Genomic DNA, 72,089 nt, shown 5'->3' with positions numbered 1-72,089 from the left:
TAGATTTTCTCCAAATATACCCAGAATTTCCATAACTTTCCGGGCAATTCCTCCAGCTAGTTAAACTACGCATTTTTAATATGGGAAAACATTTGCAAAAAAGCAAAGGTATGTAAAATATTACAAGACTTAACATAGTCAATTCAAAATTATGAATCCTATTATTATAGGACCCTAACAGTATGAATGCATGATGTACATAAATGTTTCTTTTGTTTTAATGATAATGTGCATATGGTTAATTATGTAAATTAATGTGGGAAAGAGTGCTAAAAGATAAATTTAACATGTCAAACAAATGTGGATAGTTTTGAAAGGCTAGAAGGCCTTGGGTTGATGGTGGTTGCCCACCTGGAGGGGTTGATGGTGCTTCCATGCCCAGATTTTCTCTCCCTAGAGATAGATGATCTCAGTAAGGGAAAAGAGTTGGCTAATATGATGAAGAGGGGAAACAATCTAAGGAAACTCTGTTGATTTTGCAGCCTATTGGAGGAGGCCAAAAATTCCTCATAGATGGGACGTTGTCAATGGAATAGGTAGGACGCTTCTAAGAGGAATCCTATATTAGACCCTATGTGGTCATTAGAATTCTTGAGCTAATTGTTCAATGGAGTTTGTTGGGTGTGGGATCCCCCCGAGGCAAGTTTTGGGGATTAAAGCCAAAGTTTTGACTAAGTTCGATGTAAAGACTCTGTGATTTGTGGGTGTGGAGCGTGAAGTTGTAATTAAGTCATAGGGTTGTCTACCCTTACTTTTGTAATCTAATATCAGCTTGAGAGTTCTACCCATGGTCCGCCGACCATGGGATTGTGTAAATAGAGTGAGGCTCTAAGTGTAAAGAAAATCGAAGATTGAAGAATCTAAGAGATGATGAACCATTGAATCTAAAGTGTAAAGTTGTGTCTTTGGGTCGTAAAGTAGGAGAAGGCTCTGCAACTGAGTGCGCAAAGGCCTAGTAGTCCGCAGCTGAGTGCATAGACCCCTACAGCTGAGTGCACAGGGAAGGTTGAGTCTGTAACTGATTGAAGCATTAATAAAGAGAAGTTTTACATTATTTCTGTGTATCTTTTCCTGTTTTATGCATTGAAGTATATTGGGTATGAATTGCAAGTTTACTGTTTATTTGCTGTGTGAACTTATATGAATGTGTTGAATAAGTGAATATAAGATAAAGTATATGTTTACGTGAAGATAACTAACTGTTATAAGAAGATAAGTAAGATCTGCAGTGTAACTTGGGGAAATAACACAGATCGCTACTTTAGCAGTGTGAAAGCTCCTCAACCCCTAGTTAGGTCTGCACGAAGGCGAGTATAACAGGGTGCAAAGGCCTCATAGGTCAGGAAAGTGTGCGAAGTGACCTACACAAAGGTATTCATAGTTGGACTAAATCGACCCCTCAGACATCTCAAGGGTGCGGAAACTTGGTTCCAGTATCCCCCCATACTGCTTCGCATGAGACTTAGTCCGTGCTTCGTGGGATGTTGCTGAAAGGGCCAGTAGTACAGGGATTTGTTTGGCTAAATAACTCTGAACCTGGGTCAGGCCCCCTCAAGCCAATAGAGTTCCATACTGGACCTGGTATGGCCTTTATCAGAGAACTATTTGGATGTGAAATTGGATCAATTTGGCTCTGGAAATTATTTCCCATTGGTTGGGAGGAGAATGGTTCTCATAGTAGAACGAGTTAACTAATCAATTATGTGTTGTGTTAAAAATGAATTTTCTATATAATTATGTACATATTTTATGTACATCTTGAAAGGAAAGGAGCCTAGTGCTCGGTAATGAATTATTGGTAGTGTAGTTCCTTTATTGTATTACAAATGTTATGAGTGTATCTAGCAAGGGCTAAGACATTTTTCACTTCATGCAATTATTGATCATTTTGATGATTGGAGAGCTAGGTGCTCTCTAATTACTTTTAGAAGTAATGTGTGGATGTCTTTAGCAAGAACTAAGTATGCACGTGGTGTAATTATTTATCATTTTGATGACTAGAGGGTTGGTGCTCTCTAAGTACTTGTGGAGGTACTATGGTTAAAATATCACTTGACATTGTATAAATGAGTGATAGTTATAAGTATTTCATTTGATTGAAAATGTTGTGACTAATGTGATTATGTTGGATTTGTTGATCATAGATTGCAATGTTCTTGTTGTTGGGTTTTTAAACCATTGGAGTGCTTGTGTAAAAGTGACCATGACTTCTAAGAGTAATTGGTAAGTAATGGTAAGTTAATCTAGAGATTATGTTTGGCTTCAGTGAATTTGAGTAATGGCTAAGTGATGGAAAGTAGAATTTGCACATTTTCATAGCTATAACTTCTTATGACTATTGATTTTTCTTATGTTATAGCATTATTATTATTGCTTATTGGTATTTCTTGGAATGAAATCTTTCATTTTGAAGGCGAATCATTCCCTTTTGGGTTGTTTAGATTGTTATATCATGAGTAAAAGTTAAAATTCCCGTGAGAGATAAACACCGAGGATGATGTTCTCTTTAAGGGGGTGAATATGTAATATTCCTTTGATGTCCATGAAACATTATTGATTACCATGTTAAATTACCAGGTTTAATGTTGATGAAATGGCTGATAGCAAGAAATATTTCTTGATAAATAAATTAATAAGTCTTCTTGTCTTGATTATCGGTTCTTGATAACAACCTTGTCATTTTTTATTTATTGGAGATCTATCCTATTGAGGGTTTAGTTACAGGGAGTAAGTTCGTTATGAGATAGCAAGTAGAATATTTCTTACCAAAAAATGAAGTGGGATTCACCTTCCCTCACTGCATTTTTTTTTCTTAATGCAACGCATTAAATAGTAAGGAAATAATTCCAAGAAGTGATGCTGCTAAAAAGATTAGGTGGAAGCATTTTTCCAAGCCCCATGGAGCCATGAGAAACTTGTTTCATTCCAAGCTCCATTCATGCAGAATCAAACTACCATACATGGTCACATGGTCTTCATCTTCGCTAGCTCTCATTGGTTTTATGGAAACATGGTTGAATAAAAACGTGCTTCAGGCTTGCAGAAGATATGGAGAGAGCAAGAGACCATTCACATTCTTCCTATGGAGTCATTTTTGGATGGGCTAATCGACTATAACAATGGTTAAGATAAGTAACTCATCCATTTTGTTGAAGGAAAATGTATGTCTTTAATTGGGTAACTTTGAAAATATTTCTTAGAAAAGATATATAATATATATACATAATCACATGCAGTGAGGATTGTGGAAAAATATATGAGTATTTGTGTTTATTTTGAAAAGATAAGTTACTACATTTTCCTAAAAATGAGAGTTTATATATATTATGCATATAGAGGATTTTAATGATGTTATGTTCTTGGGAAAAAAATGATGGAGAAATTTACACATAAAAGAATTTATGTGGAAAACTATGGATATGTTATTAGTATTTGCATTGTTTCCTTACACTATATTTGGGGAAAGAAAACATACTTATATATATACATGAATTATAAAAGATGATATAAAATTTTCCTGAGAAAAGAAAATAATATTCTATTTGAATTTTTTAGATTAATTCTTGGAAATACTTCCATGACTTCAACTATAAGTTAACCAAGGTAACTTTTGGTAAGTTTTCATGGGTTGTGAACCAAAGAAAATTAATTAGATTAATTTCTTGAAAATAACCCATAAATCTCTATGCATGGAAAACATAGGTTATCCGAGTTGTTGTTTTGAAAAGGTTGTAAGAAATTTATATTTTTATGCATAAAAAGGAAACTATTATGTTAGTATTCTTTGGATAAGAATTTGTATTGCATGCAAAGATAGATAATTATTGTTTTATCATTTGAAAAAGAATATGTTGTTTGGTATTCAGTTATGGTAAAATATTTCCATGGTGTGTTATGTTGATGATAAAGTTTAGATATTTAATAAATCCATGGAAAATATTTTGAAGGATTCTCATGCGTAAGAGATCATGGATTCTCATGCATAAGAGATAACCAGTTATGGTAATTTCTCTTGAAAAAGGAATATTTAGTTATGTGAAAAGATAATAACCTATGCATAGATCGAATGCCTAGAGATAAATAAGTCATAGGAACCTTCTTTGGAAATAATAAGTTTTTTCTTGTGTGTGAAAGATAAGTCAATTGTGTTAATTCATTTGCAAGAGTTTGCAAAAATTACATGTTTCAGTGGGTAAAAAGATAAGTTATTTTTGTGGTGTATATTGGATAGTTTGATTTAATTGCATGGCTTAGTGCATAAAAGGTTAACTTTATTATTATTTTAAAAAGGCTTTCCTAGTTCTTATGTGCAAAAGAAGGGTTAATTATGAGACTTTCTTGAAAAAAATGCATGAGAACTTTGTACATAAAATATAGAGAAACTATGTTGGGTTCTTGAAAACTAGTATGTGTTATTTGCACAAATAAACAATTATTTTATTTGAAAAGAAGACATATGTAGAAGAATCAAAACAATAGTTAATTGCATCAACTTTTTTGAAAAGGAAACGTATTCCCATATGTAACATAAATATCTAGACCCTCTTAAAGGAGGGATATGTGTTGCACACATTAAAATAGGGCTATTATGATAATCTCTTCCATACACAAAGAATAGTCATTCTATTATAGAGATATGTCCTTTGCATTGATTGAACAACTTTGAGCTATATTTCTTTAGAAAAATTATGTGATCATTTTTATGCTATCATAACTATTATGTTAATTTCTTTTGGACAAAGATCATGTATATGCATGCAAGATTTGTATTAGCTTTAGTTTAGAAAAAATATACATTTGTATGCAGGAAAAAATATCATGTTGTGTTAGCTTACATTGGAAAATATTTTTTGGGAAAGAAGATAAATTTACATGCACAAAAACCATAGTAATGTGTTGGTTTCCTTGGAATATATATATATATATATATATATATATATATATATATATATATATATGTATATGTATATGTATATGTATATGTATATGTATATGTATATGTATATGTATATGTATATGTATATGTATATGTATATGTATATGTATATGTATATATATATATGTATATATATATCTATATATATATATACATATATACATATACATATACATATACATATACATATACATATACATATACATATACATATACATATACATATACATATACATATACATATACATATACATATATATATGTTGGTATTGCTTTATTGAATTAGTTTTATGGATAAGAAAAGATGCTTTTGCATGCTCTACTGTGGTATATTTCCTCGAAAAGGAAACATGTGTGTTAAGTGTGAAACCAAATTCATGAATCACATGCAGGATTCTAGAATCTTCTACACTGCCAGTAGTTTCTAGAATCACATGCGGGATTCTAGATTCTTCAATATCGCCATTAGTTTCTAGATCATTCCAGATCTCCATCTGAATCACATACAAGATTCTAGATCCTTCTTCTGCCTCCATAAATTTGTAATTGATCTGGCCAAGGAAAGCAAGCCAAGGTCCACGCCTGTTACGTAATGCTAAGTGATTTCTGTTCTCCAGTGATTGTTTTATCTATTCTGCTATTTCTGACTGAGTAATCTTGTTGTTTCTCCATTTGTCTGTCTCTGTGAATTATTTTTTGCTATTGCCGTCTAAGTCTCTGAGTATAAATCTACTACGTGTTATGTATGTTCTTATCTAACAATTGGTATTAGAACTAGGGTTGAATATCCACTATGCAAGCTGCTTAGTGCCATTGCCTTACTCTGGCAGCATTTGTTAAAACGTTGGTTGTTACCCCTGGAGCTGTTGAAGGATCTGTCCAAGAAATAGCTGAGGAACGCTGGAACTAAAAGGCAGTTGCTGCAAGAAAAACAAGGTCGTGGATCTATGTTGAAATGTGTTGCTGGAGTTTGAAATGTGGAGATCCATGGAGTTTGGAGTTGAAACGTGGTGTTCGCAAGTTTTTTTTTTCATCAAGCTTGCACGTATACGTCAAGTTTTTTCTCAAACCAACATATGTATGTGTGAAATGTGAAAAGGTTAAAACATTATATATGTTTTTATATTTATTATGAAACATATATAATTATATGTTGGAATTTTGAAAAGTATATTTTAAAAAGGAGCAGGAATTTTGAAAAGGGTATTTTAAAAGGAGGAAGGTCATTATTACTAAATTTTAAAGAGTAAAATTAAAGCTTTATTTTTAAGTAGAGTTTTTTTGTGTTTTGGGGCGTGAATTTGATTGAAAATGGAGACAACAATTATAGATATGGAGACGTTGAGTGGGGTTAATTTTGCCCTATGGAAATCACAGATGGAGGATATACTGATTTTAAAGGATCAATATTTTTTGATTGAGGGCACAACAAAGAAACCCTCATCGTTGACAAATGAAGAGTGGAATAAGCTAGATAGAAATGTGATTGCAACAATCCACCAATATTTAGAAAAGAATGTTTATTTCAATGTGTCTGGAGAAAAGATGGCAAAAGGATTATGGAAGAAGCTCCATGATCTATATGAGAAGAACATGACATCAAACAAAGTGTTCTTGATGAAGAAGCTTTATAATCTCAAAATGAAGGAGGGTGCTTTAGTTGTTGAGCACTTGAATGCATTTAATATTATTACTAATCAACTTGCCTCTATTAAAATCATTTTAGATGATGAAATTAGAGCCATATTGTTGATGTGTTCTATGCCAGACAGTTGGAAAAATTTAATTGTAGCTATGAGCACTTCAGTAACTACAAGGACCTTGAATTTCTGTAAATGAACAATTGTTATGTGTAACATTCCCATTTTGTTAGACAAAAAACCCTAGCCGCCGCTGAACGGACCTGCCATAGCCGCTGCAGGTTCTTCCACTGACGGCCGCCTATGGTACCAGTTGCAGGAGGGGAGAGCTCCGCCTCCCCTCCAAAGGACACGCCCTTATCTGACAATATGCAAAAGACTGTGACTCTGCACCCCGCAGACACAGATCCGGAAACTGAAAAAGACCAGCAAAGGACGCAGAAGGAAAAGATGCACTCAGCTCGGAATGAAGAGGACAACGAAAGCAATGATAAGCACACCAATGCGGAATCATCTCAGACAAAAGTGACCTCAGCCACTTGTATACCAAAAGCAGCAGAATCGATCAAGGTTGAACTGCCAAGCCACCGCATCAATGGGGAAATCCAATACATGCAGGATTACGCTCTCATCGGAAAGTTTTTGGGATTCTGGCCCACAGAAAAAGCCTTACAAGGATGGATAGCCTCAAAATGGAAGCCCAAAGGACAAGTGACTTTGCAGCTTGGCCCAAAGGGCTTCTTCACAGCCATCTTCAACTGTCTCGAGGACAAAACAAGGATATTTGAAGGCGGCCCGTACTTCTTTAACTCCTCAGGTTTGTATCTAACGGAATGGAAGCCTCGATTCAACCCTGATAAAGAAGACTTCAGTTGGGCCCCTGTATGGATAAGAATGTATTCCCTTCCTGTGGAATACTGGAAAGAAGAAACGCTGGCAGACATCGGCAACAAGCTGGGGACCTTCATCAAAGTTGCAACCGAAACAAAGACATGCAAATACACCTCTTACGCTAGGATCTGCGTCAAGATGCACCTAACCAAGACCCTTGCAGACACGGTAAGTCTCTTTCACGATGACTTTGAATGGAAACAGCCCTTAGATTATGAGCATATCCCTTTTCGCTGTAGAAAATGTCATGAGCACGGCCACCTCTTCCGTGACTGTCCCTTAAATGTGAAGCCCCTGGCTCCTTCTAATGATGCAAACAAGGACCAAGATGGTTTCACCAAAGTCCCCACCTGCCGCCGGCATGCCAAGAAAAATCAAGCTATTCCAGATCAAGCCCTCAAGGCGAACCCCCAGAACTGCTTCTCTGTCCTTGCCTCGCAAGATATTCCAAACAGTCCCAACTCTGACTCCCCAGATCAGCCAATCCCACCCGCGCCCTCCTTCAACCGCTCCATCACCTTAATATCCTCTGACCCAGCCTCTTCCAACTCTGCAGATACACCCTCAATGGAGAAAACCAAATCTGTCTCAGATCTCGGACCCCTAATCCCTTCCAAGGGGAAAACCATGATGAATGAAAATCAACACGCATCAGATATGGATCTTGACGCAGCACTAGCCTTGAGTCTTCATGAAAATGTAGTGGAGGTGGACCACAATACTCCAAGTGTTATGGAGGAAGATCGGGAAGATGTAGATCTAGAAGAGTTTGACATCTCCAAGCTTGACATCTCCAAACTGGAGACAGCATGCAAGCAAAAAGAGTACAACTCAATCCCCCTCTGGCAAATAGATAAACTTGAAGGAGTCCTGACCAGGGTGCAGCACCATAAAAGCCTGGGCATCCAAGGAGGCAGTCACTGGGATGGAAAAAAGATCCTTAAAGATACAAAGAAAAGGGGCAGAAAAACAGACCTTCAGAGAACAATAATAGTAGGGGAACTACTTATGGATTCGGGGCAATTCCCCAAGTTGACCAAGTTCTACAAACCCAAATCTCAATCTACATGAAGCTCATTTCTTGGAATGTAAGAGGACTCAACAGTCCCTCTAAACACAGAATGATCAAAAACCTGATTATGCAAGAAAAACCAGCAATAGTCTTTCTTCAAGAAACAAAAAGCAGCAGCACAATGATAGACAAACTCAGCAACAAAATATGGGCAGGCAGTAGTTCAATATCAGTAGACGCCTCAGGGGCATCAGGTGGTCTTGCCATTTTATGGAACCCGCAGATTGTATTACTTGATAATTTTCATGCCACTCTCCATCTTATTCAAGCTACATTCCACCTCATCGGCACAAACATCCACGGGCACCTAACCAATGTATACTTCCCGTAGTCAATTCAGCAAAAATTGGATCTCTTGGATACGATTTCCCTCCTCAATGCAAATAGACACTTCGCCTTATGGATTGGAGGAGGCGATTTCAATATCATAAAATCCATGGAAGAAAAACAAGGGGGTAGAACCCGGCTCGACAGTGATAGCAGCGGCTTCAAGCAATTCTTACAAAACAATCAGCTCATGGACATTCCCACCTCCAATGGCATTTTTACCTGGTCCAACAAGCGCAGAGGTGCTCACCATATTGCCTCAAGGCTAGATCGATTTTTAATCTCAGACAATGCGATCCACCTTGGAGGAGATTTTAGCGCCTCAATCATTCCCCAAGGAGGCTCCGATCACTGGCCAATTTTGCTCCATTGGTCAAGACCAGGCAACTGCTGCAATCGACCCTTTCGATTCGAAGCCTTTTGGCTCACAAACAACAAGTTCAAGGATGTGGTCAATCAAGCCTGGACATCTTACATCCCGCCTGCGGGAGCTAAGATGTATCAGTTTCAACAAAAGCTAAAAAATCTGAAACAAGTTCTTAAAATATGGAACCGAACTCATTTTGGCAACATACAGGAGAGCAGACAAAAACTGGAACAGCAAATGAAAGTACTACAACAAAAATTCATTCTGGAAGGACGCACAGAAGAACAAATTCAACAGGAGCAGATCCTCTGGAATCAAATTGAAGAGCGTCAAAAACAAGAGGAAATTCTATGGCGGCAAAAATCTCGAATAAGCTGGCTTAAAGATGGAGAGAAAAACACAAAATTCTTCCACAAAACCACCATACAAAGGCGTATGCACAACAAAATTACCTTTGTCAACAATCAACAGGGTGAAAGAATAGAGGTTCATGAAGACATGGAAAAAGAATTTACAGGCTACTTCAAGGACATTCTAAAGGAACCTGACGGCAACCGGGATGAGGCAATCCGGGCTATCACGCAGCACATTCCTAAAATTATCAATGAGGACCACAACAATCAACTGCTCCAACCCATATCATTAAAGGAAGTTGAAGAAGCCATGGCTCAACTCAAAGATGGCAAAGCTCCAGGGCCTGACGGATTCACAGCCAATTTTTTTCATGAATTTTGGGAGCTCATTAAAGTTGAAGTATGGGATCTAGTGGAAGAATCCCGTAGCATGCACTAGGTCCTCCCGGCCCTCAACTCAACCTTCATAGCCTTGGTACCCAAAGAGGCGGCTTCAAACAAACCTGAGAAGTACAGACCAATAGCGCTATGCAATGTGATTTACAAACTCATTTCAAAGGTTATTGCAAACCGACTCAAACCGCTCCTCCCCCTGCTCATCTCTCCAGAACAGACGGGGTACGTTGAAGGTCGGCAGATCATGGATGGAATAATTCTTTCAAATGAAGTCATACACTCTTTAAAGCTTCTCAAAAAACCAGGTATGCTTCTCAAGCTAGACCTTTCCAAAGCCTTCGACAAACTTAGCTGGAATTACATTCATAAAATGCTCTTGGCTTTTGGCTTTAATTCCACCTGGACCAGATGGATCATGAACCTAATCACATCTCCAAGTTTCTCTGTCTTACTGAACGGATCTCCTTCTCCTCCCTTTCACCCCTCGCGTGGCATTAGGCAAGGGGATCCTCTATCACCTTTCCTCTTTGTTTTAATGGCCGAAGGGTTAAGCAGGCTCAAATCAGCAGTTTCCTCCCAAGCTCTCAAAGGCATCTCTCTCCATGGCCGATCTCCTCAGACTCATCAGCAATTCGTTGATGATACTATGCTCTTCGGGCATCCTTCAGTAAAAGAGGCCTCTGTATTCAAATCTCTCCTATCCCTCTTCTCTGAAGCTTCTGGCACGTCCATTAACGCTGTAAAATCTCAACTCTTCTTCTTCAATACTCCCCCCTCCACGCAAAGGAATATTGCTCGAATTTTGGGATTCACAATTTCCCACCTGCCTTCTAAATATCTAGGAGCTCCACTCTCTGATTCAGCAATCAAGCAGGTGTCCTGGAGGTCGCTTCCGGACAAACTTGAATCAAAGCTCTCATGCTGGACTTTCCGGGCTTTAAATTTGGCAGGCAGGCTCGTCTTCATTAAATCAGTATTACAAGCAATGCCGCTATATCTTTTCTCCATCTTGGCAGCTCCAAAAGGGGTTCTGAAGGCAATACGCAATCTACAACGCAACTTCCTCTGGGGATCCACTGGCTTGAATCGGAAATAGGCCCTTGTCAAATGGACAGAAGTTTGTAAAACCAAATCAGAAGGAGGGCTAGGACTTCGGGATCCGCTTCAAAGCAACAACACAATGGGAGCCAGAATATGGTGGAACTGGGTCTCCAAGCCAAACACCCCATGGGCTCAACTATGGCAAGCAAAATATGCCAGAGGCAGCAGTTGGAGTGACCTCATCAGAATCAATCCTACAGCGCAAGGTTCACTCATCTAGAACAATGCAAAAACTCAGAGTAGCTTCATACAAGAACATAGCTTTTGGGAAATTCATTCAGGCACAGCTGCCAGATTCTGGGAGGACTCATGGCAGCAACTCCCCAAACTTGCAAATTTGTTCCACAAACCTCTTTGGCAGGCTAAAATGAAGCAAGAAAGCATCACACTGGTACACCAGTTCTGGAAGCCATCTCCAAATCATGACTTTCAGACATGGAAACCGGCGCGACTCTGGCAAATAGATTGGCAGGGAGAAACGTACACAGATATTGATCAGGAACTCATAAATAGGAAAATCCGCCATTCCAATCAGCAGGATAAACTCAGATGGGGCTACACAACCAAAGGCACTTTCACCACCAAAGAAGCTCATCACTTGCGCTATTCCAATCTCCGGGCGGCCAAAGATCAAATCTGGGAACAAGTATGGCACACAGGGCTATGGCCCAAGATCTCCACCTTCTTATGGCTATTAAGCAAAAAACGCATTCTCACTTGGGACAACTTGATAAAAAGAGGATTTATAGGGCCATCCAGATGCCCAAACTACAACATTAATTGTGAAACTATTAGTCATCTAATGGAAGAATGCCCATTAGCAAAACAAATCTGGGAGAAAGTTGAAAAATGAAATATGAGAGCAAACCCAAGACAGGTGGATGTCATGGAAAACATAAGGAACTGGGCCAAACAGCCGTTCAAAAGCCGGATTCTCAACTCTCTGTGGAGCATCATTCCAGGCTTTCTGTACTGGACACTATGGAAAGAGCGCAACCATAGAATCTTCAACAACTCATACAGATCCATAGATGATCTTTGGCTCATCCTCAATCAAAACATACAGGAAAACCTGGCCATAAGAGTTTGGAATGACTCGGACATGCCTGAAATCCAGCAAGAACGCAGTATTCTGAAAGAATGGAATCTTGACCTTAAGTCCTTAGTCAAGGTTATCACCAAACCATCCATCAGATCCGCCTCTCCATCCTCCTGGTCCCCACCTGCATTCAACTCATACAAGCTGAACTTCGACGGCGCTGCCAAAGGCAACCCTGGCCCTGCAGGCTTTGGCGGAGTCATTAGACGACATACAGGAGAAGCGATACACTTATATTTTGGCACAATAGGCAAAAATACCAACAACGCGGCAGAGCTGGAAGGACTATGGAAAGGAATCTGTCTAGCTGAACAGCATCACTTCTCCCCACTTGAAGTTGAAGGTGACTCTCTTATACTCATAGAGGCGGCTAAAAGAATACAGGCTGGAGCCAAAGCAGTCAAGATTGCAAAAAGTTGGAGGCTGCTAAGCCGTCTGGAATCCCTGGAGGAAAAGCTCCACACTCCCCACAATATAACCTTCCATCATGTAAGGAGAACAGCGAACCAGGTAGCAGATCGGCTGGCAAATCAAGGCGTGTCACAGTCGACACCTCACTTCTCAGGCTCACTGGATATGGTTGAAGATGCTCAACTCAAAAAGGATTGCATCTCTTTGGTGCAAAAAGACCTCCCTCACCCGGATGCGGGTGTTTATGATGCGTGAGAGGCAGGTGGCTCGTCACATGGGCAGGTGTCAGCCCGGACGAGCCACGACATACCAGTACGCAGGTGTAATAACTCTGCCAGAAGGTGAAGCAATCGGGATATTAAGTCTGGTTCAGGCACCATTTTTCGCGGAGGGTGAAGTCATTGGAATGTCAAGTCTGGTCCAGGCGCCATTCAATGCGCAGCAGCAGACGAGGAGAATGGAACTCGTTAAGTTTGAACTCCAAGCCGCTTTCCCGCATTCTTTCAAGCGGACCGAGCAGGTGCTGGCAGAGACAGAACATTCTCTGGCCCAGTGCAAGATTTCTCAGGGGAATTCTACAACGGGAGGCAATTGTCGGATGCCAAGAGAGAGGCCCAGGATGAGCAGTCGTAGAGGAGGTTCTAGGGGCCATTCTGCCACTCAGAGGCCTGACATTTCGCCTTCCTCCTCAGTGGAAATTACCTCCGAGCAGAATAGATTTCCGAGCAGGCTTGCCGGACGCAGCAATGTAAGAGGCAGAGGTGAAATTCTGGAATGCGGTCATGTGGAGCACCCGGCTGTTCGATATCGGATCCCATGCACGCTGGAGAACAATTCCCTCATCGTCTCAGTCACTGTGGAGCACTGCAGCAATCTCAGGGGGCAACTGGAAGACCTGACGGTGCCAAGGGTCGACATGCAAGCTCCCAGAGTTGACATGAGGCGACCAACTCAAGCTGATGATGTTGGCCCTAGTGAGCCGGTTCAGAGGTTGCTGCGCTTGGACACGGAGGATTCAAAGAAGCTTAAAGGTCCAGTGACGGACGAGCCTCACACAACTGATGAAGATTAACTCAGAAGCTGCTTTGTATTCACGGCCAGGAACGCAACTCTCTGTCCAACTCTTTCTGCTCACTTTGTCTGTCTGTTACTGGGTTTATGTCCACCGTGACGATTTATATGTCCACAGTGTCAGTTTACGTGTCATCCATGTTAGCTTATGCGTCCACCGTGTCATTTTATGTGTCCACCGTGTCGGCTCATATGTCTACTGTGTCAATTTAGATGTTGGTTATGTCGAAAGGAAGAAAAACTGGTTTCTTTTTGCGCCAGTGTTGCTCTGAATGGTCAATCATGGGGAAAATCTCTCTAGAGATGCAGGGCCACGGCCCTGATGTAAATTTTTACTGTAATTTTGGTTTTTTTGTAATATAAATAGCTTAGTTTTATGGAGAAAAAAAAAAAACTACAAGGACCTTGAAGTTTGATGATATCAGCAATAGTTTAATGAATGAGGAGCTGTGACGCAAGTTAATTGCGGAAAACCAGGGAGGAGAGGCTCTAGCTCTAGCTGATCGTGGTAGGAGAATGGATCGAGGCTGGCAAGGGCGATCAAGATCAAGAGGCCGATCAAAATCAAGGAGAGGTAGAATCATCTGCTTTCATTGTGGAAAACCCGAGCACATGAATAAAGACTTTCAATTTTGGAAGAATGGATAAAAGGTTTAGAGACCATCTAATACAAATCACAAGTCATCTAGCACAAATGAAGGTGAGACCATTGTTGTAGCCATAGATGGTGATGTGTTGTTTACTGTTTCAGTAGAGGATGCCTGTGTATATATATCTAGTAGTAGCTTTGATTGGATCCTTGACTCTGGGGCATCTCACCATGTAACCCCATGCAAATATAGTTTTGTTTCATGTAATCCTGGTGATTATGGTAGAGTGCATTTGGGGAATAATCATTTTTGTAGTATTGCTGGAGTGGGAGATGTCCAGATCAATATGAAAGATGGACAAGATATATTGTTGAAACAAGTCAGGCATGTACTAGAAATGCGCATGAGTTTAATCTCTATGGGACGACTGGATGATGAAGGCTATTCAACAAGCTTTAGAAAAGGAGGTTGGAAAATTAGCAAAGGTGCATTGGTCGTGGTCAAAGGACCCAAGACAGGAACATTATACACATTGAAGACATTGATAGGAAAATCAGATTTGGTTGCTGTCACAAAAAAAGGAAATTCAACAGATCTGTGGCATAAGTGTTTGGGTCACATGAACGAGAAGGGCTTAAAAATCCTTGTTGATAAAAATTTATTGCCAGGTTTGAAATCCTACAATTTTGATCTTTGTGAGCATTGTATATATGGTAGACAAAGAAGGGTTTCATTCCTTAGAGGTGGCCATGACAGAAAGAAAAATGTGTTAGAATTAGTACACTCAGATGTGTTTGGGCTTGTTAACATCAAATCATTAGGAGGAGCATCATATTTTGTAACTTTTATAGATGATGCATCTAGGAAGGTTTGGGAATATCCTATGAAAAATAAAAGTCCTATGAAAAATAAAAGTGAAGTGTTTGGAATATTTCAAAAATTCCATGTCTCTGTTGAAAGAGAGACTAACAAATTGCTGAAGTGTTTAAGAACAGATAATGGTGGAGAATATTGCTCAAATGCATTTAAGGAATATTGTAACAGGTTTGCCATAAAGCATGAGAAGAATGTTCCTGGTACTCCTCAACAAAATGGTGTTTCCGAAAGGATGAATCACACCATTATAGAAAAGGTGTGAAGTATGTTGTCCAATTCCGGTTTGGAGAAGAATTTTTGGGCTGAAGCAGTCAGGACCACTTGCTACCTCATAAATAGATCTCCAACTACAGCCTTGGATGGCGGTATCCCTAAGAAGTTTGGACTGGTAAGAATTTGAATTATTCTCACTTCAAAATCTTTGGAGGTGAAGCATTTGTACATATTCCCAAAGAAAATAAAACTAAGCTAGATGATAAATCTATGAAATGCATATTTTTGGGATATGTGGATGAAGATTTTGGTTATCATCTATGGGATCTAGTCAAACATAAAATTATTAGAAGCAGGGATGTTATATTTAATGAATCAGAAATGTTCAAGAGGACTATAGGTGAGTTGGAGGTCAAGAAGGTTATTGACAGGTTTGAAGAGAAGTAGGAAAACATACCACCAATACAAGAAAATGAACAGAAAATTCAGGAGCATGAAGAACAACAAGTGGAAAATGATGAACAACAAGAAGAAGGAATCTTGCAGGAACCTTTACAGGAGATTCAACCTAATAATGCACCACCACAGTTGGTTCACAGATCTTCTAGGCCTCATAAGCCTTCACAAAGGTATCCTCCTTCAAACTATATTTTGTTGACTAATGAATATGAACCTAATTGTTTTCAAGAGGCTTGTAAAGTTGAGCACAGTAAATAATGGAAGAAGAAATGAAATCTTTGCAGGAAAATAAAACTTGGGAGTTGGTAAACCTCCCAAAAGGTAGAAAGGCTCTACAAAACAAATGGGTGTACATGATTAAGCATGAAGGTGATGAAAAGAAGAAGAGGTATAAAGCAAGTCTGGTGGTGAAAGGTTTTTCCCAAAAATAAGGTATTGACTTCACTGAAATTTTCTCACTTGTTGTTAAAATGTCATCTATTAGAGTCATTCTTGGTCTACTTTCTACTTTAAACCTAGAATATGAACAATTAGATGTAAAAACTGCATTCCTTCATGGTGAATTGGAGGAAGAAATTTATATGGAGCAGCCATAATGCTTCATAGAAAAAGGAAAAGAAGGCCTTGTTTGTAGGTTGAAGAAGAGTCTTTATGGGTTGAAATAGTAACCTCGACAATGGTACAAGAAATTTGATTCATTCATGTTGGAACATGGTTTTCAGATGTTGGAAGCTGACCATTGTGTCTATATCAAGAGGTATGATCAAGGAAAGTATATCATATTATTGTTATATGTGGATGACATGTTGATTGTTGGGCATGATAAGAATAAGATCAATAGGTTGAAGAAAGATTTGGGTAGCAAATTTGCAATGAAGGATTTGGGACCAACACAATAGATATTGGGCATGCGGATTATGCGTGACAGGAAAAACAAAAGGTTGTGGCTATCACAAGAAAAATATATCAAGAAGGTGCTTGACAGATTTATTATGAAGGATGCCAAGCTAGTTGGTACACCCCTTGCAGGCCACTTCAAGCTGAGTACTGAATTATGTCCTAGTAATGACAAGGAGAAAGAAGAGATGAGCAAGATTCCTTATGCTTCAGCAGTTGGCAGTTTGATGTATGCCATGGTATGCAGACATCCTGACATTGCAAATTTAGTGGGAATAGTGAGTAGGTTCCTTGCCAATCCAGGCAAACAATATTGGCAAGCAGTAAAATGGATTTTGAGGTATCTCAAGGGTACTAGTCATTATTTTTTATGTTTTGGTCATGATGAGACTGTGCTTGAAGGATTTACAGATGCGGATATGGCTGGAGACATGGATACTAGAAAGTCCACTACAGGTTATTTGTATACATTTGTAGGTGCAACAGTATCTTGGGTGTCAAGGCTACAAAGAATAGTAGCCCTCTCTACAACAGAAGTAGAGTACATAGTTGCAACAGAAGCTTGTAAATAGATGTTGTGGATGTAGCAATTCCTAGGAGAGATAGGAATAAAGCAGGACAAGTATGTGTTATATTGTAATAGTCAGAGTGCCATTCACTTGGCGAAAAACCCAACATTTCATTTAAAAACCAAGCACATTGACTTAAGGTACCATTGGATCCGGCATGTGTTGGAGGAAGAACAATTATCCTTGAAAAAGATCCATACAGATAGGAACCCTGGTGATATGCTCACAAGATTCTACCAAGAAATAAACATGAGTTATGTAGAGGCATGGTAGGACTCGGTGTGACTTGATGACTCTTATTTGGCTTCAAGTGGGAGAATGTTAAGTGTGAAGTCAAATTCATGAATCACATGCAGGATTCTAGATTCTTCTACACTACCAGTAGTTTCTAGTATCACATGCAAGATTCTAGATTCTTCAACACCACCATTAGTTTCTAGATCATTCCAGATCTCCATCTGAATCACATACATGATTCTAGATCCTTCTTCCGCCTCCATAAATTTGTAATTACTCTAGCCAAGGAAAGCAAGCCAAGGTCCATGCCTGTTATCTAATGCTAAGTGATTTCTGTTCTCCAGTGATTGTTTTATCTATTCCGCTGTTTCTGACTGAGTAATCTTGTTGTTTCTCCATTTGTATGTCTCTATGAATTATTCTCTGATATTTCCGTCTAAGTCTCTGAGTATAAATCTGTCGTGTGTTATGTATGCTTTGATCTAACAATGTGTTTGCATGCTCTATTGTGTTAAGCATTCTTTTGGGAATATTATTTTGGAAAGTGTATGCATTTGCATGCTTCGTTGTGTTAGCTTTCTCTACGTATTTGCATGCACTGAAAATAATAGCTGAAGGGCTATTTCATTTAATAAATTTTATGTAATTCACATGTAAGAATATTATAATTGATGTGTGAGTTTACTTTAAAGGAATGTCTAGAGAGTTGTAGCGATTTGTCTTGAAAGAATGCATGCTTATCCGAGGGGAATATTAGCTAATGAGGTATTGGTTTATACACATGCATTGATGGTTATACGCTTATAACTAATGCATATGCAATGTTGTTAAAGGAAGCATATCACAATATTTTGTTTGCATTTCATGAATGTACATGAATATATGGTGAAGAAACACTAGTATAGATTTATGAATTGGATAGATTAATACTTTATGTAATCATGATATCAAATTTTGTTGATGACAACCATGACACAAAATAATGGTGACAATGTGCAAAAGATAAACTATGTTTAATCTTGTGGAAGGTAAATAATTAATGGTCCATGTAGATGAGTGCGAGCTGCAGGATGGTCGATTGATGAAACAACCATGCCACAACGATATAAAGATTGAAGATTTGTGGGTAAATGATATCATGATGATTGTAATAGATTTTAGATAAATATGTTGTATTTGAATTATATTTTTTTAATATTTTATGACAATGGTTAAGGGATGGGCTCCCTTACAAGACATTGAGTGAGGGGTGAACACCCTCATGAGCATTTAATAATAAAATTAAACGTTTCATAATTTTCACCCTACGGGGTTTCCAGGGTATATTAGTGTTCAATGATGTGATTTCTTATTGTGTCAGTTTGATGATGTTGATTCCTTGCATGATGTGATATTCATAATATCAAGTATGTGATTAAATAATCTAGTTAAAGGAATCATGAAATGGATGAAAGGTTACATTAGAAAGTTTATGTTAATATGTTGTAGAAATTTTGAATAATATAACACTTATTCACAATGATTATCCCGATTATACACTATTTGCGGAATGCATGCATAATACATAACCTCGTCTACGTTGATCATCGATTTTGCAGAATTAAAAAAAATGAAACATCAATCGCATGCGCACATTAACATAGTATGTATTGGGGAAAGCATACAGCGGAAAACCCCCAACTATCTGTATATTATAATGATAGAGAACATGTAACAATACATAGTACAATACTCCTCACAAGTACTCAATACTATCTCCACCTGCTACACACAAACTAGCTCAGATCTAAATCAAGTCACAAGTTCAAATCTCCTCCACTGTTTGCCTACCTCTACTGCGCAATCCAATGTGAGAATAGGAATGATCCAAGCTTGTTTTCCTTGGATTGTACTGCGCAATCCTCATTGGCAATCTCAATCATTGATTGTGCAAATCTCATGCATAGCTATAGTCACAACTGATAGTAGTATCCACCTCTAACACCTGTCTCCACTGAACTGTCCATGCACTGAGTTAACTGATGTATTCTTTAGTTGCTTTATGAGTTAATAATTAGTGAATTAATTAATAATTAATTCACATCACTCATCACTAGTGTATTTGGCAGTTAGACTAAATACAACTAGTTCAACTAAGTCAAACTGAACACAACTCCATCAACTCCTCAATCAACTCCACCAAACTCAATCACTTGAGTTCTAACTGAAGTCCATCATGAAATAACTCAACTAACCCATAAGAAAAGCATATTTCCTTCTGGCAGTTGCATGTGCCACATCCGTAGCTCGAGCTGAAGTGCTCCAAGAGGATAAGATAATGTTTATAGTCCAAATATTATTAAGAGCTAATAATATTCGACTGTTCTATTTTTAGCCTTGCAGTCTAAAAATAGACTCCGCCCATATGTCTAAAAATAGAAGTCCATCTATTTTTACCAACATGACCAATCATCCACAAATAGCATCTTGCAACTCATAGACCATGATCCATATGTCTAATAATAGACATAGTCTAAAAATAGACTTTGTGCCAAAAATAGCCTGTGGGCCCACTTAGTGAAGGCGACATCTTTTCACTAAGCTCCATCATTTTGTTGCATTTTCAACACTCCCTCTCAACAAGATATGGATTATCTGGAACCCCTATCCTACAACTCTTGAATGTTCTGCATGGAACACATTTGCCCGGTCCACTTGCTCCAACAACACTTGGAACAAAAACTCTCCTAACTGACCACTCTGTTGGGCTAGGAACATACTCTGATGCTGAAGCTCTACCTGCTACTGAAAAGTTCTCCCTCTCTGACATCTGCGCTATTGCAACATCTCCATGCATCTCGCACCATTGCACACTTCTCTGTGCCACCTAGCACTGTGAAAAACACTTGTGCCTCTCGCATTGCTGTAGCCCACTAGCTATGCGCTGTCCTGGGATTCCCTACACTGTCGCTCTCTCTGCCGCTCCATCCGCATCTGTCTCTACCCAATCAGTCAGTTCCTGCTACTCCACATTGGGGCTCCCGTAGCAAGGTCTCATCCAAGAGGTTGGGTACCTCAAGGATCTTACCCCTCCTCCCTGGGACAATCACTCTATATCGCCCCACCTCCTACTTGGAGGTATGGCTGCATGTGATCCCTCAACCCACCTGGCTCGAAGTTTCCCCCTACTGGAGGTCTCTGCATGAGTAGATGTCTCTACTCGATCTCCTCTCAGCTTCCCTTGTTGTGGCTACTCCACAACCTCCTGAATCTGCTGCACCAATCGTGGCTCCTCCACAATTGTCTGAGAATTCTTCTGGCTCTGCATGTTGAGAGGTAATATACGCTCCCTCTCAACCACCAAGTCTCCATCAGTTGCCTCGCTGCTCAAGGCTTTGCATGCATCATGAACCTTAAGAGCATACAAGTTCTTGACCCGTGAACCAATCTGCTTCACCTGTCTAGTGATGATGTGTCTAAGGAAAACCTTTCCCTTACTGAAGACTACATCATAGCCTCCGTCTTCCAGCATCGCGATCGACACCAAGTTTCTCTTTAGTCCTGGTACATACTTGACATCAGTCAAGGTAAGGCGAACTCTATGCTCCCTCTGAAAAATAACTGTGCTTACACCTGAGACACTATACTTCTCATCATTACCCATCGCTATGAGTATCTGGAGATATTTCTCCCCCAACGCACTGAACAAACTCTTGTCACCGGTCATGTGGAAAGAAGCTCCACTGTCAAGAAACCAACCACTTCCCACCATGGATGAAACCATGCATGCAAAGAGTGTGAAATCTAACTCAAATTGTGAAGCAAGTGCCTCACCTTCAAATCCTTCCTCGGATCCCTTCTTGGATTTCCTCCGCGGACAATTTGTAGCATAATGGCCCACCTCATGACAACGAAAGCATCGCACTTTCGACTTTTCAACCTTCTTTCCATCATTGGAAGAACTGGATTCGGAAAGAGAAACCTTTTCCTTCCCCTTCTTTGCTTTGGCAGCCAAAGCGCAATTTTCTTCATCAGATGCCTTTGATGAAGATTCGTCCCTGGTATTTCACCTGATCTCCTCTTGCACAAGAGCCGACCAAAGTCTCTCCCATCCTAGCAATTTCTCCCGACCATTGACAGAGTCCTGATAGGAATGCCAAGATCACCAAGTCCTCATCATCAACAGTCACCCCCACACTTCCCAGCTCATCCCGGCATTGAGTGAACTTCGTGAGATACTTGGGCATACTGTCTCCTTTCTCACACTTAATGTTTCTGAGTTTATCCTTGAGCACCAACTTTCTCTGGTCACTCTTGCTTAGGAATAAATCTGTCAACGCTTTCCACATCAAGTATGGAGAAGCCTTTCCATGCAGGATGGATACAATGTGATCCTTCACGCCCTCCAACAAAATCCTTCGACACTTTGCTGTCTTCTTTTGCCAAGCCTCAATATGAGCAGCATCAGTAGGATTTGGGACATCAGCCTCTATGAACTCCTCAGCCCATTTTCATCTAACACCGCCTCCATCCTGTCCTTCCATGCAATATAATTCGAGCTGCCTTCAAGGGCATACTCCAATCGCAATGCGTTGAAAGACATTTCAACTTCGACACCAAGAAAACACTGCTGCAAATTCGAATTCCACCAGCTCAAAATTCAACTGCTTCTGATCTAAAATTCATGAGAACAAGGTATTTCTCGTACAGAGATTGACTGTATGGGCTTTTAATGGATATCTCACCTTCCAAAAGAAGGATGAATCTAGAGGCTACCTGGCCTGATTACAGACTTTGCCTAAAGAAATAAAATGTAATCACTTTCTAAATAATAGATCTGATGAAAAACTCTGCTCCGATACCATGTAGAAATTTTGAATAATATAACACTTATTCATAGAGATTATCCTGATTATACACTATTTGCGGAATGCATGCATAATACATAACCTCCTCTACGTTGATCATCAATTTTGCATAATTAAAAACAATGAAACATCAATCGCATGCGCACATTAACACAGTATGTACTGGGGAAAGCATACAGTTGAAAACCCCCAATTATCTGTATATTATAATGATAGAGAACATGTAACAATACATAGTACAATACTCCTCACAAGTACTCAGTATTATCTCCACCTACTACACACAAACTAGCTCAGATTTGAATCAAGTCACAGGTTCAAATCTCCTCCGCTATTTGCCTGCCTCTACTGCACAATCCAATGTGAGAATAGGAATGATCCAAGCTCGTTTTCCTTGGCTTGTACTACGCAATCCTCATTGGCAATCTCAATCATTGATTGTGCAAATCTCATGCACAACTATAGTCACAACTGATAGTAGTCTCCACCTCTAACACCTATCTCCACTAAACTATCCATGCACTGAGTTAACTGATGTATTCTTTAGTTGCTTTATGAGTTAATAATTAGTGAATTAATTAACAATTAATTCACATCACTCATCACTAGTGTATTTGGCAGTTAGACTAAATACAACTAGTTCAACTAAGTCAAACTGAACACAACTCCATCAACTCCTCAATCAACTCCACCAAACTCAATCACTTGAGTTCTAACTGAAGTCCATCATGCAATAGCTCAACTAATCCATAAGAAAAGCGTATTTCCTTCTGGCAGTTGCATGTGCCACATCTTTAGCTCGAACTGAAGTGCTCCAAGAGGATAAGATAATGTTTATAGTCCAAATATTATTAAGAGCTAATAATATTCGACTGTTCCATTTTTAGCCTAGCAGTCTAAAAATAGACTCCGCCCATATGTCTAAAAATAGAAGTCCATTTATTTTTACCAACATGACCAATAATCCACAAATAGCATCCTGCAACTCATAGACCATGATCCATATGTCTAATCATAGACATAGTCTAAAAATAGACTTTGCGCCAAAAATAGTCTGCGGGCCCACTTAGTGAAGGTGACTTCTTTTCACTAAGCTCCATCATCTTGTTGCATTTTCAACATATGCTACATTAGTGGTTGTAATTGTTATGTAATTCTGTATTCTTTTACTAAATTTACTATATATAATGATGATGATTTTATCTAATGGTTAATGAGGAATCTGGAATAGTAATTTGGATAGTTACCTTTGGGTAAAGTTGTCTAAATTTTTTCTAACTCCATTCATTTTCATGGGAGATTACAAGGAGATGTTACATAAAGGAAACTTTAATTTATGTAATTTGACTTTTAAGATGTTAAAAAATAACATGGTGGCTTTGTATCAAAAAATTTATGGACAACCACACTTTTGTTTCAGATGCGACCTATGCATGACCCTCTATCACATGTAAAATGGCCCTTGGGGGGTTTGATTATTTCGATAGAGGGAAAATTCATTTCCTTGGATGTCATTGCCTGCTTCACAATCTCTCTCAGGGTATAGAAAGGATCATAAGTCATTGAAATGGCGCCAATTGGAGACAAACCCAAGAAAATGACAACAGATTGTGGGCAATTGGGTAGCAACAACATAACGACATCTCCATGCCCGATGTCGAGCTTAACAAACCAGAGATGAACCTACAAGAAATAAAATTGACTTATCCATGAGAGTAAACCTTCCCATTAGATCCATGTATAGTGCATGACCTCTCTGCAAATTCCACCAATCTCTCGAAACAATAATCGTGCAGAGAAATATGGCCGAAGATTTCAATCTTAGGAAGCTTGGATCTATAAAAATGTGAAGGCTCCCTCGTTCTCATGGTTGTTGCCATTGTCAAGAGTACTCCACCCCACCATGATGATAATTAAGCTCTGTTCTTCTTCTTGCAGATCGTTATAATTGTTGGGTTGTGCCCTGATGAGTATTCACACCTTATCCAAGATGCTTAAGAATTGTGGCTTTGCATTCAGATTCTATTGGTAGGAACTTGCTGCATCCTAATTTATTTTTTCAATATTAGGAATTAAATAAGTAAAATTTTCAAAATTTAAAATAAGAAAATTACATTTTTTGCAATTTTCTTAAACTTGTACAACCACATTAAAAATATTAAAGTGGTTGATATAGTCGAAGGCTTCATAAATATAATAGAAAAAACTATTGCAACATCAAGAATTCCTTACTAATGCACACATTTACTTGATTAACCATGTATAAAAAAGGTAAGAGTCAACTTTAACTTGAGAAAAAAAAGAATTACACATAATTTTTTTAAATGGACCATATTGGAATAATCTCAAATCCTTGGGAAATTGGTGGGGGAAGAGCCATGTGGCATGAATACAATGTTTTAAATTTATTAAAAGTCAATGCAACCTAACAAAATCTGTAACATACTATAGTCGTTGATAAACATTCACATGAAGCATATGTTGAGAATATTCTCTTGAGAATCAATCTAGGCGGTCAATTAAAAAATTAAAAAACATCAACACACTCCCATCCACCTTAAGTTGAAATAGGAAACCTTTGGCAAATATGACATTGAGAATATTCCCGATGACCTCTCAATAATAGAAGTGTTTGAACTAGGAAGATTTGACCAATTGAACTAATCCTCAAAGCTACAAGACTATATCAAAAGTCATTAACCACAATTAACTCATCTAATTTGAATTATCATCATCAAATTAAATGAAATAATTTAAGTTTTTTATAATATGTATATTAAAAATATATAATTTTTTTTACAATATGTATATTAAAAATATATTATTATATAGTAAAAAATGAAATTTTAAAATTAATTTAAATAGCAATAAGAAATATATAAAATAGATATAAATAATTTATTTATTTCTTTATAAAAAATTATAAACTCTATCAAAATTCAAAATTAAGTATATTTTTATTAAAATTTAATTTATTCTTATCCATAATTTATAATGGGTTATTTGCGAATAAACTTGATTTTTAAGAAAATGATTAAAAGCAATATCAAAAAGTCAAAACTTGTTAGTTCACTTAGAAAAGACAAGGAGTAGCTTTTAAGTGGAATTTTTTGGAGTTTGTCACAGATTTATGGTTGGATGTTGGATGGTGAAAAATTTTGTGGTTAAACCTTGATTTTGTGTTTTTTAAATTGGTTTTTTGAGTGCATATATATATGTAGTTCCCTCAAAAACTTTTGGAACACTTTGATTACGAAGAGATCACTTGTCAAACTTATAATTTCAATGAATCCTTACCAAATTTTAGATAAATTAGATCAAAAAATAAATGAAAAAACTTTCCAAAAAATCACATTAAAACTATTAAAAAAAAAATCCATATTACTAAATATTTTTTTCTTTCCCTAACTAATTTAATAACTAATTTAATAACTCGACAAAATAAACTATCTTCCTTACATCATTATTATTAATTACTGAACAGAAAAATACCCGATAACCTTCCATTCATGGTGTTCAATAACCTTCAATTCATATTATATGGACCATTCAATTTCATTTCACTTAACGAAAATAAAAGCCCATCTGACCGAACGTTTGCTCCTTTCTCTAATCAATCAAAGAACGCAACCAAATAACAAATAACATACATCATGATTATCAAATCACACTACGTGGAAGAAGTGCTCGATAACCTCCCTTTCATATTATATGGACCATTCTAGGAATGGTTCATATATTATATCGAGCACTTTTTTCGACTTCATAATCATTATATATATAATTTAAAATAATTTTTGGGATTAAATTTTTCAAAATATAATTTATTTTCTAAGTTATGTATTGTAATAAAAAATTATATCTTAAAAGATTAAATATTTTGATATTTAAGATAAATTGAAAATTAAAACATTTTAATATTATATTTTCAAGTATATGCAATTTTTTTAATATTTTATATGAAATTGACATATGATATTTTAAAATATTTTAATAACAATAAAATATTTCAACACATTATATATATATATATATAATATTATGTAAATAGCGATATATGTTTCATAAGTCTTTAATAAAATACAAAATATTTCAATTTTGGTTCTAATGGAAATATTTCAAAACTAACTTTCTTTTATTTATTTATGTGTGCATAAAGCATGTGAAAGTAAACAAAATGTTATTAGATAAAGAAACAATTTTTACAATCCTTAGGAAAAAGTGTCATTACTTCCTTGTTAGAGATAATTTGACATGTCACATTAAAAGAAAATATTAATAAAAAAAAATATATTAATATGAGTGATAAATTAGTTTAAATCTATCTTAATTTCAGATAAAATCCTTGTAATCTTGAAAATTTTGATACTTCTCATACATAGATTCAAAATTAAAATCAATATATACTACTTAATCAAAATTCATTAAAAAGTAATATTTATTACCCAAAAAAAATTATAAATCAATTCCAAAAATTCATATCCTTAGGCTTCTAAAAAATTTCATCTCTCCCATCACAAATTCAAAGTTAAAATAAATTTACAGAATAATATCAAAATTTATTAAAAATATATAAATATATTTATTAAAAGGAAAAATAATTCTAAATTTGTTTGAAATTATCACAATATGTATTACATACATTCTTTTGTATAATAGATATGCATTCTTTGAAATATCCAGCTTGCTTCTTGGGATGCTTGTGCATCCCCTAGTTTTAGCGAAATGGAACCCAGCAGCCGTGCAGACCATAAGGTAGTCCATAGGGTAGTTTTGCCCTCGCAATTTCTGTAAACGTTGAGCCATCCAGCAGAACAACAAACCCTCCCCCGTGCCTATCGCTAACCAACGATATCACCACTCCTGTATACAATTCAATTCCATTAACAGGATGCATAAATATTAATTGCTACAGGAAGTTTCTATTAGACAAACATTAAGCACTATATAGCAAATTTAATAATTAGTTTATTATTTTTTTATAAATTCAATTATTTGAATGGTAAATACAGAAAAATTTTGCTGGATAAATACTAAGTATAATTGTATATTAAATGTTATATGAGGGTGAGATTACTGTAAATCAATTCCAAATACTAAAACTCCAGATTTAACAAATATTAAATGCTAGTTTATTATTATAAATATAATGGCTTCAATAAATATGATATTTAATAAATAGAATGAAAAAATAGTAAATTATTTATTGGATTAAACCAATTATAGTAGATTAATTATTAGACTAAAACTAATTATGGTAAACCAATTTCATTTTGGTTCTCTAAATTGGCTTAATGCATGATGTTTAATATTTACAATCTCTATCATAATTATTTATTTACTAGCATATTATATATATATATATATATATATATATATATAAAAAGTAATCTTTGGGCAATAACTAGTTTTTTAGTTGTTAAGCTAGTGCAGGTAGTGTAGTAGGGGATGGTCTGCTGTCTTTTCCTTTTTCCCTACTGGATTCGAAATCTCATGCTGTGACATATTTGACTATGTGACACTATTATCTACGATAACTCTTCAGATTCCTTATTATAATAAATAGATTTTGTTCTTAAACGTATCAGATTAGTACACTAAACCCATATTAGCAGCATAGATCCATCTCAAATACGGATCTAACATGAGCGGAGAGGGATCAAATTTCTTCATGTGCAAACCTAAAATACAATGTGTAATTTTTCATTATTTAAATTGTATTTTTGAATGCTATATATAGGACCAAACAAACTTTTTAACCATAAAAATTAGTTTTTCATTATGAATACATAATTTTGTTAAATGATATATAATATATATATATATATATATATATAGTTGACATTAAAATATTTTACATAACATGTATATGGAGACATTTTATCACATCAAGTTAAAATGATTTTTTATTTATTATTAATATATTTTTAAGTATATGCCATATTAAGTAGTATTAAAATGTTTGATTGATAATTCACATTGAATGTTTTATTATATACAACATTAAAATATTATACTTTAACATTTTGTTTTATAGATAGATATATATGAAGTTGACATCTACATAAATTAGTTAATATAGATCTTCAAATAGTTTATTTAAATCTTTTGTTGAAATATTTTTGAAAAATATAAGGTTCAAACATTTTATTCATTTTTTTTTTTAATTTTAATTATTTTACAACATATTCATTTTTATTATAATTGCCAACATTATTTTTCTATAAAAGCATAATTTATTTTTATTTAAAAAAAACACTTATCAATTCCGTAGACAATCTTCCTATTGAATTACAGAATGAACCTCTCAACTCAATAATAATAATAATAAAACTAATTTATTACTGCATTTAATGTCAATAATAATAAAATGTAAAGTACTTACCATCGTCTTCAACATGGGCGTCTGGTCTAGCGACAAAGAAGGGCTCAGATGGAATGCCTCCTTCCTCGTACCAGTTCTTTGCTTTTCTCTCTTTCAAATCAATCTGCACGAGTCATCAACACATTGTTATTGCTCTTATCCTTAGCCAATGTGATTAGAGATGTTAGAGGTGAAGATAGTTTGTTATTTATGAAGTATGCTTTTATTATAAAGCTAGTTCAATATGATGTGTAATGTTATTTAATGTTGTCTCTCGGTCATCAAAATTGAATTGAAATTTTGTACGTGTCCAACAAAATAAAGATTATGAAAAATCTAAAATTAAAAAATTAAATTACTATATAAAACATTTAAATAATGTGGCTCATAAAAAAATTCAAAAATGAAAAAATTAAATCCTTCTTAATTCATATTAGATTAATATTTAAAATAAATCTATACAGATTATACCAATTTTAATATAAAAAATTTAACTTCACACTCACCTTAAAATTAAATATTAACATTCACCCTTTATATGGATAAAGGGTTAATTAGCCAATCCATGCTAAAAATATCATATAGTGTTAATGAAATACAATTACGCAGACCTTGGTTAGGGTGTTTGGAAAGTTGCAGGGGCGTTGGGCTCCACAGGCATATGCATAACGATATTGCCTCCCTGCGTTCCGTGGATTGATGCTGCACATGTCCATCCCTTTCCCGTGTTCCTCCGGTGGCAAAGCAGCAACTAGTTCTCCTTTTGGACTGCCGTCCAGCGGTAGGATGAATCGTCCCACTCTGATTAAAAAAGAAAACTCACCAATATGGATTCTGTTAATTTCTCATATTAACTTCAGTTACCACGTGCAAATTTCAAGCCTGCATATCTATTTAATTGATTGATACTGACTGCTGTTTCAAGCTTGTTGAAGTCCCTAAACCCTAAATTCTTGAAAGAATTTTCTTTGCTTGCAGGGAAAGGTGTTTGGTAAGCTTACCTGGCATCTGGAAGAACATCTTGACCAGAGAAGGATCTCAACTCTTCAAGCCTGAGCTTATCTAAGATAGTGGGATCAGCATAATGCTCACAACAATCAGCTATCACTGAGATGGGGTTCCCATCGTTGCCGTTGACTTCATAGGCATTAATGAAGTGAAATGTCACAAACAGTGGCACTTCCACCGATGCTACCTGCCATCATTGCCACAAGCTTTCAGGGATGCAATCGAAAATAGTGAAAATCTGTTGTCAGCTAATTGCATTTGATCCAAGGAAACGATGCAGTTTTGTAATCTAAGTAATGGAAACTGTACTCGTCAATCCAACTATAGTTTTTTCACACCCCCTGATGTCTTAAATCCTTGGACAGATTAAATTATTTTGGGGGGTTGCGTTATATTATTTAATAAATGTTGAATGTTATTTTTTTTTTTAATTTTGCAAAGTAGTTAAGGTTTATCGCTTTTATGATTTTTCTGAGGTGAAAGAATGTTAATATCAATTTATGTTGTTGGGATAAAATGTTTACATTAAAATTGTTAATAGTTTATTGGGGTTTATTAATTATTCCAAAGGTATATGTTAGATAGTTTATAATGTTTTTCTTTTTTTTTGCTGAAGCAAGAGACTTTCCTTCTATTTCAATAACCAAAAGGTAAAGTTACAATAATTACAAAAGGCCTGAAAAACATAAGGCCTACCAAGTCAACGAGATCAAACTAACTAAGAAGAGACCTGCCAAACCAACAATAGGACAAGCCAACAAATAACACATCCCCTCGAAAACAAGAAAACACAAGGTCAACGACACGAGTATCTACGAACGGCCCCACCAAGAAGAACTAAGGTTGAAAACCGTTGAACCTCCCGTGGTAAACTTGCAAACAGTGAACACACTCTCGGCCCGCCAAACTAGCTCGACGAGATCTGACCGTCGAAAGCTTCTGCCGAAATGGATGGCGCTGAGGGATATCGGAGCACCAAGATGCAAGGAGAATAAGGTGCGGGGAAGGGTGGTTTGAAGATTCTGACCACCGCCACGTGGGGAGAGCTGAGTGGCATCGCTCTCGATGAGCCAAAACCACTTACCATCCGAGAGCCTTGCGATCAACAAAGAAACCGCTTCAAGCCTGGTTTCCGAACCGTAAGAAAAGCCGCGAGGAAAAATCGAAGTGGGAGCCGACCAGCCTTTCCTCCCGCTGAACCTGGAAACCCGCTGCTGAAAAAAGCTCGCCGTCGAACCCTTCAGACACTTTAGAAGAACCCTAGTGGCTCCAAACAAGGAGCGAAGGGGATAAGAATTCATACCCCTCAGGGAGAAAATGCCAAGCAGAGAAGGCCCTAAATTAAGGAGCCGCCCGCCGAAGGAAAAAGAACAGACTAGAAGAACCTTATTCATAGCCTGCCCTTTGAGCCCAGCAATCGAAAATATCTTTGTCCTCGGTGGCTTGAGCATCACAAAGAGCTTTTAGTCTGCTTGGAGGCCTTTCCTGCCAATTCATCTCGATTCTGCAATCAGGATTAATCACCCCTTGGTTGGCCAGCAGATCTGCAAGTTTGTTGGCCTTCCTTCGAACATGATTGAAGCTGACCGTACGAAGACTCTGGAGATGATTTTGGATTCTCTGGTAAACTTGTATCAGTCTCCAATGTTTCGAGACCCTTTCTGGCGCTGTGCCATAGCTGATTTTCTTGACAGCATTTATGGAAATCTCAGAGTCTGCTTCGATGAGAACATTTGAGTAGTTATTATGTTTGAGAAGCTCTAGAGAGTGCTCCAAAGCCATTAATTCAACCATGTTGTTGGTGGCTTGGCCTAAATGACAGTGGAAAGTAAAAATTATTTTTCCTTCTTCGTCTCTTAATACACCTCCATACCCAGTCGTCCCCGGGTTGCTTTTAGAAGCCCCATCAATGTTGCATTTCAGAAACCCTTTGGGTGGAGGATGCCAGAATTCCTTTTCCCTTTCCACCATTCTTTCTTTTTTACTCAGACCATAGAGGATAATCTCATGCATTCCCAGCTGCTTGAGAGTTCTTAATTCAAGAGCCGTGGGAGGATTAGAGGGATGACTGTGAACAGTGGTGGAAACCGTCTCTTTTATCTGCTTTAAAATCAAGTCCATCAGGCCAAGAGGAGTAGTTTTTTCATCCTTGAAAATTCTTTTGTTCCTTTCTTTCCAGGCATTCCAGATAATAAAACTTGGTGTAAAGGTCCAGGCTAAATTCAGGATCTCATACTCTGAGAAGTTAGTTCTCCACCTGTTCAGGGTGTTAATAATGTTGTCTTTGTCTCTGTCAGTCTGTTGAAAAATGCTATTGAAAGAATCCCACAACCAGGAGGTGTAGGTACAACTATTGAGAATATGCTCCATAGTCTCCTCTTGAGCCTCACATAATTGGCATCTAGAAGGCCCCATAACTCCCCTCCTCTGCATGTTATCCCAAGTTAATATTTTCCTGTGATGAACTAACCACATGAACAGTTTGATTTTCATCCACCCTTGGTGACTCCAAAGTTTTTGCCAGGATTTAGTCAGACAGCAGGGAGCTAGGTTAAGAGAAATTCTTTTAGCTTCCTTAATATTAAAGATTCCTGCTTTGTTTTGACCCCATCGTAACTGATCCTGCCTATCTGTGACCAGGATCTTCCTCTGTTCTAAAATGTTCATGAGTTCTTCTGTTTTTGCTTTTATGGGGCCGCCCACTCTACATTCTATTTTCTTCCATCTTCTCCATTTCTCAGTGTCCTGAGGAGGATTCCAGAAGTCCCTAACTTTAATTAGTCCTTGTAAATCAGTTTCTTGCTTGATGTCCATAAAGTCCTCCCTTAGCAACATTGGTTCTTGTTGCCATTTATCTTCCCAGAAGAGAGCCTGATCACCTGCTCTGATTTCCCAGAAGCTGTTGTTTTGTACCATGCTTCTGTTATTCCAGGCTTTATTCCAGATGTGAGAGCCTTTTATGTTCCCTGACATTCTGATGAGATCACTCGTTTGCCAGGAGTTTGCATATTTCTCTTTCCAGGTTTTAGCCCATTGCGCCCCTGGTTCTTTAACCCATCTCCACCATAGTTTAGCTCCTAAAACATTGCTTAGAATCTCCTGATCGTCTAGGCCAAGGCCACCATGACTCTTAGGTTTGCAGATTTTATCCCAAGAAACAAGGGCCCACTTCTTTCTGGTTTCCTCCTTGCCCCAGAGAAAATCTCTCTGAATGTTCCTAAATTGCTGTAAGACTCCTTTGGGAGCTGGCAGGGCTGATAAAAAGAAAACTGGGATAGATTGAAGAACTGCCTTCGTTAAGATCAATCTGCCAGCAAGGTTCAACGCTCTGTAAGTCCATCTTTTGATTCTGTCTTGCATCTTGTTGAGAACTGGTTCCCAGATACTTTTGTGCAAAGGTTTATCCGTTAGGGGGATACCCAAATATTTTGATGGGAGGACTTCCCTTTGAAAGCCAGAATTCTGGAGATGTTCCTTTGAATAGCAATGTTAGTGTTTAAGAAAAAAAAATTTGATTTGGAGAGATTGACTTCCATACCTGAAGCAGAGGCAAAGTCATTTAAGATTTTTTTGTACGCTGTAGCTTCTTTGACTGTGGGGATACCCTGCAACATGGTATCATCTACAAATTGCTGATGAGTTAAAGCTTGGCCGTTCTCCGTTAAATGGAGGCCCTTGATCTTTCCCAAGACTTGAGCCTTTTTAATGGTACGGCCCAATCCTTCCATTATGATGATAAAAAGAAAGGGAGAGAGTGGGTCGCCCTGCCTGAGGCCTCTGGAAGGCAAGAAGATCTCAGAGGGCGATCCATTCACCAAAATTGAAAAGCTGGTGGAAGTAACCAAAGCCATAACCCATCTGATCCAGTCATGATCAAATCCAAAAGCTGAGAGGACCTTTTTGAGGTAAGTCCAGTTCACCTTGTCATACGCTTTTGCTATGTCTAATTGCATGATCATACCGGCCTGCCTTTTACTAGTTAGAGAATGAACAACCTCGTGGGCCTGAATAATATTGTCCAGGATTTGCCTTCCTTCAACATAACCAGACTGTTCACCCGAAATCAAAGAAGGAAGAAGAGGTTTGAGTCTATTGGCCAAGGTCTTGGAAATGATTTTGTAAACAACATTGCATAAAGCAATGGGCCTGAACTTATCAGGAGTTAGGGCCGAGTCTTGCTTGGGGATCAGGGAGATGAAGGAGTTGTTGAGGGCTTTCAGCATGGATTTGCTTCTTCTGGAGTCCTCAACCACCTCCAAAATGTCCTGTTTGACAACTTGCCAACAGGCTTTGAAAAAGTCAACATTGAAACCATCAGGACCAGGAGCTTTGCCATTCTGCATGTCTTTGATTACCATACTGACCTCTGCTTCGGTTACTGGTTTGTTCAGGTTAAAGTTATCTTCTCTGGATACCATCCTAGGAATATTCTTTATAATTTCCTTGATGTAGTGATCTCTGTCTAGATTATTTTCATTGGTGATGCCTCTGAAATATTGTACCAGCTATTAGTATCAGTCTTTGTAGCCTTCCTCCAGTGATCAAATATGCTCTTACAAAGTGGTCTCAGAGTGTCAAGGTCAAATTTTATCATTTCAGTGAGTCTTCAAGTAAAATTTGGTCACTATGCATTAGATCTAGGGTTTGCTTTTATTCCTGTCAAAGTTGTCCAAATGTCGGTCCATGTCATCGTTCAGCTAAGTGTACCATCATTAAGATGGTTTTCATTATCTTGTCAAGTTCCACTGGGTCATTTTACACCTTGTTCATGCTTCAGTTGCGCCTAGGTAAGGTCATTTCCCTCTCCTAGGGTTTTGAAGGAAATTTCTCTTGGATGATCAAATCATCGGCAAAACTTGTATCCTGATGTTCATACACCTTCCCCTATCCTTAAAGTACCTTATCAAACACTTCCCATCACTGAGATCCCCCAAATTCCTCATTTTCGCACAAACCCTAGTTTCTTGCTACAACCTGGCAATTTTCTAGGTTGGGCCTGTGTTTTTCCTTTTTGGACCCTTTCCCCTCACTCAATCTTTGAAATTCCACTTTCCCCTGCTTCTTAACATCCCTCCCTACTTCCAAGAATTTTCCCAAGAATTTAGAAGCCACTTATCCCCTTCATTTTGCTTCATTTCGACAAATCTCTTGTTCCACACATCGGGATAGGTTTTACTCCAATGATGTTTCTGAGCAAGAAAAGATGAATTTCGGAAAATTGAGAGAGGTTTTTTTTCCACAACATGCCAAGGAAGAAAAAAATCCTTCAATTTTTACACAGGTGTCATGGTTTTGGAGAAATGTCAAAAATATAGTTTCCTCGGGAGAATTGATGCACCTCTAAAGTGACCTTGGGAAAATCAAGTTTTCTCCTAGCTTGGTTAGCCAAATGACTTGATTGATGAGTCAAATGATAACTAGACACAAAGAGATTTCCAATGCACTATCATGAGCTCAATTTGGAGATGAGGAAGGCATTCAAAAGTTGACTGCAACAGCACTCTGCCTTGAGGCAGCCTCATTTGGCACATTTTGCCCAGTCTTGGGAGATTTGATTTTTGATAGGGAAAATGAACTCTAAATTGAAAAATTACGGTTGGGTTGGAAAGTAGACTCAAAGAAATGTCCAACGAGCTATCCTACGCCCAATTTGGACACCAGGAAGGCCTCCAAAAGTCACCTGGAAAAGGGCGCGATGCACACAGAGAGCACGGCGCACTGGGAGAAAATTTCCAGTGTAAATTTACACTGGCGCGGTGCACAGGGCTAAAAGGCCTGAAATTCATTAAAATTTCTCCAAATTGCCATTTATTTGCATGGATTTTCTAGGTTTTCCGAAGCTCACAGTTTTGTCACCAAGGACTCTCCTCCTTCCCCATTCTCCCTTGTTGCCTCATTTCCTACCCCCCCGCTCCCCCCCCCCACCAAGTTGATCAATCCTACATTACATTTAGCATCCCAAAACCCTAGCCCTATTAAAATCTCCTCAACCCTATATAACTAATCCCAAACCCTAAACCTTATTCCCATATATAAAATCCCCCTACTCTCCCTAATTAAAATTATCCCAATAATTCTGATTCCTCAATATTGTTTCCCCTTCCTAACAAACCCTAACAGTCCCTGTTGCATTTGTTTTTTCCCTTGGTGGCAGAAATTGAAATACAACACCAATAAGAGCAGTTCAAGCATAGTTCATACACAACAGTCATCTTGTCTTCAAGGTATTTTGTATAGCAGTCATGGCATCTGAGCATTCATCGGACTATGAGGAGGAAACTCATAGTGACTCATCCACGGAAGAACGTGCACCCCGGAGGCCTCACAAAAGTGGAAGACATGTTAGAGAAGAACAGACTACCCTCACAGAATTGCAGGCCTACCCTCTTGCTATGTCTTGTTTTCAGTTTCAGTCATGCTATGAGTTTTGTGAAAAGGTTGCAAATGTTCAATTTCACCATGAGTTGGCTCGCCTATTTGTTCTACATTTGCATGGTGCTCAAGTTACTTTGGCTGGTGTTACTTTCACACTTACACCGGACTCTATTTCATTAGCTATCGGCATGCCTAATATTGGAGAACCAAATGGAATATGACATACCTAAAGCAGAGGAACAAATGACTTGAGGACTGGCAAGCTGAGATAGAGTTGCAACTGATCAAGGAAAACCGGCAACACATCATGGCAGCACAAGGTAGACCTATGGAGCAAAGAGATGAGGACCGGGAGTATGTTTTAGAGAAAGTGAACATTCACTTGGAGCAGTGGGTGGAGAAGGCTAATAGGGAAAAAGCAATGCTAAGACACATGGCTTTCCACTACATGGCGCGAAACAAAGTGTGCAAGGCCCGAATCAGGAATTTGAAGGCAAAATTGAGGAAGGCAATCAAGAAGCAAAAGAGGCAAAGGGAGCTCGATCGACTTCAGATATTGGCCGAAGCCTCTTTGGCCCAGCATAACACTTGATAAGGAAGCTCCAGCCCAAATTTCAAGAAATTTGGGGCAATTTTGGTCACATGGAAAATTTTTGGTCACAACACAGGTTTTTTCTCCCTGTGTGCCGCGCCACTGGCGCGATGCTTAGGATTGGGAGCTCCAAATCACAAATGGTTTGAATTTTTGGATTCAGCATGCAAAATCACGACTACTGGTGCTTGGACAAGAAATTTGGGCATGATTTGAGTCTCCAGGAGGTCAAAAACACTCAAAAAATGACGTCTCTGCCCCTATTTTGACACACAGGAAGCAGTCTTGGGAGAATGAAGTTTTGGAGTGGCAAATGAGCACAAAATTCAGAAATTCCACTTGGGTTGGAAAGTAGATAGGCCAGGCTTTCCAACAAGTACACTTGGGCACAATTTGGACTCCAGTAGGTACCTCAAAATCACCTCCAAAGTGGCGCGGTGCGTATAGATTTGGGCGTGGCGCATATAGAGCAAAAGGCCAAAATCACGCTCGCTTCGCGAAATTTCGATTCGCGACTTTCTCCAAGTGGGCCCACTCATTTACACTCTATTTTTCTTGGCAACTAAGGCAATGTTTAAAATGTATTTTCACTAAAGGTGGGCTCCTATCCAAGTGGCAAAGGAAGGCGAGTAGTCACCCAAGCCATTTGTCATTTTTGTAACACTGCACCTGTAACTAATGGTTGGCTTTCCACTTCCACTTTGTAATGATTTGAAAAACTCCCCAACTCTTGGTTGTTCTATTTCCTCATGGCATAGTCTATTTATTGTATGCAAACCATTTGCAAAGGGTTGGCTTGTAATTTCTGGGAGACTGTGGGAGAGAAACTCAGTTCTTCATTGTATATTTTGACAGAGGATTAATGAAAGGCAGCAGCTCTGTTTCATGAGATTCATGTGGTTGTGAGTGTAGCAAATGTGTCTCTTATGTTTCATATGCATTTCGTAATGTTTCACAGTTCATTTCATATTCATTTCCAGTGAAATTTTCTAAGTTAGATAAGGTAGAATTCATTTTTATTGCTCTGCCTGTGGGAAAATTTCATGTTCAGTGTTCTTCTTCTGTTGAAAAGGATTCATGTACTTATGCCCTTTTCACCCTCCTAAGCAATTCCTCCATTCCGCGTTATTTCAAACTAAATTGCTAAACTTTCCGCCTGTCTTGCCTCACGAAGTAATCTGTGCCTTTGTATTAAATTCTCTGCTCATTGCTGTCCGTTGGTCCCATACCATCCCAGAAACTTAGTCATTCATAAAAAATTGCTTCTTGTATCCATATTTACTTACTAGCCTAAGATCAATATTTCACTGTTAGTCATCTCAGACCATTCTGTTTACTTATTCGCTGAGCATGACTCGGAGAGAGCCCTCTCCTGTTCTGGTAGGGCTAGCTACCAGACTGAGCATGGTTTGTGGTTACCTTGAATTTTGCCTTCCTTCAGCCTAAGGCAGATTTAGGCTCTAACATAGTGGCGACTCCACTGGGGAAGAAAATGGTTTGCTTGAAGATTGTTTTGCCCCAGTACATATCTTAAGATCAAAGCTGATTGTTGATGGTGCACAATGATCAGACATAAGAAGACGGCTGAAATCATTCACCTGGAGACTCCTTTCACTGAAGAATCCAGCAACCAGTGCTTCATGGTGACTCCATTGCAGAGAGATCAGTAGCTTTGAGATTTTTTTTTAAAATGGAGCGGATTGCAAGAAGATACACTCCCATGAGCCGAGATCACATCCCAGGTTTTCCAAATAAAATTCCGAAGGTAGATTGGTCAAGGAATCTACCTACGTTTAAAGATGATGGTAAGAAGGACGCTACTTTACATCTAGTTCGATTTCACATGCATATTCGCAAGTTGAAGGTTGATTTTCTTGAAGATTGCTTGATGAAGATATTCCTGGCCACTTTGAAAGGTGAAGCCCAATCTTGGTATGAAAGTTTGCCGCCTGCTTGTATTTACTGTTTAAAGGATTTTCATGCCCTGTTCATTGAAAGATATCAAGAATCTTATCCATCATTAAATCTAGTTCATGACTGTTGCAAATACGCTGATGGTTTTATTGAAAGCCTTGAAAAATATTATGAAGATGATAATTTCATGGATGAAGAGATCATGGAAGCCCTGTGTGAAAACCCATTTCAACAGCATGAAGATGATCATGAAAATTTGCAGTAGAATCAAGATTGTAGTACGGTGGAAGATGAAGGAATTTTGCATCTTGACAGTCAACAGGAATTACATGAAATGGATCAGTAGTCTGAGGAAAATTTGTACACTCCTCCACTTGAAAATATTGAAGAAAATCACTGTTCGTGCAAGAGAAAATGAAAAGCCATATCTCCTTTGTCTGAAGATGAAATAGATCAACTCTTGAACAGTCATGTTCCAGCTCAAGTTAACACAGATCTGCAGTGTGCACCCGGTCAAGAAGGTGATGGTGGAAATTTTTCCTCTTCTGAAAAGGACGACAGTCCTATGGGCAGCTTTATAGATCAGCAGGCTAAAGATTTCCATATGGCTGGAAATGATGAAAGAAGAAGTTTTGTTTCAGATCTGGTGGAAATAAAAGATGATATGCAAGAAAATGATGTTCCAATCTCAGATAATGGGGATGATAAATCAGATCAAGAGACAGATGGTGAGGAGGAAAAAGAGAGTTGCATGGTTGAGGCTGCCTCAAATGGAGAAAACAGAGGTACAGACCTAACTGACCTTATCTCACTAGAACTAGACCTTCATGAGGAGGTAGCTCATTCCCTCTATGAACAGCGAGATGAGATCTTTGTTCAAGTAAGTGAAAAAGCTCTGGGTGAATTTATGGTAGATGATATAAATGATTGTGTTGGGTTTCAAGAATCATTTGAGGTTTCTTTTCTCATGATTGATGAATGCAAAGACAATCTGGCTGTCATATCATATGAAGATGACCTACAATATATTCAGACTTCAGCAGACCAGACCATTCAGGATTCCCTTTCAGACTCTTCCTCATATGTCTCATGTTTTGAAATGTTCTTTGAAGAGGAAATCTGCTCACCTATTTGTTCAGAATTTTTTGAAGACCAGGAGCATACTCTTATTTATGAAGAAAGACCAGAATCAAGAGAAAAAGATACCTTGTTTTTTCAGCAGGAGGAAAGACTTCATGTTTTTCAGGATCCAATGGCAGATTTGTTGCAGTCAGCAGTGAAGGTGATTATTGCAGTATTCAGTGATGAAGGGGATCATGGTCAATTATGTTTTTGGAGGCCCAATTACCAGTATCTGTTGTTGACCAGAAGATCTGATCTGGAGAATCAATCAAGGAGGCATCTACTTGATTGGTTACATTGGAAGACACATTACACATGATTGTACATATTGCATTAGTACGCAGGTGGCTGTCATCATGATTTGAAACCCTCGAATCTTGATGGACTGCTGCCATTGAATAAGTTTTGTCAGTTCTTGTTTTAGTTAAGTCAGTCATGAGTCATTTCCTTTTGCATAGAGTCAAGTTTTTCAGTCATTTCAGTTCGCATTGAGTCAGTTTGAGTCAAGTTTCAGTCAATAAATTGAGTCATGTTGGTTTGTCGGAATAATGGACTCCATAGCCCAATGGACGAAGGCACTGTCTAGCTCTTCCAGAGATCTGTTGTTCTTGGCACCTCCAAGGAGCTACCATCCCCCATTGGAGCCAATGTTAGTGTCAGTCTTTGCAGCCTTCCTCCAGTGATCAAATATGCTCTTACAAAGTGGTCTCAGAGTGTCAAGGTCAAATTTTATCATTTCAGTGAGTCTTCAAGTAAAATTTGGTCACTATGCATTAGATCTAGGGTTTGCTTTTATTCCTGTCAAAGTTGTCCAAATGTCGGTCCATGTCATCGTTCAATTGAGTGTACCATCATTCAGAGGGTTTTCATTATCATGTCAAGTTCCACTGGGTCATTTTACACCTTGTTCATGCTTCAGTTGCGCCTGGGTAAGGTCATTTCCCTCTCCTAGGGTTTTGAAGGCAATTTCTTTTGGATGGTCAAATCATCGGCAAAACTTGTATCCTGATGTTCATACACCTTCCCCTATCCTTAAAGTACCTTATCAAACACTTCCCATCACTGAGATTCCACAAATTCCTTATTTTCGCACAAACCCTAGTTTCTTGCTACAACCTAGCAATTTTCTAGGTTGGACCTATGTTTTGCCTTTTTTGGACCCCTTCCCCTCACTCAATCTTTGAAATTCCACTTTCCCCTACTTCTTAACATCACTCCCTACTTTCAAGAATTTTCCCAAGAATTTAGAAGCCACTTATCCCCTTCATTTCGCTTCATTTCGACAAATCTCTTGTTCCACACATCGGGATAGGTTTTACTCCAATGATGTTTATGAGCAAGAAAAGATGAATTTTGAAAAACTGAGAGAGGTTTTTGTCCACAACATGCCAAGGAAGAAAACCCTCCTTCACATTTTACACAGGTGTCATGGTTTTGGAGAAATGTCAAAAATATAGTTGCCTCTGGAGAATTGATGCACCTCTAAAGTGACCTTGGGAAAATCAAGTTTGCTCCTAGCTTGGTTAGCCAAATGACTTGATTTATGAGTAAAATGATAACTAGAAACAAATAGCTTTCCAATTAGCTATCATGAGCTCAATTTGGAGTTGAGTAAGGCATTCAAAAGTTGACTGTAACAGCACTCTGCCTTGAGGCAGCCTCTTTTGGCACATTTTTACCAGTCTTGGGAGATTTGATTTTTGATAGGGAAAATGAAATCCAAATTGAAAAATTATGGTTGGGTTGGAAAGTAGACTCAAAGACCTTTCCAATGAGCTATCTTGCGCCCAATTTGGACACCGGGAAGGCCTCTAAAAGTCACCTGGAAAAGGGAGCGACACACATAGAGAGTGTGGCGCACTGGGAGAAAATTTCTAGTGTAAATTTACACTGGCGCGACGCACATGGGAGGTAGGGCGCACAGGGCTAAAAGGCCTAAAATTCATTGAAATTTCTCCAAATTGCCATTTATTTGCGTGGATTTGCCAGGGTTTCTGAGCTCACAGTTTTGTCACCAAGGACTCTTTTCCTTCCCCATTCTCCCTTGTTGCCTCATTTCCTACCCCCCCACCAAGTTGATCAATCCTACATTACATTCAGCATCCCAAAACCCTAGCCCTATTAAAATCTCCTCAAACCTATATAACTAATCCCAAACCCTAAACCTTATTCCCATATATAAAATCCCCCTCCTCTCCCTAATTAAAATTATCCCAATAATTCTCATTCGTCAATATTGTTTCCCCTTCCTAACAAACCCTAACAGTCCCTGTTGCATTTGTTTTTTCCCTTGGTGGCAGAAATTGAAATACAACACCAAAAAGAGTAGTTCAAGCACAGTTCATACACAACAGTCATCTTGTCTTCAAGGTATTTTGTATAGCAGTCATGGCATCTGAGCATTCATCGGACTACGAGGAGGAAACTCATAGTGACTCATCCACGGAAGAACGTGCACCCCGGAGGCCTCACAAAAGTGGCAGACATGTTAGAGAAGAACCGACTACCCTCACAAAATTGTAGGCTTGCCCTCTTACTATGTCCTGTTTTCAATTTCAGTCATGCTATGAGTTTTGTGAAAAGGTTGCAAATGTTCAATTTCACCATGAGTTGGCTCGCCTATTTGTTCTACATTTGCATGGTGCTCAAGTTACTTTGGCTGGTGTTACTTTCACACTTACACCGGACTCTATTTCATTAGCTACTGGCATGCCTAATATTGGAGAACCAAATGGAATATGACATACCTGGAGCAGAGGAACAAACAACTTGAGGACTGGCAAGCTGAGATAGAGTTGCAACTGATCAAGGAAAACCGGCAACACATCATGGCAACACAAGGTAGACCTATGGAGCAAAGAGATGAGGACCGGGAGTATGTTTTAGAGAAAGTGAACGTTCACTTGGAGTAGCTGGTGGAGAAGGCTAATAGGGAAAAAGCAATGCTGAGACACATGGCTTTCCACTACATGGTGCGAAACAAAGTGTGCAAGGCCCGAATTAGGAATTTGAAGGCGAAATTGAGGAAGGCAATCAAGAAGCAAAAGAGGCAAAGGGAGCTCGATCGACTTCAGATATTCACTGAAGCCTCTTTGGCCCAGCATAACACTTGATAAGGAAGCTCCAGCCTAGATTTCAAGAAATTTGGGGCAATTTTGGTCACATGGCAAATTTTTGGTCACAACACAGGTTTTTTCTCCCTGAGGATTGGGAGCTCCAAATCACAAATGGTTTGCATTTTTGGATTCAGTATGCAAAATCACGACTACTGGTTCTTGGACAAGAAATTTTGGCATGATTTGAGTCTCCAGGAGGTCAAAAACTCTCAAAAAATGACCTCTCTGCCCCTATTTTGACACACAGGAAGCAGTCTTGGGAGAATGAATTTTTGGAGGGGAAAATGAGCACCAAATTCAGAAATTCCACTTGGGTTGGAAAGTAGATAGGCCAAGATTTCCAACAAGCACACTTGGGCACAATTTGGACTCCATCAGGTACCTCAAAATCACCTCCAAAGTGGCGCGGCGCGTATAGATTTGGGCGCGGTGCATATAGAGAAAATGACCAAAATCGGGCCCGCTTCGCGAAATTTTGATTCGTGATTTTCTCCAAGTGGGCCCACTCATTTACACTATATTTTTCTCGACAACTAAGGCAATGTTTAAAAAGTATTTTCACTAAAGGTGGGCTCCTATCCAAGTGGCAAAGGAAGGCAAGCAGTCACCCAAGCCATTTGTCATTTTTGTAACGCTGCACCTGTAACTAATGGTTGGCTTTCCACTTCCACTTTGTAATGATTCGAAAAACTCCCCAACTCTTAGTTGTTCTATTTCCTCATGGCATAGTCTATTTATTGTATGCAAACCATTTGCAAAGGGTTGGCTTGTAATTTTTGGGAGACTGTGGGAGAGAAACTCAGTTCTTCATTGTATATTTTGACAGAGGATTAATGAAAGGCAGCGGCTTTGTTTCATGAGATTCATGTGGTTGTGAGTGTAGCAAATGTGTCTCTTATGTTTCATATGCATTTCGTAATGTTTCACAGTTCATTTCATATTCATTTCCAGTGAAATTTTCTAAGTTAGATAAGGTAGAATTCATTTTTATTGCTCTGCCTGTGGGAAAATTTCATGTTCAGTGTTCTTCTTCTGTTGAAAAGGATTCATGTACTTATGCCCTTTTCACCCTCCTAAGCAATTCCTCCATTCCACGTTATTTCAAACTAAATTGCTAGACTTTCCACCTGTCTTTCCTCATGAAGTAATCTGTGCCTTTGTATTAAATTCTCTACTCATTGCTGTCCGTTGGTCCCATACCATCCCAGAAACTCAGTCATTCATAAAAAATTGCTTCTTGTATCCATATTTACTTACTAGCCTAAGATCAATATTTCACTGTTAGTCATCTCAGACCATTCCGTTTACTTATTCGCTGAGCGTGACTCGGAGAGAGCCCTCTCCTGTTCTGGTAGGGCTAGCTACCAGACTGAGCGTGGTTTGTGGTTACCCTAAATTTTGCCTTCCTTCAGCCTAAGGCAGATTTAGGCTCTAACACCAGCACCTTTTCAATATTCTTGTGAGAGGTCTGAAGCTCCCCATCTTCATTTGAAATTGAAGAGATTTTGTTATGCGTTCTATTGGCTAAGGTGGAATGGTGGAAAAATTTAGTGTTTCGTTCCCCTTCTTTGAGCCATTGGACTCTTGACTTTTGTCTCCAAAATATTTCCTCCTGATTGCATAAATTCTCCCAATCCAGATTGAGTTTTTCAGCTTGCTCATTTTTGGTTTTGTCAAAACCATCTGTGATCATTGCTTGGTTTAATTCCTGCAATTTGATCTCAACTGATTTTTTGTTCACAAAAATGTTACCAAAATCCTTCTTGTTCCATTCCTTGAGTTTGATTTTTATGTACTGAAGTCTTTTATGAAGGAGGAACATTTTGGAGCCCTGAACCTGAAGATCTTCCATCCACCATTTTTCAATGTTGCTGATGAAATCTGGGTGGGAGAGCCAGATATTCTCAAATCTGAAGGGTCTGTTTCTGGGAGCATCAATTCCCTTGATTTCTAATTGAATCGGCCAGTGGTCAGAGCCTCCATATGGGAGAACAGTAGTGGATATTTTTGTATTAGTAAGTATTAGCTGTTCAGAGATCACAAATCTGTCTAACTTGGAGGCAACCTGAGCATTGCCTCCTCTTTTATTGTTCCAAGTAAAAATACCATTCTGCATTTCAGTATCAACCATTTTCATGTCTTCTGTGAAAGAGTGGAATCCGATTGAATCTCTACTGAGGATTCTGGTGCCCCCTTTTTTTTCCGAAAGAGATTTAATCATGTTAAAGTCTCCTCCAATGACCCAAGGGATTTCTTCATGTCTGCTTCTGAGATCTGCTAGAGAGTTCAGGAATCTGAGCTTCTCATCAATTCTTTGAGGACCATAGACATTCGTAACTAGGAAGGTTTCAGACATTCCTAATGGTTGAATGATGGTTGATAAGTAATTTCTCGTTGCCTCTGCATCTATAATGCTGACTTTTTGGGGGTTCCAAAGCGTGAGAATGCCTCCCGCTGTGTTCTCTGCTTTGACTTCTAGAAACTCATATCTACTGAGCCATTTGTTATGGAGTTGTTTTATTTTCTGAATAGAGCATTTTGTTTCTTGAATAAAGATTATGTCCGGCATTGCTAGTTTCATTCTATTACTTAGCATTCTCTGTTTCCTTCTACTACTTAGACCTCTAATATTCCAAGAGATGAACTTCATAATTAAAGAGTTGTAAAGGAGTAACTGGTTAGGTCTTTCATCTTACCCGAATCTATCATTAGCTGTCCACACTCCATCAGGAGCTCGTGTTGCTTTTTTCTGCCTCTCTTCTTACCTGGATTTCTGGTGGCTAGTCCTGGATTTGATTTAATTGTTTTCACTCCTCTGTGCTCCTGTTTGTGGATATTTGTACCTTTCTCCTGTCCTTGCTCCTGAGTCTTCCATAAAAATAGTTGGTGTACTCTATTGCATTCTTCTTGAGGTAGAGAATCTATTCCTCCTTTGGTTCCTTGCATCAGGAAGCCTTCTAGATCCAAGTTTTCCTTGTCAAGGATTTCTTGTAATTCATGATCTTCCAGATCTGTTTCACTTTGGGTCATTTCCTGGTCCATGTCCATTTCTGTATCACTTCTCATGGCATCTTTTTGAGAGTCAATGTCTGGCGAAGGGTTTGTGTCCTCTTTGTTTCCTTTTTCTTTGGCATCTTCCTGCTGATGTTGGAACTCTCTTGTGACTTCTTCAGGCTCTTCTAGCACTTGAAACTTATTCTGACTGCCCTTTTGCCCCTCCGTATGTTGTTGCTTTGGTCCTTTTCCCCCCCTCCTCTGCTAGCCACTTTCTGGAAATTATCAGTGTCCTTCATTGTATTCCGTTTTTCTTTGGTATCTTCTTTGCCTAAGGGACAGTCTCTTAGTAAATGTCCATGTTCGTGACATCTTCGACATCTGAAGGGGATATGTTCATAGTCTACCGTTTGCACCCAGTCCTCATCCAAAACCTCCAAGATGACTTCATCCGGGAGTGCTCCTGATAGATCCATTTCCACACATATCCTGGCAAAGGAGGTGTATTTTCCCCTTCTGGTAGCTTCAGAAGCTTTGATGTAGCGTCCTAGTTTATTGCCAATGGCTGCCAACGATTCAGTTTGCCAGTAATCAAGAGGTAGAGAGTAGAGCCTTACCCACACAGGAACCAAAGAGAAAGTCTCCTTCTCTGGGACAAAGTTCATTCTCCAAGGTCTCATATAGAGCCCTGCTGCAGCAAAAAAATAGGGTCCGCCTTCGAATATTCTGTCTTTGTCTTCGATATTGGAGAACACTACTGTGAAGAATCCTTTTGACCCTAGATGAAGGTTAATACTTCCTTTGGGCTTCCAATGATATTTGATCCACGACTGCAAAGCCTTTTCAGTGGGCCAAAGTCCCATAAATTTACAGATAATGGCGTAGGTTCCCATATGTTCCCTGTGCTCCTGCAGAGCAGGATCATTTAAAACTACTCGTGGAGTGACTTCTGCTTTTGGTTTGCAAGGTCCATTCTGTTTTCTGTCTTTTGAACCCAAATTTTTGTCTTCTTCCTCTTTGTCCTTTGTGCTGTTGTTTTCTTTTATTCTGGTCCCATCTGTTCCCTTTTCATTGACCCTATCTCTGTAGTTCATACCACCTTTGCTAGTACCAGCAGGTGCTTTACCTGTACTGGTCACTGCTTCTTTGTAGGAGGGAGCAGGGCTCCCTCCCCTGCCGCTTTCCATTCAACTCTGACACTGCCCTTGCTGGAAGTCCTGGCCGCAGCGTGACTCCCGCACTCCTGAACTCTTCCGGCGCTCCTAAACTCTAACCCTCCGCTCGAGCCACCGCCCGCCCAAGCTCACCGCCTCCGTTCGTCTTCCGACACTTAGTTTATAATTTTTTTCATTTAATATAGTTTTATTATTTATTTTTGTACTTGTTGAAAATGTTATAATATTAATCTGTGTAGTTTAATAAAATGTTAACATTTAAATTATAAAGAATTTATTGAAATTTGTTTATTTAAATAGTTTATTCTAGTTGAGAAATGCTCATATTTTTTGATTAAACAATTTATGACCAATTTAATAGTTAGAATAAAATGTGCCTTTTAAATTATTCATAATTTATTAATTTAAATATTTATTAATTAAATGTATGAAATAGTATTTGAAATTTAATGTTAATATTTTGAATTAAAAAATATTCGATGTAATGAATATTTTCTAGTATTTTCTATATTTTAGAATTATTGTTTATTAGTTTTTTGGATAATTTTTTTATTTAATTAAATATTATAAATAATTTTAATATTTTATCTAAAAAATAATTTCATTTAATTAATAATTTAATTAATAAAATAAGATTAAATAAATTTATTAATAAAATAAGAGTTTATTAATAAAATTATTTTTAAAAATTTAAAAAATTGTTCTTTTATTTAAAAAAAATTCATTGTAAATATTTTTATGATATATTTTTTAATTTTTAATGTTTTTATAAAATTTAAATAAATTATTAGTATAGAAATATTATTCATTCATTCATTATTATTATTTTTATTCTTTTATTTTTAATAACAATTTTTTATTATTATTATTTAATCTATAGAAATTTAAACCTTAAATTTCATGATTTATAATACTTCATAACAAAGTAATGCTTAAATTATTAAACCATTTTATTTAAATTTTAAATAAAAAATAAATCTAAATTTTCCAACTTATAATTTTTCACTTTACAATTTTCTAAAAATTTAACATCTTATAAAATTAAAAGAATATACTCATTAACTTTGAAGTATAAAGTGATTTAACATTTTCACTTTACAATTTTATAAAAATTTATCATCTTATTAAATTAAAAGAATATACTCATTAACTTTGAAGTATAAAGTGATTTAGCATGTTGCATACGTTTGAATTCCCTTCATAGAATTAGGCTATGCAACCAGCTGCATAAGATTCTGCTACAACCAAATCAAGGTACTATGATTTCTGAAACTTCTAATTTAGATATCTCTCTAATTTCTAACATCAGAGCAAAATCATTTACTTAATATCCACAAATAGAGATTGAAAGAACAACATGAGAGGGGCACTCACCAGGTCTCCGGTAGCTTTTGACATGACGTGCATAAATGCCTTGGACTCTGGGTGCCATTCGAATTTGTACAGAGGCGTTGGTTCGGCTCTCAACAGATTCTTCGCACAGTACCTCAGTGGCATTTCCGGAATTACCACATAGTTTTCCGTTACAGCGAATGAGTGTACCCACCCAGGAGCGGGACCGCCTCTGCAATTCACCTGAATCCCATAAAGAAAATTTATCATTCTATAATTGCTGAAAATCAGCAATACTGATCTTACCCGTCCGATGAAAGTTCTTTCGTTCGATCCAGGAAGCATGCGGGCGACAGTATAACCAGGGTTGATGAGATCGGGGATCAACGTGATGAATTCCGTATCAGAGACTGCTGGATGAGCGGAATGAATTAACCCCTGCGAACCACAAAATCCATTAATCAGTGACCACGATCTACAGAATATTGGTACTAAGCAGATTTACGTAAAGGGATCACTTCTCAGAAGAGTATTTGAGTTCATGAAATATTTGTATGAGGTCGATTTATTAGAAAAGGTCAAAACACTGTCTAGTTCATGAAATATTTGTATGAGGCATATTTTTAAAGAAAATATTGGCTTCCTGTCTGATCAATTACCTAGCTTACTTTGAGAGTGTTTATAGAATTAGAGCTATGATTTTCCAATAACAAAAATATTTTAATAACTAAGATTAGTGTTTATAGAATTAAATTCATGATTTTTCAATAGCAAAAATACTTTAATAATTGAGACTACATCAATTAATTAATATTGTTATTTAATTATAAAATAACTTATAATTTTTCATATTTGTTATAATTAGATAAAAAGAAAAAAGAAAAAAACAATATAAGAGAAACCGTGATTAGTCTCGGATTCTACAATAATACCTATTAATAATAGATATCATTTTTGGGATTCAAGTAGGTTAAGTAAGTCATTCAGGTATGACCATTTATATGAGAGGTAGTTGTAAGTGACTAATTTCTCATGATTTGAATAGTTCACTTAGCATTCATTGCATGGCAGGGGTGAAGAAGTGGGATTGAAACTAGTGAAATAAGCTCGCTTGAGCCAGAGGCGATCTGGGATGGGTGACCTCCGAGGAAGTCCTGGTTACTAGGTGCAAACCCTGGAAGTGATGATTGACGCTATGTGATCTATTTCACCAGTTTCAATCCTACTTCTTCACTGTTCAAATCATGAGAAATTAAGTGAACTATTTAAATCATGAGAAATTAATCAATTACCGCTACCTCTCATGAATGGTCATAGGTGAATGACTTATTTAACACAGTTGAATCCCAAAAATAATACCATAATGCACTGCTTAAACCCCTATATTTAAATACCCATTAATATAACCTATTGCACCAAATCTATGAATGTTAATCTTAACTGAGATCTATTGAACCCTAAAATGTTTGTATCTCGAGATGTAAAAAAATAAAAACCGATAAATGAGAGTTATAACGTTACCCCTAGATTATCAGAATAATCAAACTTGCCAATAGTTTCGAGAGTGTTGGGATCAATCTGGATAGACCCCTTTCTTGTCTCTGTCAGGCATACAACCCGTCCATCTCCAAGCCTGCAAAACTCGACATGATTGAAAAAACAAAACTAAGTGAAGTGTAATTATCATGGGAGTTCAGAATTCTGGTATAAATATGGATATTTTGAATGGTGGCACAAATTTTCCAGGAAGGTCAATATGCTGGTAAGCTATCGAAGCAGCAAGAAAAATGAATAAACGAAACTACCTGACGACTCCTGTATTTGCATTGTCAGTCAAGGAAGCACCAGAAAACAAACTGGCGAGTTCTCCGATGTATTTGAAGAAGTTGGACTGCTGTGGAACCTCTGAAAATTCCCTGTAACAAATCTTGTTATACTTCTTAGCTGCCTGGTAAGCCTCGGATTCTAACTGTGCATGCCCCGCAACCAATCTCCCATTCTCGAAATGAAGACGAACTAAAGTAGCGTACCTGGCACCAGATAAGACAATTCAATACAGATATTATCAGAGGGCATCATATTTATCTGGATTAGATTTTGCAATATTCAAGTTCATTTGGCTCATGTCGATAGAATTTCCAAAATATTTTAAAATTTCCAATAGAGTTTCACTGAGATATCCTATAGAGTAATATACAGAATTTAAGACATCATTGCTGTAAAGTTGACCCAAGGAATATCTTCAGTGCCAAGAAGGCTCAACCTAGAAAAATAGATTAAATAATATATAGATTCAATATAGATATCCTCTTAATGGCATCCATTCTTAGGGCATACATCTGATTCGATTTTGGAATATTTAAGTTTATTGGGTTCACGCTGATTAAATTTCTGGAATATTTTAAAATGTCTAATAATATTTTATTCAGAATAAAATATAGTATTTAACACATCATTGCAATAACCTTGAGCTCAAGGAATACCTTGAGTACTAAGAAAAGCTCTATTTAGAAAAACAATATATATTTTTCTTAAGAGCATGGTTTTTGTGTTTTGGGAATGGAATAAAATAGTTTAAAATGTGCTTGTGAGCTGATAAGTGTATTTAGAGTAATGTAAATCTTTTGATATTTGATTTTTGTAAATTACATAATTGAAATTTAAAATTCTCAAAATTTTTTTGCAGGAAGTAAAAATTTCTAACTATTAAATATTTTAAATTTTGTATTAAAATTTTACTTAGATATTTTGTACATTAAAATATAACATTTCAATTATTAATGTTGTAAATTTGAGCCCAAGAAAGATCTTTAGTGGTAAAAAAGTTCAACTTAGGAAAACAATATATATATTTCTCTTAATAATCTTAATTGTTTTTTAAGGATGATACAATTTTTGGAAAACTTATAAATTTAAGTTATTTAAAATGTGTTTTTAAAGTATAAATGGATTCAAAGTTTTGATGTGTCTTGGGATATTCCTTTCTAAAGATTATTAAATGTTTTAAAATCTGCAATAAAATTTCACTATGATATTCTAAACACTAAACATTAAAATATTGCAGTTAAGTCATATTTCTCAATTAAAAAAAATAGTGTATATTTTTAGTAAGGAATATGGTTTGAGAGTGGGGATTTCCACAGTTATTCATATTGTCTAAAGCTTTGGGATATGAACTGTGTAGAGTGTTTTCCAAATGTTTCAGTGGACACTCCACTCATCCTCAGGGACCAAAATCATTAGGGACGAGAAAACTTTATGGTCCCTGATAATAAGTCCAGTGTGTACTCCAAATATCCCACAATAAAAACATTCTAGGCTGTTCATATTCCAAAGTTTCAGACGATAAAAGTATAATTTTTGTTTTCCAATTTAATACAATTTTTAGTAAAATTGTGAATTTAAATGGTTGAAAATATATATTTTTAATATAAAAATAGATTCAAACACTGAAAATTTATTGCAAATTACACAACTGAAATTAAAAATTCCAAAAAAATCTACATAACTGAAAATTGAAAATAAAAAAAATGATTTAAAATTCCAAAAAATCCATAAAAGTAAAAAATAAGAAAGTCATTCATATTACAACGATAGGTTCTGAAAAATACGCATACCCGTCAAAAAGGTGCCTGAATTTATAATCGCCTATATGAAACATCCCTGGTCCGTTTCTGAGATAAGTACCATGCTGTATATAACCATAATAGAATGTGAGGACACTAGCTTCATGATAACCAGTGATTCAAGTTCATCAATATATAGATTTTTATAAGTTATAAGCCAACGAATCATAGTATAGAAGTATATGCAAAACCGAAAAATTGATGCCAAATACAGCAGACTGACCAACCAGAGTGGAACATGACCATCGACTGCAAGTTCACCCTCCCAACGCTCCTTGGGGACGCTTTGCCAGGCCGAAAGCCCACCCTTAATGCACTGCTGATTGATGGTTCTCTCATCCCCTTTTTTATCACGAGATGTTGGTGCAGCTTCAGCTTGAGACCTTACCCTTACTCTATAATGGCATCGATATTCTTCTGAGAATTTGAACTTAACATGCTCTGAGGACCTGAAAGAGAAACTTGGGCGTTTGCTAAGGAGGAATTGAAAACCAGACGTATTTCGTTCTAGTTGGTTCGACATAAGGAACTCAAGTTTTGGCGAAGAAGACGAAGCAACGGCCATAGTTAGCCCAGTAAGAGATGAGGAGGAAGGTAGAAAGTCACAGAGATAACTAGTTGCTTGAATATATGACTTCCCAGTAGTGGATTGGAATTCAGGAATTCACAAGGGTGGCGTTAGTTTTCTGAGTAGGATAGATTTAAAAATATTCGTTATTATTAGATTTTAAAATATTTTCTAAATATCAAATTTTAAAATATTTTTAAAGTCTACCATTAATATATAATTACAGTGAACGTGACATCCCTATCATTATGGCGAATTGCATTCAACCAATATCATATGAACATGACATCCTGTCCCTGTCAATGTGGCGAGTTGCATTCAACATCTTTCTTTACATTTAATTTATTTTAATGGCTGAACCAATCTTTCTGTGGCCAAACTATTATAGAATTGCATGCAAAGTTAGCCAGTGTGACTTTTCAATAATTCAGATTTAAATTAGCATTCCACCATCCGAGTGGAGAATGTCGGTATGCTGTATGTCTATATCATTCTTTACACCGCCGACTCCATTAGCTTTATTATACGGTGACCTCCTCCGTAAAGGGATTCGAGAAAATTGCTTCATCCAATCTCTAAGTCAAATTCGTTAAAATAACCATTTTTATAATGAGTATGCCGCTCAGTGGAGAAAATATTTCCTAAAACAAACGAATAAACTGGACCAAAAATTAATATCGGCTACACAAAAAGGCGCCCACTTTTCTGAATGCCTGACTTGTCACACCATCCTTGGATACGTTATCTAATCAAAATTTGTCAACGGGTTTATCGTAATGGTTTCTGGATATGTTTAACGCTCAGTTCACTAAAATGAGCATATTCTCAATTTGGTATATCCTCATCAATTTGGTATATTATATTAAAATATGGAAACCTTTAAAGTTAATAAATTCAGGTTACATCTTTAAAGTTAATAAATTCATTTCACATAACGGTTTTTTTAAGGGTTTTAAAGTTAATAAATTCAGGTGACATCTTTAAAGTTAATAAATTCATTTCACATAACGGTTTTTTAAGGGTAGCTAAAATATTTTTTTTATGAAAAAAAGTCAATTCAGCAATGAAGCATATAAAAGTCAATGATTGGGTTTGGGTGGATAGTTTAAGGGAGCACATTAACTATTTTGTCATTTCTCTAATTATTCACAAGGTAACTTTTTGAGAAATGTAAAAGGTTTTTAATTCAATTTATGATATCTTGGTTTGATTGTTTACTACTATATAGCTTACGCGGTTTTGGTGGATAGTTTAATGGAGCAAATTAACTATTTTGTCACCTTTCAAATAATTTACCAAGTAACTTTCCAGGAAATGTAAAACGTTTTTCATTCAATTTATGATATCTTACTTTGATTGTTTACTACTATATAGCTTATAAGGTTTGGGGGAATAGTTTAATAGAGCAAATTAACTATTTTGTCACCCCTCTAATCATTCAAAAGGTAACTTTTTAGGAAACGCAATTTTTTTTTCATTCAATTTATGATATCCTACTTTAATTGTTTTACCACTTTTATGATATACTACTTTAATTGTTTACTACTATTTATGAAATGTAAAAAGTTTTTCATTCAATTTAATTACTTTCATTTTTTAGAAAGTATACCATAACCACGCTATATAATATACTGACAACTATATTAGATCTCAGTTTCACAATCTTTGTTACAATATTGATCTTCCTAGCCTTTTACAATGTCAAAATTATAGTGAGCTTGGGAGGCTTCTCTCCAAGCTTTTTGAGTATAGGAATAAAATAATCAAAATAAATAATTTGTTACTTTAGGTCCACCACCACCACCACCATCATCATCGTCATCATCACCTTTAGGTCCCATAGACCACCACCACCACCACCACCACCAACATCATCATCATCATCATCATCATCACCACCACCACCACCACCATCATCATCATCATCATCATCATCATCATCATCATCATCGGACTAGCACCACCACCACCACCACCACCACCATCATCAGACCACCACCACCATCATCACCATCACCTTTAGGTCTGATAGACCACCACCACCACCATCATCATCATCATCATCATCGGACTACCACCACCACCATCATCATCATCATCATCATCACCTTTAGGTCCGATAGACCACCACCACCACCACCACCACCATCATCATCGTCATCATCACCTTTAGGTCCCATAGACCACCACCACCACCACCACCACCATCATCATCATCATCACCTTTAGGTTCGATAGACCACCACCACCACCACCACCACCATCATCATCGTCATCATCACCTTTAGGTCCCATAGACCACCACCACCACCACCATCATCACCATCACCTTTAGGTCCGATAGACCATAACCACCACCATCATCATCATCATCATCGGACCACCACCACCACCATCATCATCATCATCATCATCGGACCACCATCATCATCATCATCATCTTTAGGTCCGATAGACCAAGACCACGACCACGACCACCACCATCATCATCATCATCATCATCACCTTTAGGTCCCACCACCACCACCATCACCATCACTTTTAGGTCCGATAGACCATCACCACCACCACCATCATCATCATCATCGGACCACCACCACCACCACCATCATCATCATCATCGGACCACCATCATCATCATCTTTAGGTCCGATAGACCACCACCACCACCACCACCACCACCACCACCACCACCACCACCACCACCACCGGAGGCATGGTTAGGCACATCATCATCGTTAGGCACAATATATATGAGGCATGGTTAGGCACAATATATGAGGCATAGGAATATATCTTTACTATTTCGACTTGCACTCTACATGTGGGAGAATTAATTATATTTATGGTTCATCATCATCAACATAGGTTTGGCACAATATGTGAGGCATAGGAATATATCTTTACTATTTCGACTTGCACTCTACATGTGGGAGAATTAATTATATTTATGGTTTGATATAACACAATTTTTCAATTAACGCTACATTGTAATATATAATGTTATTCATGGTGTTTCTTCTCGATCATTTGGTCCAGCTAGTACCATTCTAGTCCATCTATGGATGGTCCCACCATGCATGTGGGGGTTAATCTTGTTGTAAAATTTAACGCACCAAATTTTCCCTTCCGATTGAATGGTGAGGATGGTGTGGCAAGGAGCTTAGGGTAACGACCTGCCTAGCCCCGCCGACACTGCCTAAGTTGATATTGTTTGAGGAGTTTCCGAGCTCTACTCCCAGTTTTGGAACCCTACTGTAACCTTGGATTCTTAGAGGCTCTTGGACAACCTTTAACCAATATTATCTTTCCATAAATTTCGTTAAAGTGTGGCCATAATTATTTCATGGCACGTTTCAGAGGTATGAGCCTTGGTCTTAACTTTTCTAGCTTGCTTTAAGATTATGAGCTATAAATACATTGCGTCTGTTATTTTAAACTCTATTATATTCAATCTTTTTACAATGTGGTGGTTGGGTTTGTCAGTCGTCGCCCAAGGATGCACATTTAGAGCCATGGAGTCCATCAAGGCTAAGACTTGCGGTTAATTCGGTATTTGATGAATTGGGTTTCGACTGGAACTGAAGGTAGTGTTTACATTTTTATTTCACAATTATGAATTGGTTTTTAGTTGAATCCTTCCATTATCCAACCCTAATGCATGTGCATGCAGCGCATATTCGAGGCAATATACAAAGCCATCGGCCTTAACAGGTAACTCCGACCCCTTGTAATGTAAACATTTATTTTTGTTTGTCCTACATGGACTTCCATTCAGATCCTAGTTTGCAACTTGTTTGCACAGGTACTCTCGAAACTCGACTTTTTGGAGAAGGGAAAGGAACCCAAAATTTGTTATTAGCTCTCTTCCACGACTGACGTAGATGATAACCAGTTTTGATTCTGAGTTCTCTCCATTTGCTGCCAGTTGCGGCACGACGTCTTTAGCAGAGTAAACCCATGCGGCCCTATGGATGGTTGCATAGTTTTTTTTTTTTTTTGAAGTTGTAGATCTGGACAGAGTTAGGTATGGCCATGACAATGTCTTATATATATATATTTTTTAAACACAGTAGTTGTATGGCTTGTCATGGCCGCAAGCCTCCTTATAATCAAGAAGAATTTTGAGATTGCATGTTTGAGTATTGTAAAAACTCTTGTTGATAATCCCTGCGACGTTAAGAATGTTCAAATAAAACTTGTTATTATTCTTTTATTGTATTCATGTTAAGTGCCCTTGTATTTAATCTCCATTAGCATAATTTATAAGTTTGATGCATTGTTGATATTATAGTTCCTAGGTTCTCTGTAGCCTCGTTTTTTCTAGATTTGTCTTCACAATCATTTTTTTGTTTTATGCTGGTCATTACTCATTGTAGATAAGCTGGGAAAGTTATTATTGGTTCACTGCATTATAGTAGAGGCATCATTAGTTTTTCTGAAATTCTCTCTTACAATTTCTCTTATCTTAATACACGTTAAGAATTGTTTTCTTTTCTTCTGTTCATTTGTATGCACAGTTATAATGTTGACAACGCTTCTGTTTAAGGTTCACTAACAATATTTTGTGTAGGTTTATGCATAAAATAGTGTAACTACTATTTTATTTTAAAACACACACAAACACACACACATAAACTTATACCAATTAAAATTCAAATGCTATCATTTAGTCCAGGGTTTCATGGTTATTTGTAACTTGGAAATCATGGATTACTTAGTCAAGGGTTCCATGGTTATTTGTAACCTGGAAATTATGGCTTAATCTTTGTGACCTATTTTTTCCAGAAAACTGGACCCACATCTTGAAACTTTGAGAAGACAATATTTTTTGTAGTTTCTCTATGCATAAAATAGTGTAACTACCATTTTATTTCAAAACACACAGAAACACATACACATAAACTTATACCAACTAAAATTCAAATGCTATTACTTAGTCCAAGGTTCCATGGTTAGGAAATCATGGATTACTTAGTCTAGGGTTCCATGGTTATTTGTAACCTGAAAATCATGGCTTAATCCTTGTGACCTATTTTTTCCAAAAATGGGACCCACATCTTGAAACCTTGAGAAGACCATATTTTGTGTAGTTTCTCTATGCATAAAATAGTGTAACTACCATTTTATTTTAAACCACACACAAACACACACACATAAACTTATACCAACTAAAATTCAAATGCTATTACTTAGTCTAGGGTTCCATGGTTATTTGTAACCTGGAAATCATGGATTACTTAGTCCAGGTTTCCATGGTTATTTGCAACCTGGAAATCATGGCTTAATCCCTAACAATTTCTTCATTTTTTATCAATACAAAACATAACAATTTCTTCATTTTTTCGAAAGGAAATGAAGTCTTTCTTTCTCGTTTCAACCTGGTTTTGTTTTTCTATTTTTTTTTTCTTAAACACAAATCTCTTGATGTCTACACAACTAATAAATGTAGGTGTACACACAACATTGTTCAGTCATGATATATTCTTATTTGTACACAATTTTATTAGATTTCTTACCTGTTTCCTTCCTCCAACAATATGCAAACATATTATCAGTAATTGTGAAATATTTCAAATCAATAGTATCAACATTCAACCTGACATATATTTTCACTAACCTCGAGAAACAATGATTATCTGTTATCCTTCCAAAACCAAGCTAGAGGTTTCCATGTTCCTCCCATCCTTGAATTGTCCTTTTGAGGTAGTTCCCCTCGAGCTTTCCCTCTAACTATTAGGTAAAACTAGGAATATTTGGAGTAGTCTCGTCCACAACCTATGTAACATCCTGAAAACCCTTTTTTGGGTTTACCACTCTTTCTCTTCCACTAGTAAGGGTTTAAATAGATACTATCTTTGTCTCCCACAATATCTCATCCATAATCCACTACAAAGTCTTTTTCTCCCACCCTGTTTTCAATCAAATAGTTTGGGTTTCCTCTCTTTTTTCCAGTAAGGTTCAGGACTTCTCCTTTCCCAAGCAAAAGCTAGTAGTACATACTAGCGAACATCACAGAACTTTTTTTCCAGAAAAAAGAAGAAGAGATTTTTATTTTTTATTATTCTTCCTTTTTTTCCTTCTTAGGCATAACCACTTTTAACCATTTTCCCTCATAGTTAGAGGTTAATCTCTCTTGTTAAACTCTAACACATTCCCGAGAGAATTAAATATTCTAACATAGTATTCTCATTAATTATTTTTCTTATGCTAGAAAATAAAATAACAATTCAACACCTATTTCCATTTTTAGAAATAAATATAAACATAAAATATAGGAGTCATAATGTAAGTATTTTCTGTGGTGTTACATCTCCCCTCCCCTTAAAAGGGGACATCTTACACCTTGTTTATTTAGCACTAAGAATCAAGTAAAAAACTTAGGATAAACCTTTTTCATCTCCCCTTCCATTCCCATGGTGCCCTCTTTAGGCCCAAGGTGCTTCCATTGCACTTTAACCTAGGAAATGACTTGATTTTGAAGTATAGTCTCCCTTCGGTCCAAAACTTGTAACGGTTAGACCTAGAACTCTCCTTTAGATTTGACTTGTACCACATGAAAATCAATTATATGAGTTAGATCATGAACATATTTCTTTAAAATATATACATGAGACATATTGTGAGTTTTAATATGAGCCAACAATGCCAATTGATAAGCCATTGGCCCAACTCTGGCCAAAATTTCAAAAGGTCTGCAGAGCTGAGGTTCCAATTTAGAATAGCTCCCTAGAATTAAAGAACCCCTTTTAGGTCTCACTTTGATGTAAATGTGATCTCCTACTTGGAACTTTTTATTTGTTCTTTTCAAGTCTTCTTAGCTTTTCTACCAATCTTGGGCAACTTTTAAGTTATGCATAACCTTTTTCAATATCTCTTCCATATCCTTCAATTGTTTTGGTCCTAACATGAGCTAATTTTTTTTGGTCAACACCAATTTACGGGAATATGACACCCCCTCCCATAAAATTATTCAAATGGGCTCATCTTAAGAGATGGTTGATACCCATTGTTGTAAGAAAACTCCACTAGGTGAAAATAGTCTTCGCACTTGGTTGGGTGAAAATAGTCTTCACACTTGGTTGGTTGATTCACGACATACATTCACAACATGTCTTGTAACACTTGATTGACTCTTTCTGTCTTTCGATTAGTTTGAGGGTGATAAGCAGTGTTAAAATTCAACCGGGTACCCATTCTCTCAAACAAGGATTCCAAAAGTTTGAAGTAAGCTTTGCATCCCTATCTGATATTACTATTTTTGGTATGCCAAGCAATTGAAAATTATCTTTCATATTTTTTTTTTTCCCACTTGGGCAGCCTTATAGGTGGATTGTATTGAAATAATATGAGCATCTTTCATTAAGTTGTTCATCATGACCATGATTGAATTGTGTTGTCTTTGGGCCCTAGGTAATCCAGTTATGAAATCCATCATTATCACTTCCCATTTCCACTCAAGTGTGGGTAGGGAGTTCAATAACCTTGTAGGGTGTTGATGCTCTACCTTTACAAACTAACACTCTTGAAATTTAGCCAAGTATTTTGTTGTATCCATGTTCATTCTAGGCCAAAAGGACTCTTTTTTAGTGCAATGATCATTTTTTGGTATATGGGATGCGTTGCATATGGAATTTTGTGATATTCATCTAATATTAATCTTTTGATCTCTTCATCATTTGGAATGTAAAATCTATTATTACATACTAGAAATCCTTCCTGGATGATTTCATATTCAGACTGCTCTTTTGCACAATTTTTTCCTCTTAAATTATTGCAGATCAGAATATAATATTGATCCCTTAAGGTTGTTGTTTTTATTTTTCAGCAAAACCTCTCTCACCTTTACTTACTGAGATCACTCCTAAATTATTTAGACATTGCAACTCAATGCATCAACTGTTAATTTTTGGATAGTATCAGATGTGCTCTAGCTTTGAAATTTTGTGGAGGGGCTAGAATACATGAGATCTCCAAGACCCAGAAATTGTTTGGTGAAATTCCACCCAGATTATATTTTATTAAAATAATTAATATTTTTAATGGGGTTCCTAAGTCTAAACTTAGGAAAATTAAATATTAATGGGTATTAATGAAAATATCGGTGAGAAGCTTCTAAGAGACAAGGATCAAGTCTAATTTAATCTTAGCTGTTGATTAGAGATTAGATCACGACCATTGATTTCTCAATAGAAAAAGTATAAAGGAAGGCTTAGGGTCAGTTGGAGAACACACATAGAGAGAGCAACACTTGAGCTAATTCAAAATTCTGGGGCGTGGTTTGTTGAGGATTTCAGAGTAAGCTTCTAGTGTAGAGAGGGGCAATTCAGCAGAGGGACTTAGGTTCAAGGACGGGAATACATAGCAGAGAGGCAGAGTAGCACTAGGGAGAGATAAAGCAACTCCAGAAAGGGTGACGTGAGGTTGAAGGGCTCTAGAAAGGGTGACATGGAGGCCGGAGGGCTAATGCAGTCACTTAGAGGCAGCACTGGGGTTTCTGTGTGGCAGATCAGACAATAGTTTAACATATCGGTTTCTAAGCTGGAAAGGCTCACTAGGAGGGTGACGCAGTTCCAACGCAGAGCTAGGAGTAGCCATCGTTGCACAGTACTAGGGACAACGTAGTCACCTGTGGGGTTTGTTCATCCTATTGTTGGATTCGCCAAAATATCTGTCTTCGGATGGAGGTAATAATGCTGAGTTTATTCTCTGTTGGGTGAGCTGGATTTGGCACCCTAGTTGTATTCAAAAATCTTCTTAATAATAAAACCCTCATATTTGTTGCACTGGTTTTCCCACACTGGGTTTTTACGGGGACTTTTAGTCCAAAATTAAGTGTGTCCTTTGTGTGGTCGTCTCATTTATTTTCAATACTTTTTCTGTATAGTGGTGTAGGTTGCAGTGTATTTGCATTAATATTTCTGAAAATAACTTGTTAAACTGAAAAACACAAGTAGGTAATGCAAATCAGTTTACTGCAGTAGGATTTCTAGTTTGCTAAATTCATAAATTTTCACATGGTATCATAGAAATTGCAAATCAAGGAGGCTTGAAGCCATGAGAAAAAGGACAGAGGAAAATCTGGGCATGAAGACAACTGTCCTGAGAGACAATGCAATTTTTGGCTGAGAGAGCAGAGGACGGGTGATGTAGTCACCAAGGGAGGCTGACGTAGAGCCTGCATTAATCTGACTAGATGGTGTTTTTGCTGCAGAAGGAAGTGCAGTAGTTGCTGGGCCAACACAGAGACTGTTGAGTCTTGTTTTTTCAGTTGCTGTGGCTAGAGGTGTAGCGTAGATTTAATCTGGAGTTGCTGGTGGGGTACTGATTCTATTGGTGTAGAACAATACCTAGTGGGGCAAAAGAAAAGTAGAGGGAATCAGTTCCTCAGAAGATTTCTTGCTAAGAAATCTAGATCTAGTGCTGAGCAACAACAAAGAGAGATCAGAGAGGAGTGGTTCAATAGTGGTTGGCAGAAGGATTTTTGTGAAGGAAATCAAAATTTAGAGGGATATTGTTCCTTGGAGGATTTCAAATGCCAAATAAATCCAGATCTGAGTTTTTTTGGGGCAGCAACGAAAGAGGGAGAAGAGAACCAGTTCGACATTCATTTGGCAGAGATGGTAGCCACATCTCCAGGAGGGAGGTGGGGAGATTTAGAGTTGTAGTTCGAAAGAGCTACAGAAATGGCAGGATCCTTGAGGTGCCCAAAATCTTGGATCACATACAGCTACGGGAGCCCTTAATGATAGTAGGAGAATGACGAGAGTTAGTTGGTGCGAGGGATGATGGAGCAACAATGGCAAAGCTAGAGTGCCAAAGTCTAAAGCAACGAAGTAGAGTGTTGTAGCAGTGTGGAAGGCACAAAGCAGATAAAACAATAATGAAGTAGCATTAGAAGGTCAACATAGATTAGCAGCCGAGGTAGCTTCATTGTCAAGAGGCATCCATACTGACCAACATGTCAGCTCTTGGGTGTTTTTTCAGTTGCTTACTTCTCAGCAACTGAGTTGCAGTGTAATAGTTAGTAATGGAGGTGCTATGGGCAGCACGATGCAACATATTGAGAGGGAGCTGCAGTACAGATGCAACAGTGATAGTGTCAGTGTCATGGGCAGCAGTATAGATTGTAACAATGCAGTGGATGAGGGGCAACAGGTTGAGCATCAACAGTGCAGAGGACCGATGCCATGGATGAATGTGATACTTCTGCTGGGAAGTATTGCTAGAGCACATTCCTCGCTAAGAGGGAGTGTTGATTTTTGGGTAGCATTGGATGTGCTCTAGCTCTGAAATTTTGTGGAGGGGCTAGAATACATGAGATATCCAAGACCTAGAAATCATTTGGTGAAATTCCACCCGGATTCTATTTTATTAAAATAATTGATATTTTTAATGGGGTTCATAAGTCTAAACTTAGGAAAATTAAAATATTAATGGGTATTAATGAAAATATGTGTGGTTAGGGGGTTCAATAACCTTGCAAGGTGCTAATGCTCTACCTTTACAAACTGACATTCTTGACATTTAGCCAAGTATTTTGCTGTATCCCTTTTCATTCTAGGCCAAAAGAACTCCTTTTTTAGAGCAATGATCATTTTTTGGTATACGGGATGTGTTGCATATGGACTTTTGTGATATTAATATAAGATTAATATCTTGATATCTTCATCATTTGGAATGTACAATCTTTTTTTATATACCATAAATCCTTCTTGGGTGATTTCATATTCAGACTGCTCTTTTGCACAATTTTTTCCTCTAAAATTATTACAGATCGGATTATAATATTGATCCCTTAAGGCTGTTGTTTTTATATTTTTAGCAAAACCTCTGCCACCTTTACTTACCGAGATCACCCCTAAATTCTTTAGACACTGTGGCTCAATGCATCAACCACTTTATTTTATTTTCCTTTGATATGTGAAATCTCAAAATCGTGGTCACTTAAGAACGCCATCCATTGAGCTTGTCTCGTGTTCATTTCCGGTTGGTTGAAAAAATATTTCAAGCTTATGTGATTAGAGATCAAAATAACTTTCTTTCCAATTAAGTAATGTCTCCACATCCTCAACGTGTGAATAATTGCTTTCAACTCTAAATCATAATCTGCATAGTTCATTTCATGTTCTTTCAACTTCCATGACTCATAGGCTATCACATGTCCTTCCTACATGTGGAATAGCCCAAGGCCTTCCAAACATGCATCTGTGCACAAAATGAAATCCTTATCTGGATCAATTATCTTCAATTTAGAGGCTATTGTTAACAAATGTTTTAATTTTTCTAAATTTTCATGGCACATTTTTTAACAAACAAATTCCATACCCTTCTTTTGCAATGAAGTGATGGGATGTGCTAACCTAGAAAACCCTTCAATAGAACTATGACAATTCCTAGTAATTCCCATAAAAGATCTTATGTTTGTTACGTCTTTTGTTACTGCCCAATCTAGGATGGATCTCACCTTCTCTAGGTCCACCATATGCCTTCTCCTAAAATAACCATGGGGGCTTCATTGAGGGAGCAATACCATACCATGCGGGTTCATATTGGGGGATGTATATTGAGGGAAAATGACATAATGCATTAAGCATATATTTGGGGGTAAAGGGTTTTTATATTGGAAGGTATAAAATATGGAGCTTCAAGTTAATGAAAAAATATAAAAGGGTATAAAAAATGTTAATGTAAAAATGGATACCTAAAATATATAGTGAAAGTAAGGGTTTTTTAAATTGGGAAGGTGTAGTAGGTTTGTTTTAGTAGGGGGTTAAATAATGTGATTTAAAAGGTGTTTCTAATACGCAGTCAAATTAGGGGTATTATTTAGTATTTCATGAATGCACGTGATATGTCGGAGGTTCATTGAGTGAAGCCCCCATGAAAATAACATGTCCAAGGTATTGTATTTTATCTTGAAAGAAGTCACATTTACCTAATTTTGCATATAATTAGTGCTCACGCAAGGTTTGCAACACTATTTCTAGGTGTTGATTGTGTTCTTCCCAATTTTTGAATAAATTATTATGTTGTCTATAAATATTAACACAAATTTATCCAAAAACTTGTTGAAGATGATATTCATTAAGCACATGAATGTAGTGAGGGCATTAGTAAGACCAAACGATACTACAATAAACTCATAATGCCCATACCTTGTGCATAATGTCGTCTTAGGTATACCTTCTTCTTTGATCCCCAAGTGGTGGTATCCAAATCCGAGATCAATTTTTGAGAACATTGTTTCCCCTATCACTTGATCGAACAAATTGTCTATACTAGGATGGGGGTACTTATTCTTAACAGTCGACTTGTTGAACTACTAGTAATCTATACACAATAAAAAAAGTCCCATATTTATTTTTTGACGAAAATAATTGGTGCACCCCATGGTGATACACAAGGTCGAATATAACCTTTATTAGGCATCTCTTGTAGTTGTATTTTGAGTTCCATCAGTTCATGCATGCTCATTCTATAGGGGGGTTTTCACACCAGTGCTGCTCCAATTATTAATTCTATGGAAAAATTTATTTCCCTTTTTTGGGAAATCTTGGAATTTCATCCAGAAACACATATGTATAGTTTTTGATAACTTCAAATTTTGCCGAAGATTATCTAAACAATGCTATGGATCACAGAAGTCTAAATTCCTTAACTTCAAATTTATTCACATATTTCGATTTTTTTCAAGGATTGATCCTCCACCTAGATGGAAAAAAGCTCACATCCCTTCCTTGCATATTTTTTCAACTGTAAGGTAGAAATTTTTCGCACCGACATAAGTCTAAGTATACCCTTCACAACTTGTACTTCCCCATTTCCAACTATTAAAGTGACAATTTTTTCTAGGTAATTCACAATTTCCCACTGTTTCTTTAAACAATCCATATCTATTAAAACATCATAGGAGAATGACTGCAAAATATTTAAGTCTAAAGAACTATGTACCCCATTTAAGGTCACTCGACATGATTTTATCTAGTTTACCACCCTCCTTTTTGTCCTTGTGGCCAACTGAACCAGCCAGGAATTTTTATATTTTTCAAATTTTAATTTACATTTTTCTACCACCTAGGGGCTAATATAGCTTATGTTAGCACCCAAATCTATTAACATAGAAATAGGATGGTTAAAAATAGTACCTTCAATTTCCATCATTATGGATTGATTCTTTGCTTGGTGTCCATCCTACACTACATTTATTCATGGTATATTCCTAACCACATCATTAACTATAGAGGCTTCTTGAAGGCACCGCGAATTTTGAATAGTTTGTGTGTTGTATGGACTATTCCACAATAAATGAGGTTCTCTGGTACCCTAACATTTTAATGGATCTCTATTCTTATTGTTTACTTCTTTAGAAACTTTGGTTTGTTTGGACCTAGCTCGTGTTTGACTTTCTTTCTTGGCTGGCTGGCTACTGTTTTTGTTCCAATTCTAGTTTTGGTTGTTCTTTCCTGGTTGTTTAAATGACCCAAACTTATGATTTTTCCCTCCTTGAGTCATTCAATACCTTTTCTTACTAGACCATGTTTTCATATTTGCATTCTTTTGTTTGACCTATTGATAGCACATTTAATCTTTCATAATCGCTTCGTCCATGGTTTTTGGGTTATCATACTCAATCCCCACTTTAAAAGAAATGGGAAAACAACCCTAGAATTGATGTACTTTTCTTTTTCATCTTTAAGGTAGGGAACCTAACATATCAAAAGGGTAAATTTATTGACCAACTCATCCATGGTCATTTTCCTCAGTTTCAGCTCATGGAATTCCTTGGCTCTATCATCAAAATATTGTTTTAACATATACTTTTCCTAAAATAATCATTGAAACTCCTCCCAATAAATCACTCTTCCTTCTAGATTATGGACAACTATCATCTCTTACCACCACAAAGAAGTATTTCCTTGAAGCTGATAGGGGGCCAAATTTGCTTATGACTCAATGGAATAGCCATATACTTGAAATTACTGATTAATGTTTAACAACTAGGATTTTGCGACATTTTCCTTTTCCTCATCAAAAGTTGGGGGTTAGATTTTTATTATTGAAAATGCAACAAGAAAGTCTCAATTTTGATATTTTCCTTAATCAAATTGAGAAAATTAGAAATTCCACATTAGTAGACAACTTGGAGGTGTTAACTGAGGTGACATGGCTCTTGTCATTGAGTTAAGAACACTCAATTCGAGTTAATGTGTTAAATTTTAGTTTGTTTTTGTTTATTCCTAAAAAATAGGAGTCTATCTCTGTTAATTCGAGTTAGGAGCATGAATTTCATTTGCATGCAGTGATTCCTAAATTTTAGGGCCCTACGTTGAGTTAATTTAAGTTGTAGCAATTTCATTCAATAAAATTGAGTTGTGGTTAGTTAAATTAGTTCTAATTGTTGGAGGAACTAATGGAAGGTCAAGTAGTGGGATGTGACTTCAGTGATCAACCATTTAAATGATCAATCAAGCTAAATTAGCTCATGCATGTAGATAATTTGAGTCACCCAATTGATATTGGGGTTCAAGGGCAGTGTACTATCAGTTGTAAACTATTCCAAGTTGTACAGGTGGTGCATGTAGTCAGAGGATGAACCTAAAGGAACTGCACAATCCAATGGAGGAAAATTCCTATTAAATAGGGGTCTAATTCCTCAAGGAACAATGCAAGGAAATAGGAGCTTGGAGGACAGGAAAATTGGCTAAATATTTTCTAGATTCAATCAGTTAAGTAGAGGATAGAAGATACAGGTGCAAGTTGTGCTCTAGCTTGAGCAAGCATATTGCATTCATCCAAACTCTTTGATTAATGCAATATAGATAGTAAGGGGTTTTGAGAAGTTACTTTCCCCTAGATAAATCTCAGTGCATGTGTGATGTTTTCTTTTGCATGTCTATGATTTGTGTTCTAGATTGTGAATTAAGTTCCGCAGAGTAGTAGAGTAGCTTCAGTCTTGTGATTTAGTAAATTTCATGATCAGTCTCAATTCGATTTAATGAGTTGAAGTTCAGTTTAGTTGTGTTGATTCCTAAAAAATTAGTAAATTTCATGACCAGTCTCAATTCGAGTTAATGAGTTGAAGTTCAGTTTAGTTGTGTTGATTCCTAAAAAATAGGAGTCTAGCTCAGTTAATTTGAGTTAGGGGAATGAATTTCAGTTGTGTGTAGTGTTTCCTAAATTTTAGGAGCCTAGGTTGAGTTAATTTCAGTTAGAAGAATTTAATTAAGTTAATTTGAGTTATGGTAAGCTAAACTAGTTCTAACTATTGGAGGAACTAGTTGAAGGTCATGTAGTGGGGTGTGACTTTAGTGATCAATGATTTAACTGATCAATAAATCAAAATTAGCTCATGCATGGAGAAAATTTGAGTTACACAGTTGAGATTAGAGTTCAAGGGCAGTGTACTATCAGTTGTAAACTATTCCAAGTTGTATAGGTGGTGCATGCAGTCAGAGGATGATCCTAAAGGAACTACACAATCCAATGGCGGAAAATTCCTATTAAATAGGGGCCTAATTACTAAGAAATAACGCAAGGAAATAGGATATTGGAGGACAGGAAAATTGGCTAAGTATTGGCCAGAGTCAGTTAGTTAGGCAGATGGATAAATTGTACACTTGCAGGTTGTGCTCAGGCTTGAGCAACATATGTATTTCATCTCTATTATTTGATTATTGCGATACAAATAGGAAGGGGTTTTGAGTAGTTTCTTTCCCTTAGATAAATCTTTGTGCATGTGTGATGTTTCTTCTTGCATGTCTATGATTTGTGTTCTAGATTGTGAATTGAATTCCACAGAGCAGTAGAGTAGCTTTGAGTCTTGTGATTTAGTAAATTTCATGAGCAGTTTTGAATCTACACAATAATTATTACATTTCTAAACTGCCCTTGCAATTCTACCTTAGGTTTCTTCTCAAATTTGGGCTACATTTTTGAGGAAATGTGCTCTTCTCCACCTTCAAGCCCTTCCTCCTGCTACCTTGGGTTTCTTCTCGAATTTGGTCTACATTTTTGAGGAAATGTGCTCTTCTCCACCTTCAATCCCTTCCTCCTAACTTTCTTCTACCTTTCCTGTAGTTTTTCTTTTTGAGGTCTCACCTTAATTCCCCTTCATCCATCACCATCTCCACCGTCTTGGGATTTTACTTTTCTGTTAGATTCTTGATACATGTTTTTCACTAGCCTTCAGGAGTTGTTCATGAATTGTCCTTAATATTATCAACTATGCCTGTAGGCTCCTCATCATCTCCAATAATTATTTATGGGGCACTTGTGACTGTTGTCCCAATTGTACATAAATTTGGTCTCCATCAACATGAGTTATTCCTTACATTTCTTCCATTGATGCACTGTTAAATAATTTTCTATTTCTGATTCTCTTCTCTTTTGTTGTTTACACAACATCAATGAATTAATTAATAAGCATAATTGGCTCAAGGTCTCGGTGCTGAAAACTTGCTCTAATACTATCTGTCACATCTCTAATAATTCATTAGGTAAATTGTTATTAACATGCAAAAGAAGAAAATAAAACTGGCATAAAGAAAATTTCCTTGTTTTAGGAGTCTAACTATCATCACCTCTTTACTCTTCAACCATACCTTATCAATTTTTTTATTTTTTTGCTTAATTCTTTCTATGACACGTAAAAGGTTTTTTTTCTTCCCAAAAAATCTCAGATCTTTCTATTATTGGATGTCTCTTTCTTTTAATCCTAATTTTCATTCCAACATTTTTATTCTCGTTATGGTATGTGGTTAAAGTCATTGCAATTTGCATCCTTTCAAATATCTTATGCATACATGTCCTCTAATTAAAATAATTTATTTAGCATCTTCATAACTTGGTAGTTACAACCCGCATTGGTCAACAACACATGTTTACTACTATAGCTACTATTTTTGAATACTTTGATCCTTTGGCATGTATACCATAACCATTATATATATATAGATATATATATTTATATATAATATGCTATATCTATATATATATGTTCACCCTTTATTTCATTAGCACAATATATGGGGCACATGAATATATATTTATTGTTTCGACTTGCACTCTACTTGTGGTATAATTATATTTATTGTTTGATATAACACACTTTTTTTTCAATGAAGGTTACATTGTAATGTATAACGTTATTCATGGTGTCTCTTATATATCATTCGATCTAGCTGGTACCCATTCCAGTCCATGCATGGATCGTCCCACCATGCACCTGGAGCTTGATCTTGTTGGAAAATTTAATTCACTAAATTTTCCCTTCGAATTGAATGGTGAGGATGGTGTGGGTGAGGATGGTGTGGCAAGGAGGTTAGGGTAATGACCTGCCTAGCCCTCCCGGCACTACCTTAGTTGCTATTGTTTGAGAAGGAGTTTTGGAGCTCTGCTCCCAGTTTTGAAGCCCTAACATAACCTTGGTTTTTCAAAGTCCCTTGGACGGTCTTTAACCTGTATTATCTTTCTAGAAATGTTGTAAAAGTGTGGCCATAATTATTTTATTGCTTGTTTGGGAGGTATGGGCCTTGGTCTCAAATTTTCTAGCTTGCTTTAAGATTCTGAGTTATAGAACGTTGTGTCTGTTATTTTAAACTCTATTATATTCAATCCCTTTACAATTTGGTGGCTGGGTCGATCAACCCTCACCCAAGGTTGCGCATTCAGAGTCCTGGAGTCCAAAACGGCTAAGACTTGCGGTCAATTCAGTGTTTGGTGAATTGGGGTTTCGATCAGAACGGAGGGTAATATTTAAGTTTTGATTTCACAATTATGAATTGGTTTTTAATTCAACCCTTCCACTATGTAACCCTAGTGCATGTGCATGCACAGCATTGTCAAGGCAGTATATAGATCCATTGACCTTGACTAGTAACTCCAACCCCTTATAATGTAAACACGTATTTTTCCTTTCGTCTACAAGGGCTTTCGTTCATAGCCCGGGTTGCAACTTTTTTGACAGGTACTCTTAAAACTTGGATTTTTGGAGAAGGGAAAGCAACCCAAAATTTGTTATTAGTTCTCTTCCACGATTTATGCAGATGATTACCAGGTTTTGATTCTAAGTTCTCTCCATATTCTGCCAGGTTGACTTGTAACTAAACATGACCTCCGCCCTGGTGCAACACGATTTATTTAGCAAGTAAACCCTTATAATTTTTAGAGACTGCTTGTTTGAGTATTGTAATAACTCTGGGTAATATTCCCTGCGGGGTTAGGGTTTATAATGTTCAAACAACACTTATTATTATTCTTTTATTATATTCATGTTAAGTGCCATCATATGGGGCCTTGTATTTATTGTCCATTAGCATAATTTATAATTTATAATCTTGATGCATGGTTGAGATTATAATTCTGAGGCTCTCTGTAGCCTTGTTTTTTTTTTATAGATTTAATTTTTGTTTTATACTAGTCATTACTCATTGTACATAACCTAGGAAAATGATTATGGGTTCACTGCATTATATTAAAGGCATCATTAGTTTTTTTGAAATTCTCTCTTATAATTTTTTTTATCTTAATACACTTTAAGCATTGTTTTATTTTCTTTTGTTCACTTGTTTGCACAATTATAATACTGAAAATGCTTTTGTTTAAGGTTTTACAATTAATATTTTGTGTATTTCCTGTTTGCATAAAATGATGCAACTATTAATTTTGTTCTAACACATATATATACATAGAATTATACCAACTAAAATTTAAAATGCTATTACTCATTCCAAGGTTCCATGATTACTTGTAACTGAGAAATCATGGCTTAATCCATGTGACTATTTTTTTTAGAACCAAGACACACATCTCGAAACCCTGAGAAGACACTTTTCTTTCCAAGGGTTTCACATATTCTAACCTTGGTTAACACCATCTCACCCTACAATAAATAATAGATGTTTTACTACTATTTATCGATGCAAAACAAAGCAACTTCTGCATTTTCCCTAAAGAAATGCAGTCTTTCTTTCTCCTTTCAAGCGAAGTTTTTTTTTTGTTTTTGTTTTTCTTAAAGGAAATTACCTTGATTTATACATAACCAATAAATGTAGGTGTACACACAACATTGTCTAGTCATGATTTATTCTTATATGCGCAGAATTTTATCATATTTCTTACCTGTTTCCTTCCTCCAACAATCTACAAACATAGTGTTAGTAATTGTGAAATCATTTCAAATCAAGAGTATCAACATTTAACTTGACATAGATTTTCGCTAACCTCTAGAGTAAATACTTATCTATTATCCTTCTAAAAACAAGCCATAGGCTTCCATGTTCCTCCAAACCTTGAACTATACTCTTCAGGTATGTCCCCCTGTGCTTTCCCTCTAACTGTTAAGTAAAAGTAGGAAGATTTGGAGTGGTATCCTCCACACCCTATGCAACGTCTTGCAAACAATTCAACGCCTGTCTATTTCCATTTTCAGAAATAAATAAAAACATAAAATATAGGAGTCATAAAGTAAACCTTTTCTAGGGTGTTACATCTATTTATCCATGGCTCAACCCCTTCAATGTTGGAGAGCTAAACATTTACACACATTTT

The 72,089-nt window shown here is 37.0% G+C and overlaps 2 protein-coding genes across 2 annotated transcripts; one reads left to right on the top strand and one right to left on the bottom strand.

Annotated features, from left to right (window-relative positions):
• The first annotated feature begins 8,975 nt into the window (after positions 1–8,975).
• LOC149258448 (uncharacterized) lies at positions 8,976–10,025 on the top strand. Its single transcript, XM_089416648.1, has one exon. The coding sequence runs from the start codon at positions 8,976–8,978 to the stop codon at positions 10,023–10,025; it is 1,050 nt and encodes a 349-aa protein (XP_089272774.1).
• A 17,044-nt stretch (positions 10,026–27,069) lies between these two features.
• Positions 27,070–52,535, bottom strand: LOC149258447 (carotenoid cleavage dioxygenase 8 homolog B, chloroplastic-like). The gene is made up of 10 exons (XM_089416530.1): positions 52,194–52,535; positions 51,962–52,035; positions 50,150–50,374; positions 49,866–49,977; positions 48,651–48,782; positions 48,387–48,587; positions 29,718–29,911; positions 29,328–29,517; positions 28,738–28,840; positions 27,070–27,215 (listed from the first exon to the last, which is right to left on the bottom strand). Exons 1-10 carry the CDS (start codon positions 52,533–52,535, stop codon positions 27,070–27,072), a joined length of 1,719 nt encoding a protein of 572 aa, XP_089272656.1.
• Between the last annotated feature and the right edge of the window lie 19,554 nt (positions 52,536–72,089).

This window comes from Pinus tabuliformis, chromosome 6 (assembly GCF_031772625.1).
Source record: "Pinus tabuliformis cultivar Carrire ecotype Pingquan chromosome 6, CPIR1, whole genome shotgun sequence".
Taxonomy (NCBI): Eukaryota; Viridiplantae; Streptophyta; class Pinopsida; order Pinales; family Pinaceae; genus Pinus; species Pinus tabuliformis.
The sequence above is the reverse complement of the archived record's forward strand: the minus strand, read 5'-3'. Positions and strand labels throughout refer to the sequence as shown.

Coding starts and splice junctions, on each gene's coding strand:
- LOC149258448 (XM_089416648.1), top strand. CDS start 8,976: ATGGAAGAAAAACAAGGGGGTAGAACCCGGCTCGACAGTGATAGCAGC.
- LOC149258447 (XM_089416530.1), bottom strand. CDS start 52,535: ATGGCCGTTGCTTCGTCTTCTTCGCCAAAACTTGAGTTCCTTATGTCG. Junction 52,036..52,193: donor GTCATGTTCCACTCTGGTTG/GTCAGTCTGCTG, acceptor GGTTATATACAG/CATGGTACTTATCTCAGAAA. Junction 28,841..29,327: donor TTCCAAACACCCTAACCAAG/GTCTGCGTAATT, acceptor TGACTCGTGCAG/ATTGATTTGAAAGAGAGAAA.